Consider the following 72,089-nt stretch of genomic DNA (forward strand, 5'->3'; position numbering starts at 1 on the left):
TCAAACTGAAATAACTGGGCTGAAACACTTGGTAAATTAAAAGAAAACTTCACTGGAAATAATCTCCAACAGATTAACATTGGCTGAGGAAAGAATCAGTGAGCTGGAAGATGAGATGCATAACTTCATACAACAGAAGTGATTGAAAAAGAGCCTTAAAACAAATGATCAGGCAAAGGAAAAATTCCTCAAGGAATGTGAACAGATGAACATAAAAGTCTTCGATAAATTTAACAGAAAAATTTTAATAATAATAATATATTTATTTAAACACTGTGATTACAAACATGACTGTTGTTGGGTTTCAGTCACAAAAAGAACACCCCCCTTCACCAGTGTAACATTCCCACCACCATTGCTTCCCATCTCCCTCAAGGCTGTTCCCACCTTGAAGATGCCTTTAGTCTCGATGTCATGGAGTGTTTTACCTATGTGTTGTTTAATATACCTTATGGTTTCGGGTCTGATATCCAGGTCCTTAATCCATTTGGATTTGACCTTTATGCATGGTGTTAGATGGAGGTCTGAGTTCACTTTTTTGCAAGCGGCTGACCAGTTTTGCCAACACCACTTGTTGAAGAGGCTTTCTTTGCTCTATTTTGCATTTCTTGCCCCTTTATCAAAGATTAATTTATTGTAGGTCTGGGGAACATTCTCTGAATACTCAAGTCTATTCCACTGATCTGAGGGTCTGTCTTTATTCCAGTACCATGCTGTTTTAAAGACTGTAGTTTTGTAATAAGATTTAAAGTTGGGAAAATGATGCCTCCCATATTCCTTTTCCCAAGGTTGCTCTAGCAATTAGTGGGGGTTTATTGTTGCAAATGAATTTCAGGAATATTTGATCCATTTCATTGAAGAATGTCATGGGTATCCTTATAGGTATTGCATTAAATCCAACAGAAACATTAAGATTATTGGAGTTCCAGAGTACCAGGAGGAAAATTCCCAGGAAGAATCAACATTCAAGGATATCATTGCAGAGAAACTCCCAAAACTAAAGACTGTATTTGACCAAATTCTGCATGCCTGAAGAATACCAGAAAAGAGATCCAAAAAAAAAAATCAATCTAGGACCAACCGTATTGCATGGAGGACTGGCTGAGAACTCCAGCCAGGGACAGCAACCCCGCCTTCTCAGCTGAACAACCAGACTGAGTGGAGGTCCGCCAGAGATCTCTGGCCACTTGTGGCAATACCCTTCCCTCTCCATCAACTACTTGAGAACTCCAGTGAGGTGTGGCAATCCCTGCCTCCTCTAATGATGGACCAGACCATATGGAGGACTGCCTGAGACCTCTGGCTAGGTGCTGTAACCCGCCCCCTCTCCTGAACGACCAGACTGCGTGGAGGACCACCCAAGACCTTTAGCCAGGTGCAGCAACTCCACCCAAGCCAACTGACCAGACAGCATGGAGGACCACCCAAGACCTCCTGTCAGGTGCAGCAACCCCTGCCCCCTCCAATGACCACTCAGACCAAGCAGACTACAGCGCAAGACCTCTGGCAAGGTGTGGCAATGCCCCACCCTCTCTGCAGATTGCCTATACCTCATAGATGACCCTGCTGTGGTCTGGGATTGGATGCTCTCTGCCCATCATTTCCTGATGGCTCTTCTTCAGAGGTGAGCTGCCCTGCCCATAAGCAATGGAGCTAAAGGAGTTTTCATGGTTGTGGGCACTTTCTAGCCAATGAACACAACCATAAAATATAGAAAAATCCATGCTACAAGTGTGACAATGGGGAAACAATTCAGGACAATGTAAGGCATAGAGAATGAAGATGGCAGTGCTGATGACACGAAAGAGGCCAAGCACATAGTCTCTCAGATAAGGAGTTTAGAGAAGAAATATGAAGGATGTTCATAGAACTCAAAAAAGCATAGAAAGAGTTAAATGGAACACAATCAAGAATCAGGAAAATATGTAGATAGAAATAAGAAAACTCCAAACTGAAATAACAGGCCTGAAAAACTTAGTGGATGAAATAAAAGACTTTATGGAAAGCCTCTCCAACAGAGTGACAGAAGCTGGGGACAGAATCAGTGAGCTGGAAGATACGATGTATAACAACTCCATACAACAGAAGAGATTGGAAAAGAGACTTAAAGCAAATTATCAGACAATAAAAAAATTACTCAAAGAATGTGAACAGATGAAAATAGAATTTTTTGATGAACTCAATAGAAACAACATAAGAAAACCTGGAGTCCCAGAGACCCAAGAAGAAAATCCCCAAGAAGAATCAACAATCAAGGACATCATTGTAGAGAAACCCCCAGAGATAATAATTGCATGCAACCAAATTCTGCATGTCCTAAAAGTACCAGCTAGAAGAGTTCTGAAGAAAAGCGCCCCAAGACACAACATAGTCACAATGACGAACCCCACAGATAGGGACAGAATAATAAAAGCTGCAAGATCTAAGGAGGAAATTACATTCAAAGGTGCATCCTTCAGATTTATAGCAGACCTATCTCACAAGAAACCCTCAAAGCAAGAATGCAGTGGAGGGATATGACAAAACTCAATGAAATGAATGCTTCCCCTAGAATATTGCACCCAGCCAGACTCACTTTCATGCTTGAGGAAGCATAGATAGCTTCACAAATAAACAACAGCTTATAATCTTTACAGATTCAAAACCAGTTTTAAAAGAAAAAGTGAAAGGTCTTGTTTAAGACAAGACTGACAAACAGACACACTAAAGTTCCATACAAAGATGGTACTAAGTCCCATGACAACTATCTCACTCAACATCAATGGACTTAATTCACCTGTTAAGAGACACAAAGTGGCTAAATGGATCACAAAGCTGAATCCAAACTTCTGCTGCCAACAAGAAACACACCTGAATAGTCAGAACAAACACAGACTCAAAATCAAAGGATGGAGAAAAATCATCCAAGCAAAAAACACCCTTAAAAAGCTGGAGTTGCCAAGTTCTCAACTTGAGGTTGAGAAAAGTAGTAAGGGACAAAGATGGACATTTCATACTAATCAAGGGATATGTGCAACAGGAAAAAAGTCACACTACGAAACATATACACACCCAATGAGAGGCCAGCAAAATATCTAATACAATTATTGACAAATTTGTATAAAGATATCAATAGTAACAGAATAATTGTGGGAGACCTCAACACTGCCCTGTCACCACTTGATAGGTCAACCAGACTCAAATCCAACAAAAATATACTAGTCCTGAAAAGATAAATGGAAGAAAGAGGCTTATATATAGGGAACTACATCCCCAGAAACCTGGATATACATTGTACATGGGTTTTCTCCAGGATAGACAACAAACTGGCACATAAAACATACCTCCATAAAATCAAGAGGATAGAAATTGTGTAGACTACCTTAGCTGAACACAAGGTTCTGAATTTATATGTGAACTACAAAGGAACAAAGAAAAAATTCTTTAACACCTAGAATTTAAACATCCTACTACTAAAAAATACCAGAGAAAAAAAATCAAAGAGCAAATAAAAAGATTCCTGGAAACAAATGACAATGAAGACACAAATTATCAGAATCTATGGGACATAGCACAAGCGGTACTTAGAGGAAATTTTATAGCTTTTCAAGCATACATTAGGAAGAAAGAAGGGGCCTACCTGAATAGCTTAATGATACAGCTCATAAAATTAGAAAATGATCAACAAAAGAAACAAAAAACAGGTAGACAGAAGGATATAACAAAGTTTAGAGCAGAAATCAATGAAGTAGAAATCAAAAAAACAATCCAAAAGATCAACAAAAGCAGAAAATTGTTCTTTGAAAAAATATACAAGATTGATAAACCATGGGAAAAACTTACAAAGAAACAGAGAGACAGAATCATGATAAACCAGATTAGAAATGAAAAGGGGGAGAACACTACAGATATTGCAGAGATTCAAAGGGTAATCAGAGACTACTATGAGAATCTATGCCACGGAACATGAGAACCTGTTATAACCTTCCATGGTTGAATAAAAATGATGTTGCATATCTAAGCACTCCTATCACTATTGAAGAAATTAAAATGGTAATGAAATGTCTGCCCAAATACAAAAGCCCAGGCCCAGATGGATTCACTAATGAATTCTTTCAAAAAATTCAGGAGGAACTACTACCAATCCTTGTCAGACTCTTTCATGAAATTGAAATAAAAGAAACATTTCCAAAATCATACAGAATCATACCAAAATCAGACAGAGATACTGCCAAAAAAGAAAATTACAGACTAGTATCCCTGATAAACACAGATGCAAAGATCCTCAGCAAAATTCTGGCAAATAGGATCCAATGCCTCATCAAGAAAGTCTTCACTACGACCAAGTAGGTTTCATCCCAGGAATGCAAGGATGGTTTAACATCTGTAAATTAATCAACATAATATAGAATATCAACAACAATAAAAATTAAAAAAACCATATGATCAAATCAATAGATGCAGAGAAAGCATTTGATAAGGTCCAACACCCATTATTTTGTTTTTGTTTTTTGGGTCACACTCGGCAGCGCTCAGGGGTTACTCCTGACTCTACTCTCAGAAATCGCTCCTGGGAAGCTTGGGGGACCATATGGGATGCATGCAAGGCAAACGCCCAACCTCCATGCTATCTCTCCGCGCCCCACACCCATTCTTGATAAAAACTCTCATCAAGATGGAAAAGAAAGGAACTTTTCTCAATATACTCAGGCCATCTACCACAAACCAATGGCAAATATTATCCTCAATGAAGAAAATCTAAAGCCTTTCCTCTAAAATCTGGCAGAAGACAAGGCTGCCTTCTCTCACCACTCCTATTCAACATAGTACTGGAATTACTTGCTATAGCGACTAGGCAAGAAAAAGGTATCAAGGGCATCCAGATAGAAAGAGCTAAATCTCTCATTGTTTGGAAATATGCTACTACATTTAGAAAATCCTAAAGACTACTAAAAAGCTTCTAGAAACAATAGATTCATATAGCAAAGAGGAAGAATACAAAATTTACACGCAAAAATCAATGGCCTTCTTATACACCAATAATGATAGAGAAGAAATGGACATTAAAAAAACAATCCCATTCACATTAGTGTCGCACAACTCAAATATCTTGTAGTCAATTTAACTAAAGAGGTGAAAGACCTATACAAAGAAAACTATAAAACACTGTTTCAAGAAATAAAAGAGGACACAAGGAGATGGAGACAGGTACTCTGCTCATAGATTGGCAGGATTAGCATAATTAAAATGGCAATACTCCCCAAAGCGTTGAATAGATTTAATGCAATCCCTCTAAAGATGCCCATAACATTCTTCAAAGAAGTGGATCAAACACTTCTTAAATTTATTTGGAACAATAAACACCCACAAATAGCTAAAGCAATCCTTGGGAAAAGGAATACAGGAGGCATCAATTTCCCTAATTTTAAATTGTATCACAAAGCAATAGCTATCAAAACAGCCTGGTATTGGAATAAAGACAGATCCTCAGAGCAGAGGAATAGACTTAAGTATTCAGAGAATGTTCCCCAGACATACAATCATTTCATTTTTGATAAAGGTGCAAGAAATCCAAACTGGAGCAAGGAAAGCCTCTTCAACAAGAGGTGTTGGTGCAACGGCTTAGCTGCTTGCAAAAAGCAAACTCAGACCCCCAGCTAACACTATGCACAAAGGTAAAATTCAAATGGATTAAATACCTTGATACCTGTCCTGAAACCATAAGGTATATAGATCAACACTTAGGTAAAACACTGCATGACTTTGAGATAAAGGCATCTTCAGTGAGGAAACAGCTCTCTCCAAACAAGTGGAAGGAGATATAAACAGATGGGAATATATTAAGCTGCGAAGCTTTTGCACCTCAAAGGAAATAGTGCCAAGGATACAAGAGTCGACCACTGAATGGGAGAAAATAGTGACCCAATATCCATCAGATAAGGGGCTAATGTCCAAAATATACAAGGCATTGACAGAACTTTACAAGAAAAAAAAAATCTAACCCCATCAAAAATGGGGAGAAGAAATGAACAGACACTTTCTCAAAGAAGAAATACGAATGACCAAAGACACATGAAAAAATGCTCCACATCACTAATTATCAGGAAGATGCAAATCAAAACAACTATGAGGTATCATCTCATGCCACAGAGACTGGTACACATCACAAAGAACAAGACCAAGCAATGCTGGTGGGGATGTGGAGAGAAATGAGCTGTTATTCACTGCTGGTGGGAATGCCATCTTGTCCAGCCTTTATGAAAAAAATATGGAGATTCCTCAAAAAACTGGAAATGGAGCTCCCATATGATCCAGCTATACCACTTCTAGGCATATAACTAGGAACTCAAAAATGCAATACAAAAACCCCTTCCTCACACCTATATTCATTGCAGCACTATTTACAATAGCCAAACTCTGAAAACAACCAAGATGCCCTTCAATAGAAGAATGGCTAAAGAAACTGTGGTACATATAAATAATGAAATATTATGCATATGCAGCCATCAGAAGAGATGTAGTCATGAAATTTTCCTATACATGAATGTACATGGAATCTATTATGCTGAGTAAAATAAGTCAAAGGGAGAGAGATAGACACAGAATAGTCTCACTTATGTATGGATTTAAAAAATTAAACACATTATTGTAATAATACCAGGGACAATAGAGTTAAAGGCCACAGGAACTGGCTCACAAAATGAAGCTCACCACATAGAATGGTAAGTGCTTTAAGGGAAATAACTACACTTACAACTAACATGACAATGTTAATGAATAAGAGAAGTTGAATGCTTGTCTCCCATATTAGCAGGGATGGGGTAGAAGAAAAGGACACCGGTGGTCGAAAAGTTGCATTTGTAAATGGGGGTGTTCTATTTATGACTGAAACCCAACTACAATCATGCTTGTAATTATGGTGCTTAAATAAAAATTATTTTTGTTTTTTTGGGCCAAACCCGGTGATGCTCAGGGGTTACTCCTGGGTATGTGCTCAGAAATCTCTCTTGGCTATGGGGACATATGAGACACTGGGAAATCAAACCATGATCCATTGTAGGCTAGTGCAAGCAAGACCTTACCGCTCACGCCACCACTCCAGCCCCCCCCCTTTTATTTTACTCCAGCCCCTTAAATAAAGATTTTACCAAAAAGAAAAGAAAAGAAATTCACATTTATTGTGGGCAATGATGAAGTACACAGATAGGGATGGAATACTGAAGCATAAGATCAAAAGGGAATTTACATTCAAAGAAGCATTTCTGGGGCCAGAAATGTAGCACAGGAGTAGGGCATTTGCCTTACATGCAGCTGATGTAGGACGGACTGAGTTTCAATCTCTGGCATCTCCTATGTTCCCCCGAGCTAGGATAGATTTCTGAGTGCAGAGCCAGGAGTAACTAACTCCTGAGTGCTGCATTGTGTGACCCCAAAATAAAAACAAAAACAAAAACAAAGACAAAGAAGTTCCTAATATGAAGTATCCCTGTAATATACTGCAGATTTGTCGCAATAAACCCTGATGGCCTGAAGGCAGTGGTGGGATATTGTGACTAAACTCAACAAAATTAATGCTTTGTCAAGAGGACTTCAACCAGCCATTCAGTTTTGAAGAAAGCATAAACAGCTTCAAGGATAATCAAGAGCTCAGAAATTTTATAGACTCAATACCAGCCTTAAAGGATAAAATAAAATGTGTACTTTAATGTAAGAAAGACCAACAGACACAGTAAAGTCCAACACAAAGATTACACTAAGTCCCAAGACAATTATTTCTCTCAATGACAATGAGCTAAATATACAAGGTAAGAAACACAGATTCAAAATCCAAGATTGGAAGACAATCATTCAAGCAAAAAAGTTCCTGAAAAGGCTCTAGTGTCTGTACTAATATCAGATGACACAGACATTAGACTTAACAAAGTTTTATGGGACAGATACGGGCTGTAGCATTAAGTAATTAACGATGGTGGTGGATAGAGGTGGATGGATGCCTTTGTCCTTAGGCCCCGGCCACGTGGCTTCATCCCCCATGAACTGGCAGGTCTGGGGTGAAAGAAAGCGATGGGTATTGAACTCACTCACAGGCAGGCATCAGGAAGCATCAACTTTATTCATACCCTATCCACCACACATGTGGCCTCTATCATAACCTTATAAGCAGTCATTCTTAGCTAGCTCTGCATCTTAACTCCTTTCAGCCATCTTCCCTTTGACCTCCATGCTGGTCAAAGACCAAAAGGGGAGAGCCCTCAAAAGCCCTAATCTCCTGGGTCAAAGGCCTTATCTACCTTTTCCAAGACCCCTCCCAGGAATGGGCGGGGTCTTGCAGGTAAGGTCAAGTTACCTAGGGAGAAAGGGTGGGGGATGAGGCTTCAACGGGCATTTCATAATAATCATGGGAAATGTACAACAGAAAGAAATCACACTCATAAACATATATGCACCCAATGAGATACCATAAAAATATTTACAATTGCTAACAAATATGAAGGAATTCATCAATTCATCAATAGCAACACAATAATAGTGGGAGACTACAAAACCCCCTTGTTACCCCTTGATAGGTCAACCAGGCTGAAATCTAACAAGAATATACTAGCTCTGAAAGAAGAAAAGGAAAAATGTGCCTAGTGTATACACACACATATGGCTCTCCATCACAAAAACTGGATACAAATTCTTCTCCAGTACATATGGGTCATTCTCCAAAATAGACCACATGCTAGCCCATAATACATTCCACTATAAAATAAAGACAATAGAAATTGTATGAAATATTTCTCAGATCATAGGGCACTAAAATTAGAAGTGAAAACAGACACAGAAGAAAAATTTTAACATCTGGAAGTTAAAAATCTCACTACTAGGGGCCCGGAGAGATAGCACAGCGGAGTTTGCCTTGCAAGCAGCCGATCCAGGACCAAAGGTGATTGGTTCGAATCCCGGTGTCCCAAATGGTCCCCCGTGCCTGCCACGAGCTATTTCTGAGCAGACAGCCAGGAGGAAACCCTGAGCAACGCTGGGTGTGGCCCAAAAACAAAACAAAAAACAAAACAAAACAAAAAAAAAACAAAACAAAAAACCCAAAAAAACAAAAATCTCACTACTAAACAAAAAGTAGGTCTGAGAAAATAATAAAAGAGAAAATCAATAGATTCCTTGAAACAAATGAGAAGGAAGACATAAATAAAAAATTGTGGAACACAGCTAAAATGGTACTAAGAGGAAAATTTATAACTTTGAACATTAGTGTCACACTAATTCAAATATCTTGGAGTCAACTTGACTCAAGACGTGAAGAACTTACAAAGACAACTATAAAACCCTGCTCCAAGAAATAAGAGCGGACATGTGGAATGGAAATACATACCCTGCTCATGGATTGGCAGGATTAACATCATTAAAATGGCAATACTCCCCAAAGCATTGTACAGATTTAATACAATTCCTCTAAATATACCCATGACATTCTTCAAAGAAATGGATCAAACAGTCCTGAAATTCACTTGGAACAATAAGCACCACAAATTGCTAAAGCAATCCTTGGGAAAAGGAATATGGGAGACATTACTTTCCCCAATTTTAAACTGTTTTACAAAGCAATAGTTATCAAAACAGCCTGGTATTGGAATAAAGACAGATTCTAGATCAGTGGAATAGGCTTGAGTACTCAGAGAATGTTTCCCAGACATATAGTCATTTAATTTTTGATAAAGGGGCAAGAAATCCTAAATGGAGCTAGGAAAGCCTCTTCAACAAGTGGTGTCAGCAACAAGTGGTGTGGCACAGCTGGCTAGCCACTTGCAAAAAAACAAACTCAGACCCCCAGCCAACACCATGTACAAATGTAAAATTCAAAGGGATTAAAGACCTTGATATTAGACCTGAAACCTAAGGTATATAGAACAACACGTAGGTAAAACACTCCATGACATTGAGATTAAAGTCATCTTCAAGGAGAAAACAGCACTCTCCAAACAAGTGGAGGCAGAGATAAACAGATGGGAATATATTAAGCTGAGACGCTTCTGCAACTCAAAGGAAATAGTGCCTGGGATACAAGAAACACCCTCTGAATGAGAAAAATTATTCACCCAAAACCCATCAGATAAGGGACTAATATCTAAAATATACAAGGCACTGACAGAACTCTATAAGAAAAAAACCTAATCTCATAAAAAAGTGGGAAGAAGAAATGAACAGATACTTTAACGAAGAAATACAAGTGGCTAAAAGACACATAAAATGCTCCACATCACTAATCATTAGGGAAATGCAAATTAAAACAACTATGAGTTTGGCGCACACATCACAAAGAATTAGAACAAGCAGTGCTGGTGGGGATGTGGAGAGAAAAGAACTCTTTTATTTTTTTTAGCCACACCCTTTTGATGCTCAGGAGTTACTCCTGGCTAAACGCTCAGAAATTGCCCCTAGCTTGGGGGGACCATATGGGACGCGGGGGGAATCCAACTGCGGTCCTGATCCTTGGCTAGCACCTGCAAGGCAGACACCTTACCTCTAGCGCCACCTCGCTGGCCCCAAGAAAGGAACTCTTATTCATTGCTGGTGGGAATGCTGTCTTGTCCAATCTTTATGGAAAACGAGATGGAGATTCCTCAAAAAACTGGAAATTGAGCTCCCATATGATTCAGTTATACCACTCCTAGGGATATATACTAGGAACACAAACATTTCATTCAAAATTCCCTGCCTCACACCTATATTCATTGCAGCACTATTTGCGATAGCCAGACTCTGGAAACAACCAAGATGCCCCTCAACAGATGAATGGCTAAAGAAACTGTGGTATATATACACAATGGAATATTATGTAGCTGTCAGGATAGATAAAGTCGTAAAATTTTCCTATACACGGATGTATATGGAATATATTATGCTGAGTAAAATAAGTCAGAGGGAGAGAGATAGACACAGAATAGTCTCACTCATCTATAGATTTTAAGAAAAATAAAAGATATTTTTTACAATAATTCTCAGAGATAAAATAGATGAGAGCTGAAAGGTCCAGCTCACTTCGTGAAGCTCACCACAGAGAGTGGTAAGTGCAGTTATAGAAATAACTACACTGACAACTATCATAACAATGTGAATGAATGAAGGAAGTAGAAAGTCTGTCTCAAATACAGGAAGGGGTTTGGGGAGGAGGGAAATTTGAAACACTGGTGATGAGAATGTTGCACTGGTGAACTTGGGTGCTTTTTATATGACTGAAACCCAACTACAATCATATATGTAATCAAGGTGTTTAAATAAAAATATTTAAAAAATATAAAAATATATAAATATATAAAAAATATAAAAAATTATAGTTTTGGAAGCACTCATCAGAAAGAAAGAGTCCTATATAAATAATTTAATGTCATAGTTTATTAATTTGGTACTGATCAGCAAAATGAACCAAAAATAGGCAGATAGAAGGAAGTAACAAAGCTTACAGCAGAAATTAATAAATTGAAAATCTAAAACACGATCTGCAAGATCAGTAAGAGCAAGACTTGGTTCTTTGAAAAAAATAAACAAGACCATTGAAACTCACTGGCAAAACTCACAAAGAAAGAAAAAGAGAGAAACTTAATAAAATTAATTAGAAATGAAAAGGGGGAGATTACAGGTACTACAGAAATTCTAAAGGGTAATCCTAAATTATTTTGAGAAACTCTTTGCCACAAAATAAGATAATCTGGAAAAATGGATAAAATTTAGACTCATATAACCTGACAAGTTGAATCAAGTTGATGTATCATACTTGAGCAGACACAGTACTATTAAGGGAATTAAAATAGTAGTCAAAAGTCTCCCTCGTGCGCCCCCCCCCCAAAAACAAACAAAACAAAAAAATGCCCAGGCCAAGAGTGATTCACTACTGAATTCTCAAAACTTTCAAGCGGATTACTACCAATACTTTTCAGGCTCTTCCAGGAAATTGAAGAAACAGAAACACTCCTAAATAATTTTTATCATCTGATACCAAAAGCTGCAAAGATGTCACAAAATAAGATAATTAAAGACCAATATCCCTGATAAACACAGATGCTAAGATCTTCAACAAAATTCTAGCAGGTAGGATTCAGTGTCTCATAAAGATGGTAATACACTATGAATAATTAGGATTCATCCCAGAGATGCAAGAATGGTCTAACATAGGGAAGTCAATCACTGTAATACACCACATCATTAACAACAACAAACACATGATCATAGAAATAAATACAGAGAAAGCATTCGATATGGTCTAACACCCATTCACAAAAAAAAACCTCTCAACAAGATGGGATTGGAAGATACCTTTTCTCAATATTTTCAGGGCCATTTTCCACAAGCATGTGGCAAAAATTATAATCAATGGAGAAAAACTGAGAGCATTTTCTCTAGTATTTGGCACAAGACAAGGCACAAGGAGGCTCACCACTCCTACTCAACATAGTACTACTTGCCATACCAATTAAGCAAGAAAAAGATGTAAAGGGCATCAGATTAAAAGGTAATAATTCAAGCTTTCACTGTTTGTAGATGACATGATACTATATTTAAAAAATCCTAAAGCCCCTATCAAAATATTACTAGAGACAATGAAATCATATAGCAAAGTGTCAGGCTACAACATTAACCCACATCAAGTCAATGGCTTTCCTATACACAAATAATGATAGAGAAGAAATATACATTAAAAACAATACCATTCACAATAGCACTACAGAAAATCAAATACTTTGGAGTCAACTAAAGAAGTGATGGACCTATACAAAGAAAACTACAAAACACTGCTTCAAGAAATAAAAGACACAATGAAATGACACCGGAAACATTTACACTGCTCATGGTTTGGGAAGATTAACATGATTAAAATGACAATACTCCCAAAGCATTAACAGATTTAGTGCTGTCCCTCTAAGGATACCCATAGCATTCTTCAGAGAACTGAATCAAACACTCCTGAAATTCATTTGGAACAATAAATACTCAAGAATAGCTAAAACAACCCTTAGCGGGGAAAAGACGAGAGGCATCACTTTTCTCAATTTTACATTGTGCTACAAAGCAATAATTATTAAAACAGCATGATATTGAAATAATGAAAGACCCACAGATCGATGAAATAGACTTGAGTATTCAGAGAATGCCCCTCAGACATACAACCAATTAATCTTTAATAAAGGGGCAAGAAACGCAAAATGGAACAACTGGTCAGCCACATGCAAAAATATGAACTTGGGCCTTCATCTAACCCCATGCACAAACGTCAAATCCAAATGGATTAAAGATCTTGATATCATATCTGGAACTAAAAGGTATATAGAAGGAAACGTGAACAAACAAACACATGACATTGAAATTAAAGGCATCTTCAAGAAAGAAAAATAACTGTCCAAACAAATGTAAGCAGAGATAACTAAATGGGACTACATTAACCTGAGAAGCTTCTGCACTTCAAAGGAAAGAGCAACTAGTGTACAAAGGTACACAGAGTGAGAGAAAATAGTTACAATACAATAAACTAGTTTACAATACTCATCAGATAAGGAACTAATATCTAAGATATACAGGGTACTGACAGAACTTAAAAAATTTAACCAAATCAAAATGAGGAGAAGAAATGAACAGACATTTCCTCAAGCAAGAGATACAGATGGCCAAGTGACACATGAAAAAATTCTCCACATTACTAATCAGGGAGATGCAAATCAAAACAACAATGAGAAGTTATAACATACTACAGAGACTGCCACACATCAAAAAGAACAAGAACAACTAATGCTGGTGTGGATATAAAGAGAAATGTCTAGTCCAACTTTTCTGGCAAAAAGTATAGATATTCCTCAAAAAACTGGAAACTGAGCTCCTATATGACCCAGCAATACCATTCCTAGGGATGTACCCTAGGAGCACAAAAACACAATATTTAAATGCTCTCTGCACTTTTATGTACATTGCAGCACTATTTACAATCTTCTGAATCTGGCATCAACCCAGATGGCCAACAACAGATGAGTGGCTAAAGAAACTGTGGTACATTTACATAATGGAATACTACACACCTGTTAGGATAAATGAAGTCATAAAATTTTCCTATACCGTATTTTTCAGCATATAAGACGACATTGAAACAAAAAAAGTCAACTGAAAATCAGTGGTCGTCTTATACGCCGAGTATATCCCGAAAAATGTTTCAATATGCCGCTAAATGAAAATCGTCTGCATATTGCCACGAAATGAATTTTCCAACTCCATCCTGCACCAACCACTCCAAGGCTGCTCGGACCACCTCTCCAACTCAGCCAATCCAAGCAGGCTTTTTATGCATGCAAATTATACAATGTTCTGTACCTGAATCTACACTGTCAAAATCCTGCTCAGATTGGCCAGAATCAGAGAGGAAGTCTATTACAGTATAACCTTTGAACCTTTGCTTGTTGTGATTGGCTCACTGTGGTACATACAGTTGCAGCACAGGAATGTTCTGTCTGATACAGTGAATATAGGCCTAAACCTATGTTTTAACTGCAAAAGTAGGGGGTTGTCTTATATGCCCAGTCATCTTATACGCCAGAAAATACAGTACATTGATGGACATGGAAACTATTATGCTGAGTGAAATGACTCATAGAGAGAGAGAGATAGACATAGAATAGTCTCACTCATCTGCAGCATTTAAGAAAAATAAAAGATAGTATGGAAATAATACCCAGAGACAATAGATAAGTGGGTCTAATTACAACTATGGGATACCAAGGATCAAACCTAGATTGGCCTCATGCAAGGCAAATGCCCTACCCTTTGTGTCATCCCACTGTCCCCAACCAAGACTAATTTCTGAGTGCAGAGCCAAGATTAACCCCTGAGGGTTCCTGGGTGTGGCCCAAAACAAAACAAAAGAACAACAACAAAAAATTAAGAAAAAGTCCTAGAAGTGAGAGGAAAGAAAAGTACTTGAATTTCTGCATACAAAACATTTTTATTAGCCAGAATCTCCATCTTTTTCTTGCATTTCCATCCACAAAGAACACAAACAAATATAACACTTACATTCATACAATATTTCCCTAGATATTTTGCAAGATGTATTGGGAACACTCTTGCTTGCCCATTTAAGTGACACAAAACAAAGCCTCTTCTTTCTGTTATTTGAGAGATTTATAGTCTGTTACCATCTGTCTCACTTCCACAAAAATTTTCCTGTCACAATTCTGTATGTAGAAGAATCTTGGCTAGAAGACAGTCTGACACAATAGCAAACAAACCCATATAAAATACCAATCCTTTTACTTAATTAGTAATGGACAACTATGGATTTTCAAGGTAATTCGGAAAGTTTGCAGTAAGAAAGCAAAAGACTAAAATAGGCAAATAGAACAACTTAGAAAATTAAAACACTGGAAACAGGAAAATTTATAATGATTTCAGGAAAATTCAAGAAGGTACAACATGAATTCTCAGAACTTGGTGCCTCAAAAGCAGTAATAATATGAAAAAAGCAAGATTCTTTTGAAATGGAAGTAACATGTTCATATATATGAATATACACATATATAATATATTCGTTTTTTTTCTTTCAAAAATTTACATTTTTTCAGAAGACTCATGCAGTCAGTTTTCATCTACATACATACATATTTTGCATAACTACAGAGTCATGGTAAATTTTGTATCTTTATATTTTTGCATAGCTTCATATCATAAGCATTTTTCCATGTTACTACATAACTTTCATTATAATGTTCTGTCAAGTGGATGGACCTAATTTAATTAAACACTCCCTTGTGGTTGAGTAAATTAAGTGTTTTCACATTTTTATAAAATAATGCCTCAATAGACATATTACCAAATAAAATTTAATTCATTGTTCTGGATTATTAATTTAAAATTACATATCGGGAATTGAAGTAAAAGGAATGTAAATTTTAATACCTTTTCATACAAATGGCTAAATGACCTTCTCAAGGAATTGTATCCAGTTGCACTCCTTTCATTTGGGGATCAGATAAAGGAATAGGAGTTTCCTATAAAAATTAATAAAAAGGAAGTTAATCATCTATCATTTTTGTCATTTGCATTTTTTTTATTTTGAGGATCACACCTGGTGGTGCTCAGGACTTATTCCTTGACTCTGAACTTAGGAAACAATTCTGGCAGGCTTAAAGGATCATATGAGATGCTAGGGATCAAACCCCAGTAACTGTGTGCAAGGCAAATGCCCTCCCACTGTATGATGACTCTGGTAACCACTGTCATCTGAATTTTAAATGCTGTGAATGAAGTTGGATCAATTTACATACCTCAGTTTGGGGCTTATATTATCTATTCCATCTGAGATATTTGGTTGGATTCATGAGAGTTACTGGCGATATCATTGACTCCCTTACTCAGGCTTGTCTACATTGAAGAGGCATCTGGGTTGGGTTGGAATTTAAGGACCCCTTTGCCAAAAGTCTGCAAAACTATTTCCTTCTTGTATACCTCCCCCAATGTTTTTCTTCAAGTCATCACGAGTAACTTTAGGGAAAGTTCCAAGAGGTGGTGGTGAGCTGTGGTGCCTACACAAAGTTTATACCCCTCTCTCTATTTTCTTCCAAGCTCCTTCAATGCCTGAGTATGACACAGACACTCCATTGAATGAGAAAGACACGACCATAACAGTGATACTGAAACCTGCTCAGTCTCGGGGTACTCCTGTCAGGTAAGGAGGGCCTTCCTTGGTTCTTTATACATTTCCTTCTTTGTAATATGTAGACCTCCAGTTGAGTTGTATTATTGACCCTGCCCAGAGCCAGGATGGGAAAAACTTTGAAAGAAGAGGGGTCAGCAGCCTCAAGACTGAGGACTTCAATGACTCAGGAGCTTCACCCTCAATTAGTAATAAAAAACTACCTGCACAGAGAGGCAAATGGGACATCACTATCTTTTTTTATTTTTTAATCTTTTATTTAAACACCTTGATTACATACATGATTGTGTTTGGGTTTCAGTCATGTAAAGAACACCACCAGTGCAACATGCCCATCACCAATGTCCCAAATCTCCCTCCTCCCCACCCAACCCCCGCCTGTACTCCAGAAAGGCTTTCCATTTCCCTCATACATTATCATTATTAGGACAGTTCAAAATGTAGTTATTTCTCTAACTAAACTCATCACTCTTTGTGGTGCGCTTCATGAGGTGAGCTGGAACGTCCAGCTCTTTTCTCTTTTGTGTTTGAAAATTATAATTGCAAGAATGTCTTTCATTTTTCTTAAAACACATAGATGAGTGAGACCATTCTGTGTTTTTCTCTCTCTCTGACTTATTTCATTTCAGCATAATAGATAACGTGTACATCCATGTATAGGAAAAATTCATGACGTCATCTCTCATGACAGCTGCATAATATTCCATTGTGTATATGAACCACATTTTCTTTAGTCATTCGTCTGTTGAAGGACATCTTGGTTGTTTCCATAGTCTTGCTATGGTAAATAGTGCTGCAATGAATATAGGTGTAAGGAAGGGGTTTTTGTATTGTATTTTTGTGTTCCTAGGGTATATTCCTAGGAGTGGTATAGCTGGATCGTATGGGAGCTCGATTTCCAGTTTTTGGAGGAATCTCCATATCACTTTCCATAAAGGTTGAAATAGACGGCATTCCCACCAGCAGTGGATAAGAGTTCCTTTCTCTCCACATCCCCGCCAACACTGTGTACTCTCATTCTTTGTGATGTGTGCCATTCTCTGTGGTGTGAGGTGGTACCTCATAGTTGTTTTGATTTGCATCTCCCTGATGATTAGTGATGTGGAGCAATTTTTCATGTGTCTTTTGGCCATTTGTAATTCTTCTTTGTCAAAGTGTCTGTTCCTTTCTTCTCCCCATTTTTTCATGGGATTAGATGTTTTTTTTCTTGTAAAGTTCTGTCAGTGCCTTGTATATTTTGGAGATTAGCCCCTTATTTAATGGGTATTGGGTGAATAGTTTCTCCCACTCAGTGGGTGGCTCTTGTATCCTGGGCACTATTTCCTTTGAGGTGCAGAAGCTTCTCAGCTTAATATATTCCCATCTGTTAATCTCTGCTTTCACTTGCTTGGAGAGTGGTTTCCTCCTTGAAGATGCCTGTAGTCTCAATGTCCTGGAGTGTTTTGCCTATGTGTTGTTCTATATATCTTATGGTTTTGGGTCTGATATCGAGCCTTTAATCCATTTGGATTTTACCTTCGTACATGATATTAGCTGGGGATCTAAGTTCAATTTTTTGCAAGTGGCTATCCAGTTGTGCCAACATCACTTGTTGAAGAGGCTTTCCCTGCTCCGTTTAGGATTTCTTGCTCCTTTATCAAAAAATAGGTGTTTGTATGTCTGGGGAACATTTTCTGAGTATTCAAGCCTATTCCACTGATCTGAGGGCCTGTCCTTATTCCATAACCATGCTGTTTTGATAACTATTGCTTTGTAGTAAAGTTTAAAGTTGGGGAAAGTAATTCCTCCCATATTCTGTTTCCCAATGATTGCTTTAGCTATTCTAGGGTGTTTATTGTTCCAAACAAATTTCAAAAATGCCTGATCCACTTCTTTGAAGAATGTCATGGGTATCTTTAGAGGGATAGTATTAAATCTGTATATAGCCTTGGGGAGTATTGCCATTTTGATGATGATAATCCTCCCAATCCATGAGCAGGGTATGTGTTTCCATTTCCGATTGTCCTCTCTTATTTCTTGGAGCAGAGGTTTATAGTTTTCTTTGTATAGGTCCTGCACATTTTCAGTCAACTTGATTCCAAGATATTTCAGTTTGTGTGGCACTATTGTGAATGGGGTTGTTTTCTTAATGTCCATTTCATCCTTATTACTATTGGTGTATAGAAAGGCCATTGATTTTTGTGTGTTAATTTTGTAGCCTGCCACCTTGCTATATGAGTCTATTGTTTCTAGAAGCTTTTTGGTAAAGTCTTTAGGGTTTTCTTAGTAGAGTATCATGTCATCTGCAAACAGTGGGAGCTTGACTTCTTCCTTTCCTATCTGGATTTCCTTGATATATTTTTCTTGCCTAATCGCTATAGCAAGTACTTCTTGTGCTATGTTGAATAGGAGTGGTGAGAGAGGACAGCCTTGTCTTCTGCCAGAATTTAGAGGGAAGGCTTTTAGTTTTTCTCCATTGAGGATAATGTTTGCCACTGGCTTGTGGTAGAGGGCCTTAACTATATTGAAAAAGGTTCCTTCCATTCCCATGAAAGTTTTGATCAAGAATGGGTGTTGGACGTTTTCAAATGCTTTCTCTGCATCTATTGATATAATCATGTGGTTTTTATTTTTCTTGTTGATGTTGTGTATTATGTTGATGGATTTACGGATGTTAAACCATCCTTGCATTCCTGGGATGAAACCTACTTGATCATAGTGGATGATCTTCTTAATGAGGCATTGAATCCTATTTGCCAGGATTTTGTTGAGGATCTTTGCATCTGCATTCATCAGCGATATTGGTCGGTAATTTTCTTTTTTCATGGCATCTCTGTCTGGTTTAGGTATCAAGGTAATGTTGGCTTCATAAAAGCTATTTGGAAGTGTTTCCGTTTGTTCAATTTTATGAAAGAGTCTTGTCAGGATTAGTAGTAGTTCCTCTTGGAAAGTTTGAAAGAATTCATTAGTGAATCTATCGGGCCTGGGCTTTTGTTTTTGGGCAGACATTTGATTACCGTTATAATTTCATCATTATTTATGGGGGTGTTTAGATATGCTACATCCTTTTTCTTCAACCTTGGAAGATTATAAGAGTCCAAGAATTTATCCATTTCTTCCAGGTTCTCATTTTTAGTGGTGTAGAGTTTCTCAAAGTAGTTTCTGATTACCCTTTGAATCTCTGTCATATCAGTAGTGATCTCTCCTTTTTCATTCCTAATACGAGTTATCAAGTTTTTCTCTCTCTTTCTTTGTTAGGTTTGCCAGTGGTCTATCAATCTTGATTATTTTTTCAAAGAACCAAGTTCTATTTTTGTTGATCATTCAGATTGTTTGTTTGGTTTCCACTTTGTTGATTTCTGCTCTCAGCTTTGTTATTTCCTTTTGTCTCCCTATTTTTGGGTCCTTTTGTTGAGCACTTTCTTGTTCTATTAGCTGTGTCATTAAGCTACTCAGGTAAGCTCCTTCTTCCTTCCTGATGTGTGCTTGCAAAGCTATAAATTTTCCTCTCAGTACTGCTTTTGCTGTGTTTCATAAGTTCTGATAGTTTTTGTCTTTATTGTCATTTGTTTCCAGGAACCTTTTGATTTCCTCCTTGATTTCATCTCGGACCCCCTGGTTATTGAGTATGAGGCTGTTTAACTTCCAGGTGTTAACGTTTTTCTTCTGAGTCCCTTTGGAATTCACAAATAATTTCAGAGCCTTGTGGTCAGCGAAGGTAGTCTGCAAAATTTCTATCCTCTTGATATTATGGAGGTATGTTTTATGTGCCAGCATGTAGTCTATCCTGGAGAAAGTCCCATGTACTTTGGAGAAGAATGTGTATGCAGGTTTCTGGGGATGTAGTGTCATATATATATATCCACTAGGCCTCTTTCTTCCATTTCTCTCCTCAGGTTCAGTATATTCTTGTTGGGTTTCAGTCTGGATGACCTATCCAGTGTTGACAAAGCCATGTTGAGGTCCCCCACAATTATTGTGTTGTTATTGATATTATTTTTCAGATTTGTCAACATTTGTATTAAATATTTTGCTGGCCCTCATTCGGTGCATATATGTTTAGAAGAGTTATTTCTTCCTGCTCTACATACCCCTTGATTAATATAAAATGTCCATCTTTGTCCCTTACAACCTTCCTGAGTATAAAGTTTGCATTATCTGATATTAGTAAGGCCACTCCAGCTTTTTTATCGGTGTTGTTTGCTTGGATAATTTTTCTCCAGCTTTTATTTTGAGTCTATGTTTGTTCTGACTATTCTGGTGCATTTCTTGTAGGCAGCAGAAGGTTGGATTGAGTTTTTTGGTCCATTTAGTCACTCTGTGTCTCTTAACTGGTGCATTTAGTCCATTGACATTGAGAGAAAGAATTTCCTGGGATTTAATGCCATCTTTATATCGAAATTTGGTGTGTCTTTTGGTTCGTCTTGTCTTAAATTAGGTTTTTCAGTTTTTCTCTTAAGACTGGTTTTGAGTCTGTAAAGTTTCTGAGCTGTTTTTTGACTGTGAAACCATGTATTCTTCCATTAAACTGGAAAGTGAGTTTTGCTGGGTACAGTATTCTAGGTGAAGCATTCATTTCATTCAGTCTTGTCACAATATCCCACCACTGCTTTCTGGCATTGAGTGTTTCTGGTGACAGGTCTGCTGTAAATCTCAAGGATGTTCACTTGAACGTAATTTCCCCTTTTGATATTGCTGTTTTCAGAATTCTGTCTTTGTGGGATTTGTCATTGTGATTAGGATGTGTCTTGGGGTGGTTTTTCTGGGGTCTCTTGGTTGGTACTCTTCGAGCATGCAAGATTTGATCACATATATTCTTTAGCTCTGGAAGTTTCTCTTTAATGATGTTCTTGACCATTGATTCTTCCTGGAAATTTTCTGCCTGGGTCAGGGACTCCAGTGATTCTTAAGTTGTTTCTGTTGTGCTTATCATAGACTTCTATTTTCATCTGTTCCCATTCTTTGACTAATTTTTCCATTTTCTGTTCATTTGCTTTAAGTTTTATTTCCAATCTCTCCTGCTGTATGGAATTGTTATATATCTCATCTTCCACAGCACCAAGTCTATTTTCAGCTTCTGATACCCTGTCCCAGAGCTTATCCATTTTGTCATTCATTTCGTTTCCTGAGTTTTTCAGGCCTGTTAATTGATATGTTATTTCAGTTTGGAGTTTTGTGATTTCTGTCTTCATATTTTCTTGGTTCTTATTAGTGTTCTGTTCAACTCGATCCATGGTTTCTTTGAGGTCTTTGAGCATCTTCCATATTGGTAATCTAAAGTCCTTATCTGAGAGGTTGATTTGTTGGTTGGTCATTATCTGGTCATCAGAATTGTCATCTTCATCCTCTATGTCTGATGCTGGCCTGCGTTGTTTCCCCATTGTCACACGTGTATTGTGGGTTTTTCTACGTGTTGTGGTGGTACTCTTTGGCTAAATGATGCAGGCAGCCACACTCCTCTGGCTTCGCCCTTTCTGGATGGGCCAAGTTGCCTCCATGGGAGGGGAGACCTCCGTGGATGAAGCCTCACGCAGGAGCAAATCTTAGGCCCTAGCACGCAGCAGAGAAGATAGTCGGAGAGAAATGCTTGCTTCAGTTATCCAGCACAGTTCTTAGTGTGATTTCTTCTTCTTGTTGCGATGGTGTTCTTTTCTTAGAAAGAGTGCAGGGCCGTGTAGCGAAGCGGAGCTAAGTGCTCTGCTGGAGCCTCTTTTCGGCCCACTCCCAAGAGGTTCAGGCAACAGGATAGTAGACAGACACACACAGGCAGGACTCACAGTTTTTCACTGTAGGGCCCCACTGGGCAGTTGTAGTTTTGTGGATTTTCCCAGCCTGACGTCACAAACAGGGGACCGGGTTTCTGCAAAGCATAGGCGTTTTTTACCTTATGGAGTCCCGCCCTGGTATTAGCCTCTGGGAGATCGAGTTTTCTGGAGCCTCTTTTCAGCCCACTCCCAAGAGGTTCACGCAACAGGATAGTAGACAGACACACACAGGCAGCACTCACAGTTTTTCACAGTCGGGCCCCACTGGGCAGGCGTAATTTCATTGATTTTCCCAGCCTGACGTCAGAAATAGGGGACCTGGCTTAGTTTTTCACAGTCGGGCCCCACTGGGCAGGTGTAGTTTTGTGGATTTTCCCAGCCTGACGTCACAAACAGGGGACCCGGCTTAGTTTTTCACAATCAGGCCCCACTGGGCAGGCGTAGTTTCGTGGATTTTCAATATATATTCGTTTTTAAGGTCACACCAGCATCACTCCATGGTTACTCCTGGCAATGTGCTCAGAAATGACTCCTTCCTGGCTTGGGGAAATAAAATGGGATGCTGGGGGTCAAACCTGGGTTTACCACATGCAAGGAAAATGCCCTACCCACTGTGCTATTGCTCTGGCCCTAACTTGTTGATAATTACGAGAAACACTTTAAAAATAATTTAAAATATAGCTGTAAAACAAAAGTGAACAAATTCCTCAGATATAGGGGTAAAACTTAGAAACACCAGGTATGAGAGAAACATTAAAAGGTAGAGATTAACACAGCAAGCTCAACATCGAAATGATAGGAATTTGTCAAAGACATTTTTTCAAAAGCTGAAGAAATCTGCAGAGCAGATGTCCGGAATCAGGAAATAATGCATTCAAACTTGAAATATTTCTACAATGCACTTTACTGTCTACTTGCTGCTCCCTTTGTGGTTCCCACTTCACCTGACTAAGTAAAATTTCCCAGCAACTAGATTGAGTGATATTTTAAAAGCCAAGTCTGTTCAAAAATCTCCTCTGAATCCCACATGATTGAGAAAGACTTAATACCCACAACAACTCTTACCCCCAATATCGTTCCCTATTTTCTTTTTACCTGTCTACCATCCTTTACCACAGTAGCAACCTTGATCTTTTGTTCTTCACAAATGAAACCATGAGAAGAAGAAATCCCAGGCGTGGTTCTACCTCAGGGCCTTTTCACTGTTTCTTCTGCCAATGACTGGTTATTTCAGGTATAAGCTTTCTCACCCTGAATATCTCTGCTCAGTGTCACCTATTCAGAAAGTATTTTCTCTGACAAGTTTTACTGCAGTACCTTCTGATTTATTTTTCTATAGTATTTATCACATTTAATTTGTTATATGTTTTTCTCATTTGTTTGATCAGCGTCTCCCTTCCTAACTAGTATATTAACTCCAAGGGGACAGAGCTGGTGGTCATCTACAGTACTGTGTCAAAAGTTTCTAGGGCAACTTTTCAAGTCATAAAATTAACTAAAGGCCTTCAGTAGTTTGGCAGTGAAAATCCTTGGGAAAATCTGATAGACTTGGCTGAGATTTTGCATAAACTTGTGGAGTCCATTATTTCCCGAGGTTTGAACTATAATCTTTTAAGTTACCTCAGGATTCTAAAGACCAAAGCTGAGACATAAATTTATGACTAGAATTTTAAACAGTGGATGTTGTAACAGAGGATAAATTTAGCAGAGTATGCTCCATAGGAGAAGTCATAAGAAATCATAATAATAATATATCCTAAGTAAATATATGTTTTGCTTCAATAGGCTGTTACTAAGAAATATAGCAAGAAAAGCAGTGACAATCTATTAGTGTCACTGTTTTTTATGATGTGATCATTGCATTTACTGTCTTTATTCTAAAACTTGCTATGTTTAGCTAAAAATATTCCTTTACTATGGGTGAAGAGTGCATAGCAGGATAGGCAAGTAGCAATTCATGCCATAAATGCTTACTGAAACTATTACCACTGTGGTTACCAGAGATCACACTATTACCTAATTGTTAAAATACCTAGTTTTTTAGAACTTCTCTTGACCTCAGGCAACATGGCTGCATGTTCAATACTTTTTTGTGGAGGGGTGTTTGGGCCACACCTGGTGATGTTCAGTGGTTACTCCTGGCTGTTGTGTTACTGATCCTACCCTAATCAATTATTGTACCTTACCCTAGGGTGTGAGCTTGTGATATTATATTGGATTATTCCTTACTTGGTATTCTGCTTCCACCCTAGGGTAGTACCTAATTCTTGTCAATAAAAGCAAGGGTCTGAGGAAGACTGGGGCTCATTCTTCGATCTTTCACTGAGCTGCATCCATCTTAGGAGCAGAAAGCTTTTGTTGTTTGAATTCCTTGTTTGAGCACTGGATTTCCTGAACCCATTCTTGTCCCTTTTCACTGTGTGATTTATTTTCTGCGGATCTCTACAACTGGAACTGTTCCCCCTGATCTAATCGGACAGGGGAATGGGAGCTGCCTTTCCTGTCTGGGAGCTTGGTGGGAATCAAATCTTAACCAATCTCCCAGAGAATGTGACACTTCACTGGCTGTGTACTCAGATTGCTCCTGGCTTGGGGGACCATATGGGATGCTGGGGATCAAACACAGGTCTGTCTTGGGTCAGCTGTGTGCAAGGCAAATGCCCTAACACTGTGCTATCACTCCTGCCCCTCAATATTATTCTTACTTTTTGATTGCTTCTTGTTTTTGCTTTCTGGGCTTTGCCAGGCAATGCTCAGAGTTTCCTTCTGACTCTGGACACAGGATCCACTAGTAGCAGTGGACCATATAGGATGCCAAGGATTGATCCTGGGTTGGCAATGTGAAGGGAAAATACCCGGATTGCTGTACTATTGCTCTGGCCTTTACACTCTTGAACCCTTACTCTTCATGTTTTGTTTGTTTGTGATCCAGACATAGTGGTGCTGAAGTGCTACTCTTGACTTGGTCCTATGGGATCCTGGTGGTATTTGAGGTACCATGTTGTGTTGGGAATGGAGTTAGGGCCTTTTAATGCATGTGTAATCTTTTCTGCCCATCTCCTATGTTACTATTTATCAATCTCTCTCATAAGCTCCTTTCCCTCCACCTACGCTACAAACACTTGCTGATCCCCACAGCTCTTCCATGAGTCCTGTATTTTCTAAAGATGCAAATTCTTCTAGTGAATTGTCCTTTACCATGAATTAAAAAACCATTTATATATCAATGAGTACTAAATCAATTATCTCAATTATATCCTGAACTTCAGACATGTATTCACCATTTGTGGAACATTTTCACTTTTATGTCCTGCATATACTTTGAAATCTACACCCATTTGTTTTCCCCCCTCAATGAGTATCCCATATTTCAATGAAAGAAGTCGCCACTCACTTACTGAATCTGTCAAATTAGATCCTCAAATTCATGTAGATACTTCCAATATCCTTACCTATTTCTCACACTCAGTTACTTACTAATTTTGCCATAATGGAAAATTATTTAATGTCTCTTAACATGATGTCTCACATCTCACTACCATTTTCTATCAAATTATAATCATTGCTTACCATGATGACTATTGTAAATGGCTCTACACGCCATAATCGCACCAGGGAAGGGGGAGGAAGGTCTGGAGCAGGGCTGCTGCAGGAAATAATCCAAACCAGGCTAAGAGAGATGAAACATGGGTACTGAAACCTTTCCACCATGTGGAGCAAGAGAAAGAGGCCAGCTGAGACTGTAGTATTTTTTTTTGGAATTTGGGACCAACCCCATTGGTGGTGGTGGTGGTGGGGACTAAGGTAAAGGACCTATCTAGAAGTTCTTCTCTCCTAGGTGAGTCACTGCCATGTAAAAGAGGAAGCCATCATTGTTCAGAGTGAAGTCCAATATCATAGTTTAGCGTGAAGGCCGGTTAGCCTTACAATACTTTATTAGAAGATATTTAATCCATTCTCAATATGGATTAGGCAGCTAAAGTGGTTTTTTAAGGTGGTTGCCTTGCACACAGATGACCTGGGTTTTATCCACAGCACCACATACAATATGTGATGCAAGTGATCCCTGAGCACAGATCCAGGACTAAGGCTGAACATAGCCTGACGTGGCCCCAGAACCCAAACCATAAAAACAAAATCCATATAACTGGCTGGTGAGATAGCCAAGGCATAAGGTTCTTTCTTTGTATGTGACTAATTCTGGTTCAATCTCTAGCACCATATAGAGTCTTCTGTGCCTCCTAAGGAATGATTCCCCAAGCACCGGGAAATAAATGGAAACATACCTATGCCATATATAAGCCTGGATCTGTTTAATAAACCCTCAGTGTTCTCAAGATTAAGACCAAAGTCCTAATTTTGGAGTACAAGGCTTTTCATGATTTAGATGGAATGGGAATTTGGATCATAAGAACTAGGAAAAAAGGGCTCTATATAGTGTTTATATATATAATATATATAATATATATTATATATGATATATATAATATATATTATAATATATATAATATACATAATTTCTAATATACATAATATCTAATATAATATATATAATATATTATAATATATAATACATATAATATATATTATATAATATATATAATATATAATTTATATTATAATATATAATATATAATATATATTATTATATAATATATGTAATATATAATATATTATAATATATATAATATATAATATGTATAATATATAATAATATATATAATATATAATATATAATATATAATATATAATATAAAATATATATAATGTATATGATATATAATATATAATATATATAATATATAATATATATAATATATAATATGTATAATATATATAATATATATAATATATATAATATATACTATATATAATATATACTATATATAATATATATAATGTATATAATATATACTATACATAATATATACTATATATAATATATAATATATAGTATATAATATATATATTATATATATAAACCATTATATATAATGGTTTTGGAAGAATTTAGGTTTAGAGAAAGGGAAGAGAAAAAAGAATAGAAAACTACCTTGAATATCCTGTTTTTGTGTTTCAAGTTATTCATAGAATAATATTATTGGCTCAATAAGGAGAAGATGACCTCATAAAACAGACTTGACCATTTTAATTACTTTTGGATGTAAAAAAATTCAGTTGATGTTCTTGTTTTTTCATTATGCATTCATACTATAATAATAATTAATAATAATAATAATAGGGGCCGGATAGATAGCACAGCTGTGTTTGCCTTGCAAGCAGCCAATACAGGACCTAAGGTGGTTGGTTCGAATCCTGGCTTCCCATATGGTCCCAGTGCCTGCCAGGAGCTATTTCTGAGCAGACAGCCAGGGGTAACCCCTGAGCAATGCCGGGTGTGGCCCAAAAACCAAATAATAATAATAATAATACTTTTTTCCACTTTTTACTATTTATATATCTAATTTTGTTCTCTTGGATAGATTCAACTACTTATATGAATTTATTTTACTTATAAAAGTATCATTTCATTCTCACCACTTTCCCACTAACAGAGATTATTCTCATTATTTTTAATATATGCCATCTTCACTGGTGTAAGATGATATTTCATTGTTGTTTTGATTTGGATTTTCTTAATGATATGTGATGATGAACATTTTTTCATGTGTCTGTTGGCTATCTGTTGATCTTCTTCAGAGAAGTGTCTGTTCATTTCCTCTCCCGCTTTTTGATGGGAATTTTAGGTTTTTTGGTGTTAACCTTTGTGAGTACTTTGTATATCCTAGATATCAAACCTTTATCTAAAGTGTTGAGTGCAAAACTTTTTTCCCATTCATTTAGCTGTCTTCTAATTTTAGCCTCTGTTATCCACTGCTGGTGGGAATGCTGCCTGGTCTAATCCCTATGAAAAAAACTGTATGGAGGGTTCTCAGTAAACTCAAAATTGAGCTCTATATGACCTTGCAATCCCAGGACAGCAAAACATTCATTCAAAAAAATGTATGCACACCGCTATTCATTGCAGCACTTAGTACAATAGCTAAGACTTAGAATCAACCTAGATGTCCAACAACAGATGAATGGATCATGAAGATGTGATACTTTTATACAAACACTACACAGCTGTAAAGAATGATGCAATAATGCAATTTTCTGTAACATGGTTGGAACTACAAGATATTATGTTCAATGAAGTAAGCCAGAAGAAGGGATGGAGGATGATATTACTTATGTATGGTATTTAGAATACCTGCATGAAGAAATGCAATGGTCCAAATGGGAGTTGTCTTGAAAAAAAGTATAGTGAGGAGAAGGAAAGAAACTAAGTGGAGGAAGAGAAACACAAATATAAAATGTTGGAAGCCAAGGGTCAAGTGGTTTTAGGTGCATTGGTGAAGAAATAAAGGACAGAAATAAATCTCTAAGCCAAAGTAAACAACAATGGAATCAAGAGACCCAAACTCTAACAATCTAATATTGTTTCAATAAAATAAGATAAAATCTAAAAAATGTATCATTTCAAATCAATGGGGTGGGGAATGGATTAATTTACACATGGAATAGTTAGTTATATATGAGTTTGGAAAAACAAGTCTAATTCTGAAAAAATTTTGGAATCATTAAATATAAAAATAAAACTATAAGTTATTGAGAAAAGAGATTGTTAAAAACTTTAGAAGGCATCTCTAATAATGAACAGAACGTAGTCATGATTAAAAACCTAGTCATGATTAAAAAACCTGATACATTTCACTACATAATTAAATTATTTTCTGCAATAAATAATATTACCAAAAACAATACAATCCAAATTTATGAGACAACATTGTTGGGAATTTAATTCTATGTAGCTTTTAAAAGTTGGCGAGTTTTACATCAAAATACAGTTTCTGTGGTATTTGAATATACATAAAACAAATATAGTAACAGAAGTTCAATGCAGATATAAGAATATTTCATGTAATATTCTTCGTAATATTCATAGTATTATTAACTGCAATAATAAAAGTGATGGTGAAAGTGGAAGCCTCAGTTTCCCCTTGCTAGCAGTTCCATTTGTGCCTACTGACCTAATACATACTCCATCCCCAAGGGGCTAGCTAATACTGTAAACATTTTAACTGGATCATAGAATTCTGCCCTACAAAAGAGAATAAGATAGTGTACAACGCCTAAAGCAAATGGCCAAGCTCAAAAGGAGTCAGAGCAGCCAGATCCACTCCGTAGGATCCTTGAATTCTTTGTAACATTTTTTACCAATTGAAAAGGAATGAAGAGAACCTGTTGAGGTCTACAGAGAATGTGTTTTCCTATTCCCCCTCCCCAAAACCATATTTAACTTAGTCCTATACTAAGTTCCTTCCTTAGTTGGGAAGGGCGCTGAGAGTTTTTCTCCGTTCTCCTCTACTTTCCAGTAAACTTTTCTACATTCTAACTGAGTCTGAGTATTCTTGAATGAAATGAAATATTGAAATGAAAATATTGAGGAACCTGGGAACCATGGACAACCAGAAACCTTCTGTCACCAATCCTGCATCAATGGGAAACTGTGAATGTATTCTTGAACTGGTTAAATCAATTGTGTGGCAGCAATACAAGGAAAAACCCCATGGATTGTTAAGAAATAGTGCATTACATAAAGATGTTTAGACTATATAACTGTGAGGAGCAAGAGAGATGTTACAGAAAAGCAGTCATAGTGCACCATTTCTGAGGAGAAAGATCAAATAATAGTATCTGAACTGAAAAAACTTCGAATAACAAACTGTAAAACATGATTATTTCTATGAGATCAGATAAGAGTGACCTTTCATTTCTACATTACATATTTCTTCACGTTTAAATTCTCACTAGAACACATTACCTTTGTAACAAGATGGTATAAAATATTTTAATGAATAAATCGCTTTGAATGGATTGAATTTAGTTGGAAGGGCTTCAGACAGTCGGTTACAGGGGCATGCACCCTGGCTTTGGCGTCAGTGAATGGACTGGATTTACTTGGAAGGGCTTCAGACAGCCTGTTACAGGGGCATGCACACTGGCTTTGGCGTCAGAGAGCCCTGAGCTGGGCCCCATTGCCCCACCCCCGAGGAAGAAGAAGGGGGGCTGGCAGGGGGCTGCGGAAAGGGGCTGGGCTGGGCTGGGTTGGCCACAGCTCTGTTCCAGGAGGCTGCGACTTCCAGGAGGACTGAGAGAAGGCAGACGCATCCCGGACTCATTCGAAGACAAGGTGAGGGGCTTCGAGATTCAAGTTTCCTGGCAGCTGTAAAATTCCAGGTTGCCCTAGAATTTCTAGCCAGGCAGGTGGGAAAGTCTTGATTGCACCATGGCAGCTGGAGAAGAGGTCACCTAGCATGAGATGTAGGCTAAGAGAACAGCTAAGAGAGTTGGAGGCTGGCCTGGACTGAGAAGCCAATTGCCAAATGGATGGCCTGGGGAGGTCAAGGAGGATGGAGACGATTGGCTGGGAAGTGGGGAATAGAGAGGGGAAAGGCAGTATTAAGGAGAAGTGAAAATCCAGAGATCTCAAAGGGAACGAGAAGGGTTAAAAAGTACTGGGGAAGGGAGTGCTTGGCAACAGAGAGGAGGATGTGAGGAACTGGAGGAGTCAGGACTTCAGCGCTGCTCCCGAGAAATGCGAGGGGAGAAGGGAGGAAGGCAGCAGCATGCGGGGTGGGGGTGGAGGGGGATCAGGAATGAGGAGTTTGGCGCGGGGGATGGGCTGCACGGCTGGGACACAGCCCCCCTAGGGAGGCGGGAAGAGGCGGGACCACTTCCGTCCTGAATGGGGGTTGGGCCGCCGTAGTTTCGGAGCTCTGGCCGAGAGTAGTCGCTCGAAAATTCCGAGAGGACGAGGTGAGCAGTTGAGCCCAGAACAGGACTTGGTAGGGGGCAGCCCCGCCCTCTGCTATCTGGAAAAAATATCTGTCGTGAAGACCGGATCGGGCCGGATCCATCCCGCTGGGAGGGAGGAGGAGACTGGTCAGTTTGGCTAGGTTCGGATGGAATCACTCGCTCAGTACTTACTAGAAGAGGGGCTCTAGCAGGAATGTGGTAAAACCTTAAGGACGTGTCGCCTCTGGAGGGGTCCGCGTTAGGAAAAAGGCTTGTGCCAGGCTTTCCATCGCGGCCCTGATGAGGGGGTGTGAGTAGAAGAGAGGCCACAACTGAAGTGGGCGTTTTGGAAGGGGGCGGACCTGAGTGGTACTGCTGACCTGGAGTGGAGAGTGTGTGTTGGGAAGGGCGCTGAAAAGAGAGCATCCCGAGTGCGCATGCTCTGTCTGGATCGCTAGAAAGGGGCGTGTAGCCAAGGGCCTGAACTGCGACATGCCAGCTAAGGAGTGCGCATGTGCACGGTTGTCTTCAAAGTCTGGGCTTGTGCTGGGGAAGCAGGCGGGGCGCTAGAGGCGAGGCGCATGCGTACATTTAACCTGCGGCTGTGGCGGGGGTTGCTCTTGGAAAAGGGGCGGGGTACTCAGCTGCCGCGCTGGCATTTCTTCTTGAAGACAAGGTGGGGAGAGGCTGCAGGCTACAGAGAACTGAGAACTAGATGCTCTGGATCACTGACTCTGAAAACGGAATCAGTGGGAGTGTTGGAGGGAAGGAATTGTGGCCGTAGAGAAGGTGGAGATCTATCTTCAGGCAGAATAGGCGAGTAGACATTATTTGGGTTCTTCCTGTAAATCAGGCCTTGTCTCCTTCAGGTCTCAGCTTTTGACAGGTTAACTTGAGGCATGTCTGAAGCAAGCAAGAGTGGTACAGATGCAGACAGCTTCCTGGTAAGCTCCTGCCCTCCGCTCCCACCCCTCCGTCCTCCAACCCCTGTTGCTGCCCCAAATTCCTTGGCACATTACCTTCCATCTGTAACCTTCTCCACGTACTTTACTACCTGGATCTGTCTCTCATTTGAGGGTGGGAAGAAAAGAATGAGAAATGGAGTAAGACAAGCAGGAAGGAGGATGGGTTTGCAATTGACATTCTTCATCTTTTCTTCTTAAAGGAAGGGGAACCTTCCTGCTTAAAGAAAGTAAGGAATGAATTCTTACTGGAATGAGTTAGAGGCACACTGCCAGGAGTTGGTATAAGTCAGAGAAATAAAGTGCTAGAATTTTGAAGTAATTTGCTTACTTGGATGTGGGAAGATAGTCCATTTGATTCTCTGATTCCTATTGTAGACTAAAGCATCTGAAAAGGTCAGTGGCTTGGAGATGCAGACCATGTTGACAGCGAACCAGAACTTAGAGGTCTCAAAGACACCAAAGACCTCAAAGGAACCCAAGGTCTCTGAGGCCATGACGGTATTAAATGCTGCAGGTGTCTCAAAGGCTACAGAGGGTTCAGAGGCCCAAGAGGCTCAGAAGGCAACTGCCGTTCAGGCCTCACCTACCACTAAGCTGACTGATACCCAGGTTCTGACAGCTGAAAAGAAGAGTCCAGCAGCTGATACTAAGACACAGAATGCTGACTCAAAGGCTGTGAAAATATCTGTCACTGAGACCAAAAAGGACAGCTGTGTGACTGATACAAAAGTTAATACCAAGATGTTGGAAACTGAGGCAGATGCTGCTCAGGCTCCAGCAGATGAATCTGAATCTGAGAGTGCAGCTGTACAGGCTCAGGAAACTCTGGACACTAGGCCCAAGGTCAAGGCCAAGAAAGCCCGAAAGGTAAGACTTTGTGATGGCCTCTCCACTCCTCAGTTGGTTCATTTGTTATACAAACTTCTATTTTTATTATTTATTTATTTATTTTGGTTTTTTTTGGCCACACCCAGTGACATTCAGGGGTTACTTCTGGCTATGCACTCAGAAATCGTTCCTGGCTTGGGGGACCATATGGGATGCCAGGGATCGAACCCAGGTCCATCCTGGTTCAGCTAAGTGCAAGGCAAACACCCTACCGCTGTGCTATTGCTCTGGCCCCTATTTTTATTTTTTATACAAACTTTTAGAGAATTCTCTGTGCTCATCAAGGATATAAGGTAGTAAGAAAAATAATGTCTGTCTTTAGATTGCTCCCAGACTGGGAAGATGAAACAAATAAATGGAGATGTAATTTGAATGTAATATAGGTTATATTTATGTAGTAGCTACCATGTGTTGGTTATTGAACTAGGTACAGTCCCACAGATTGTCTCACTAAATTCTGAAAGTAAAGCTGTTTTATAGAGAAGGAAGCTGTATTCTACACAAGTAAAGTGACTTGTCCATGGTGATACAAGTGAATCCAAAATGGACATAGGAAGAGATGGATTCAGGCTAAACACTTGGGTTACTTCTGACCTGGTAGGGAAATTAAATGAATATTTAGAAGCCAGTGAAAGATTAATCTAAGATTCAGTATGGTCATGGTCACTGTCTAGTGAATAATGTTTCCTACAGGAATGGGGCATAAGGGAGCTTCCTTAAAGAGATAAGAACTTCTATCTTTGGAAGGATAATCTCCTTTATCTAGTGATGCTTCACTTCTCTGATGGTGCAGGTCAAACATCTGGATGGGGAAGAGGATGGCAACAGTGATCAGAGTCAGGCTTCTGGAACTACAGGTGGCCGAAGGATCTCAAAGGCACTAATGGCATCAATGGCCCGTAGGGCTTCAAGGGGACCCATAGCCTTTTGGGCTCGCAGGGCATCAAGGACTCGATTGGCTGCTTGGGCCCGGAGAGCTTTGCTATCCCTTAGGTCACCTAAGGCCCGTAGGGGCAAGGCTCGCCGCAGAGCTGCTAAACTCCAGACAGCCCAAGAGCCTGAAGCACCACCACCTCGGGATGTGGCCCTTTTGCAAGGGAGGGTAAGAACCCTGTCTTATCTACTCTTCCTATCCACTGTCTTTCTTTCCTGTCCACTTCATTGCCATTCTCTTAAATCTTCTGTAACTATATTTTTATTTTCTATATTTTTCTACTCTCCAGGCAAATGATTTGGTAAAGTACCTATTGGTTAAAGACCAGACGAAGATTCCTATCAAGCGCTCAGGTAGATTTCTTCTAACCCTCCTTTCCCCAGATTGCCCTCCATTTACTTCTTGCCCATTACACTGGAAAAATGTGCTCATAAGTTCCCTTTTCTGTCCTACCAAAGTTCTAATTTGGCAGTACTAGGATCTCTTTTTAATAGCTCAGACCCTCTTTATGCCACCTATGGCAGGGTTGGCAATTAATTTGTGGCCTGACTATGGGGACTACCTGGCTTCACTACAGCTGAGGCACTCACAACACTCTCCCCTTGCAGACATGCTGAAGGACATCATCAAAGAATACACTGATGTGTATCCTGAAATCATTGAACGAGCAAGCTATTCCTTGGAGAAGGTAAAGGGACAGTCCTGGGGGATGCGTATGCTGGGGAAACATTGATTTGAATGGTGTATGTTTCCCTTCTGAAAGAGACCATATTGCTCACTAATTCCATCCATTCGTTGTGAAGATGAACAGAAAATGGCTTAAGGAGGGTTATTGGTTAGCCAAAGGTCACACACCAACTCAGTGATAGATAGATGACTAGGACCCAAAACAACTTATTAGTCTTGTTTTCTGTTTGATGCTCGATATATCCTGTAATAAATTTCAGATGCTTGCATATTTTACAATACTTATCCTTTATCTCTATAGATTTCCACTAATCACAAAGATGATGCTGAAAGCAATAATACATTTGTTGACTGTTTACTATGCTACAGTATGCTGGCTAGCTAGATCCTCTATGTGCATTATCTTATTGGTCTTCCTCTCTCTTGTACACACATACCATTAGTTACTTGGGGAGCTCTGGGATGCCCTGGAAGCTGAATATTTTCATCTCACAAGCTCTTCTCCCCATTCACAGGTATTTGGGATCCAATTGAAGGAAATTGATAAGAATGACCACTTGTATATTCTCCTCAGTACCTTAGAGCCCACTGATGCAGGCATACTGGGAACGTAAGCTGAGAAAAGTCTGGGGTGGTCTTATGGTACTACTCTATACCTGTTTTATTTTAGAGTTTTGTGAAAGATGGGGCTGAAAAAAATTCCTTTACTAGCCCCCACACTTGCTTGGATTCCTGCATACAGTAGTGCTGCCTGATCATGATTGACTGAAGCTTGTAGAGGCTGTTGCGGAACCTTGCTATTCTCAGATTTTCTCTAGAAGGTCCAGGAAAGACCTAGTACTGCTCCTCTTACTGAATGACTAGTTTGGCTTTAAAAGAATGTTTCTCTCAGAAGGACTTTCAGGTGTGGGTGGAAAATTATGCTCCAAGGGAAGAAATGTCAGTGAGTATGTGTATAGCTTTCTGGGTATTGAAGAGTTGTTTTGATTCTGTGTCTGGATTATACTACATTAACAATCTTCCCTTCTTTTAGTAATCTGGGGAAGGAATAATGTGATTTTCTCTTTTAACCAATTGGACACAGACTAACGTATGCGTGTCTTGCCCTGGGTCCTTAGTGAATTGGATGGTATGTATTTGTAAATGAATGCTGGACAATAACCCTACAGTCCTGTTACTCCCCTAGGACTAAGGATTCACCAAAGCTGGGTCTCCTCATGGTACTTCTCAGCATCATCTTTATGAACGGAAACCGCTCCAGTGAGGGTGAGTGGCTGAACATGAGTCTGAATAGGTGATCATGTCAGATTTCATGTGTTCATTTTCTGTTCCCCTCTCTCTCTTTTTGCCTTCCCTTGCAGCTGTCATCTGGGAGGTCCTGCGCAAGTTGGGGCTGCGCCCTGGGTATGATTGAGTCATAAGAGTGTATATTTTTTTTTCAGCAAGAGAGTATTCTGGTATTTCATCAGCCTAGTGGTCTGGTGGAACTAGAAATGTGGTTCTGGGGGTCAGATGGGGAGCTATTGGAATAATATAGGATATGATTTTGGTGGGTGGGGAAATGGCCCTAAATTTTGTTCCCTTTTTCATGATCTCTATGGAGCTTTCTCTTGCATTGCAATACTTTTCCATGATATAAATGCCTTTGACTATACCTGAGAAGTGCCATTGCCATGAATCCATGTTTGTGTATATGCACTTATTTTTCCCTTATTGTCAGGATACATCACTCACTTTTTGGAGACGTGAAAAAACTCATCACTGATGAATTTGTGAAGCAGAAGTAAGTGTTCAGTGTTAGTATGTTTTATTCATTTTGCTTATTTCAGAACTTATGATAAAACTATAATGAGTACCTGCATGCATGTGTATGTATGTGTATGTTATAGTAGTGATAAGGAAAAAAATATATTCCTACATGTACACTCAACTCTGCTCTCTGAAAAATTTTTACAAAGGCAGCATTATCATCACTAGCATTGTACGTGTGAGGAAACTGAGGCTTAGAGAGGTAAAGTCATTTGTTCAGAGGTCGCACAGTAGTGACTGGGAGAAGTATATTTAAATCTTGACTCCAATGACTTGATTTTTTTATTATGCTAAAAGAGCTTTGCATAAATTAATTAACATTAAATAAACCATAGGATGGTAGCTTCAGGTAGTTGGGTGTCATGAATTAAATTGTATATCCAATTTTTTTCATAACTTCTATGTAGAATAGGTGTTTTCATCTCACTCCCATTTTAATTTCAGGGAATCAGGGAATCTGAGCTCAGCCCAGTTGTAAAGGGCTTATATATTCTTGGAGCCTAGTCTTCCTGTTTTTCCTGAGGGCCCAATGTCTTCTTGGTCCTCATAGAGCATGTGAACACCCACAGTTGTGCTGATATCCATGTTCATACATGCACATACATATGCATTTTTGTATATCATATGTAGTATGCATGGTGTATGTTGCTACTTGGTTTATTATTTCCTCCTTTGGTAGTAATTTTCTGTTGTGAACTATATTAGGGCTTAACCAGGCCTTGATAAAGCCCTGTGGTGAAGTGTGCTCAGAGCAGAAGGCCTGAGGAAATGTTTCTTCCACTTATAATACATCCAACATAAATCTGAGTTGTTTATAAGGGGCAAAAATTGTGGTCTTCTATAAAGAAGTACCCTACACATGTCTGCCTGGCATATTCATGTGATTTCTGGGCTTAACCCATTGGACAGTGCAGCATTAGAAGAAGTGCTACAATGTTTAGTTGGGGGGATAGTTGCCAGTTAAAGCCTTTCCATTTCATACTGGGTGGGTCTTGGGTGGTAACAGTTATAGGAGTTTTAAACTTCTCTTTCCAAGGTACTTGGACTATGCCAGAGTTCCTAATAGCAATCCTCCGGAGTATGAGTTTTTCTGGGGCCTGCGCTCCTATTATGAGACCAGCAAGATGAAAGTCCTCAAGTTTGCCTGTAAGGTAATTAGAAAACTGCATGTCAAGAGCATGGGTGTGCTCCTGGCTGGGATGGCTGTGTGCAGAGGAGTTTTCAGCTCATAAACGAATATTCTGAGACTTTTGTTACTGTTACAAGTGATCTCAATCACTTAATCCTTAACATTAACGTACCATTGCCCTACTACATGAGACACTAAGGCTCAAAGAAGTTGTTACATGACATATTCAATAGTATGTGCCAGATTAGGAATGAAATAGCATATTATTGCTGTTGGAATGAAGCATGTTGTATGAAGCCTAACATACAATTTGTGCTCATTGTTTTAATTCTGCCCTTCTGATGGTGATTGTTTCTGTTTAGGTACAAAAGAAGGACCCTAAGGAATGGGCAGCTCAGTACCGGGAGGCAATGGAAGCAGATATGAAGGCTGCAGCTGAGGCTGCAGCTGAAGCCAAGGCAAGGGCTGAGATTAGAGCCCAGATGGGCATTGGGCTTGGTTCCGAGAACGCTGCTGGACCTTGCAACTGGGATGAAGCTGATATTGGACCCTGGGCCAAATCTCGGATCCAGGCTGGAACTAAAGCTAAAGCCAAAGCCCAAGAAAGTGGAGAAGCCAGTGCTGGTGCCAGTGTCAGTCCCACTGGTGGCTTTACTGCCAGCAATAGCCTCACTACCACTCTTACCTTGGGGCTCTTTTCAGGCCTTGGTGGAACTGGTGGCAGCACCAGTGGCAGTTCTGGTGCCTGTGGTTTCTCCTACAAGTGAGATTTCAGGTATCTACTTAATTAGACAGGGGAGGCAAGATTGGGGATGGGATTTGGTTGGGATGTGGAGCTGGTTTGGAGTGTAGGCCATGTGGCAAGTGTGGGAAAACACTATGATGAATTTTATTCCTTCCTTTTCAGTAGATATCAATTGACTTTGGTTTTCTTTTATTTGTGTTTACAGATATTGCTAACCTCAGCAGTCTTTCTCTTCAAGCCAGGGTGCACCTTCTGAAATTTACTCAATACAGCACCATAGGCAGCCACTATCAATCAATTGAAGTTCACACTACTCCATATTAAATCTATTTACCATTTCTGAGTTTTTTGTTTTTTTCATTTTGTATGAGCTTTCAATTTTGGTATCAAGTTTTAAAATGTTTTAGGAATATTCTCACCATACTCTATGCTTTGGGGAAATTTATTGCATTCAGAGAAATGAGATTGGTATTCTGTCTGGGACATTTCGGACCCCATTTCTAGCCTATATGCAGGCAGGATTACAGATGAGTGGAATTATTAGGATATCATAGTCATAGAAGGGAACATTTTGGGAAAAACTGAGATGAGAAACTCTGGAGCAGAAAGTGGAGATAAAAGGAGATATAGGAACAAGAAATATTTTTTTTCATGTGAGAGGAGAATCTTAGGCAGAAGCTGATAGGGAGAAGTTGAAGATTGATACATGTCAATACCTTGACAGAATAGAAGTGAAAAACCTGAGATAAAAGAGTAGCCATAAAGGACTTGGAGAGGAGATTATGGAAGAATGGTAGGCTGTGGAGATTCCAACAGAGAATGAATCTCATGGTTTGCAGGGGGGGAATTTTTTTTATAATAAGATGCTTCGTAACCTTTTTTTCTTGATTTCTTGGTTTCTAGCTTTATCTAGGGTTTATTCCTGGTTCTGCACTCAGAGATCTTTCCTGGAGGACTTGGGGGCCATATGGGCTATCAGAAATTGTACACTGGTCAACTTTGCAAGGCAAGTGCCTAACCTGCAGAACTATCTCTAAAGATACCCCAAATCAACTTTGTTTTTGTTTTATTTGGGGGGGGGGCACATCCAGTGCACTCAGGGCTTACTCCTGACTCTGGGTTCAGGTATCATTCTTAGTGGGTTCAGGTGACAATTTTGGGTTCAAGATTAAATCTAGGTTGGTTGTATGCAAAGGAAACTCCTTACCTTTATACTATCTATCCAGGCCTTCAGCAATTTTGGTGTAAGAATGAAAATGATAAGTGTCAGTTTATTGCAAGTTTTTTGTCTATAATTTAGGGATCATGTAAAGAAGAAAAAAGGCTGTGATAGATAGATAGAGATAGATAGATGATAGATAGATAATTAATATAGCAGGTAGGGCTCTTGCTTTACATGTGTCTGACTCAAATTTTGCAAGGTTCTTGTCTATAATTTAGGGATGGTGTAAAGAAGAAAAAAGGCTGTGATAGATAGATATAGATGATTAATTTAACAGGTAGGGCTCTTGCCTTGCATGTGGCTGACCCAAATTTAATACATGGTATCCTATACAGTCCTCAAAGCAGCACATAAGTAATTCCTGAATGCTGAGCCAGAAGTTTCCACTGAGTATCACTATCACTGGGTGTTTCTCTAAAATAAATATTTTTTGAAAAGAAGTAAAAAGGAAAGTAACAAAAAAAAAATTATGCATTAAAAAAAAAAAGGAAAGTAACGTAAGTTTGTATATGTGTTAGTGTGCTCAATGCTGGCACATAAGACATCTACATAATAATAGAATGAAGGTACACAGGCAGGTCTTGGGAGGAAAATTATAATGAAACGTGAGATGTGAAAATTGGATTCTGACTTAGAAATGAGTGCATGGGTTCGATATGAATTTTAATGAAGTTCTCAAGTAGGACAGAATCATAAGTGAACATCCCAAATGCCTATATGTCTATCAATGTTCTAGCTATATGGAAGGGATGTTATGAAAAGGGAAAGAGGAACGGAAAGTGAAGTCAAAAGGTCAATGAGATGATTGTAATTAAGATGATATCAGGGCCCAGAGAGATAGCACAGCGGTGTTTGCCTTGCAAGCAGCCAATCCAGGACCAAAGGTGATTGGTTCGAATCCCGGTGTCCCATATGGTCCCCGTGCCTGCCAGGAGCTATTTCTGAGCAGACAGCCAGGAGTAACCCCTGAGCACCGCCGGGTGTGGCCCAAAAACAAACAAACAAAAAAAGATATCAAAGATCTTTGTGTGACCATAAGTTTCAATGACTCAATGGTTTTTGGAGATGAGTGCTCAATAACCTAACAAGCCATGGTGCTGATTGGATTATCCATGCAGAGAGTGATATCATACAATAGTGGAAATAATTAGAGTAGAGAAGCATAATGAGGGAGGTTCCAAAGTGCCTTTTTGTGAATATATGCTGCCAGCTATACTGTCCACTGAGGCATAGGCAGAGACTTTTGTCCTGATTTAGGGAACATTTCCCTGTACTTTCTTTACACAAAGCACTAACCATCTGATTCCCCATTACCAGATTACTGATCTTTGGGAGAGCCCTAAATCACCAGGTCAACCAAGTCCTAATGATGGTTGCCTTTCTCTTGTGTAGATTCTCAAATATTAAAACAATAGTAATTGCTTAGGAATTTAAAGGGAAAAATGTAGCATCATTCAGAGTGAGGCAACTTTTTGCCTGTGACTGAATTGAGATTATTTTACCTGGGATTCCACCCCTCCAGTCTCAAGGAACTGGGCAGTACCTGGGAGAAATAAATAAGAATAGAGGCAATTAGGTCTAAGAATTTTAATAAATAGGTGGGTAAAATTTTCAGGGCCCATGAGATTCCTAAGGATAATATCTGAGCACATAGCTAGACAAAACAAAGACAAAACAAAACAAAATTTATTTTAAAGTGTCAAAATAAAAGTGTGAAACATAGTCATGAAGAATTCTGCTCACGTCTCTCCACAGATCCTGGCTTATAGGGTTTGTTGCTCTTCTTGCCTTTTTAAAAGGTGTATAATTTGGCAGGACATGACTTAATTTTTACTTATTCTTTTTTTTTTTGGTTTTTGGGCCACACCCGGCGTTGCTCAGGGGTTACTCCTGGCTGTCTGCTCAGAAATAGCTCCTGGCAGGAACGGGGGACCATATGGGACACTGGGATTCGAACCAACAACCTTTGGTCCTGGATTGGCTGCTTGCAAGGCAAACGCCGCTGTGCTATCTCTCCGGGCCCAATTTTTACTTATTCTACAAATTGAAGGACTAACAACAAATGAGGCAGGGAATGAAAGAAAAATTCTGGCTCTATGCAAATTGGGTGTGGCTATAGCTGGGAAGAACATGTGGTAAAGAAATGTGCATGCACTCTGATTATTTTTGTCACCTTCATGAGTTTGGAGATCATTAATGGAATAAATGAACTCCCACAACTTTCATTATTTTCTCCAGCTTACCATTAGTTGAATTAAAATTAATTCTAGGTTGTATCATGTATTTTTCCCTGGTTAGATACATATAAAAGCCTTTAGAGCACTTTCTCCAAATATTTTTGTCCTATATACCCTCTCCACTATAATATTTGAGTACTAAAGATATGTGCATATCTAATAATTATGTTTTTGTTCTTCATAATATATAAATGTTCAATGCAAGATTAATAACTAAAATTTTATTTAGGCATCATAAACTATTAATAATAGGTATAGTGTACAAAATCTAAATATGCCATGCATATCAATGTCCCACTACCAGTCTTCCAAAGTTCCTATTTATTAGCTCACCTCTTTAACCTATTCATATTTTGCATTACATGGTACAGTAGTTTTGGTGTTAATGGTTTTGTGTGTACAAATATCTCACTGAAGTGTCCAAATACACATCAATACAATGTTCCCTATGTTACCACCGGTCTAGGTCTTAACAGTGCCTCCCTTCCTTGACACTCTCATTTCTGTAAATTAGGCCTACAGATTTGCCCATTTTGGTACACTTTCCATTGCTTTGTTACTTTATATGTTACAAATAAGTGAGAATACTGTATCAGCTTCCCTCTCTCACTTAAAATTGTATGTTCCAGTTCTGTCTAAGGTGCAGCAAGCTGCAACATTTTTCCTAGTGGCTGCAGATTGCCTTTACAGGTATTGATCCACTCATACGTAATTCGATATTTGTTTACTTTCCACATCCTAGTTATTGAACTTTAATGACATAGGAGGGCGTGTATATTTCCAATTAATGCTTTTTGTGTTTTGGGGGTAGATGCCCAAAAGTGGAATCAATGGATTGTGCTTTTCTGAGAAAAGCACCATAACTTTTTCAAAAGGGGTGAGTCAAACAACATTCCCAGAAGCAGTGAATGAGAATTTCTTTTTAAAAAATCCCACATTTTTAGATATATCATTTTTATATATGCCATTTATATTGGTGTGAGATAATGTCTTACTGTTGTTTTAATTTTTAAATCACTATAACATACAGAGTCAAATTTGTTGATAGTGAAGGTTTGGTTGTAAAATATCCCAACACCCAGTATTCACCAGTGTTCATTTCTCACCATCAATTTACTCAATTAACCTTCCATCACTTCTATGGCAGACAGCTCTCCAGCTCTCTCTCTCTCTTTTCCTTTTAAGTGCCATATTTTGCAATACTGTCACTGAATGGGTATCATACTTCCTTTTAATTCCAAGTTCCTGTCTTAGAGTGATTATTTCAAAGTATTGTAGTCATAATGGTCCCTTTTCTGTCAACTTCACTTTACATCCATTGTTTCTATTGTTTTTGGTCATTATTTTGATATTATTTTATCCCATATGTGTGTATGATATTTTATGTCTGTCCCATTCAGACTCATTTCACTCAGCATGATATTTTCCATGTCTAAGCAAATTCCATGACTTCATTTTTTTCCTAAAAGCTGCATAGTGATCCATTGTCTAGATGTACCACCATTTCTATCCACTCATCTGTTCTTGGGCACTTGGGTTGTATCCAGATTCTGGCGTTTGCAAGTTGAGAAGCAATGAACATAGGAGTGCAGATGTGTTTTGGGGCCCTAGGGTATATTCCTAAGAAAGGTATTTTTGGTTCTAATGGAAGCAGAATTTCTAGTTTATTGAGCAAAGTCCATATTGTTTTTTAAAAAAGCAGGAATAGTCTACATTACCACTGACAGTGAATGAGAGTCCCTTTCTTCCTCCATCTTCAGTATTATTGCCTTTTCTTGTTCTTGATATTTGCCAGTCTCTGGGTGTGAGGTGATATAATATTGTTGATTTTATTTACATCTTCTTGATAATAATGATGTGGAGCATTTTTGCATGTACTTTTTGGATATGTGTATTTCTTTTTTGAGGAAGCCTCTGTTCATCTCTTCCCATTGTTTGATGGGGTTAGATTATTTTTCTTGTTAAGCTTTACCAGTACCTTATGTAGCTTAGATATTAACCCCCTTTCAGATGGTTATTGGTGACTAATTTCTATTCCACGGGTGGTCTATATCCTGGTCATCATTTCCTTCAATATGCAAAACTTTTAATTTAACTTAGTCTTATTTGTTTATCTTTGCTTCTACTTGTTTGCTCAGTATTGTTTCATTGTTGACAAAGATTTTAGCTTCAATGTCATTAAGAATTTATCCTATGTTTTTCTCTATGTATCTTATGGTTTTAGGCTTGATATCAATGCCTTTAATCTATTTAGATAGGACCTATGTTCATGGTGTGAGAAAGAATTCTGATTTCATTTTCTTGCACATGCTGACTAGTTTAACCAGAAGCACTGTGGAAGAGACTGTCCTTGGTTCGCTAAATATTTTTGCTCTTTCATCAAAAATTAACTTATCATACACACAGGGATATGTTTCAGTATATTTATTTCTCTTGCACTGATTATTCCAATGCCCTGCTGGTTTAATGACTGCTGATTTGTAGTACAGTTTGAAATTGGGGGACATATGCCCCCATCTGCTTTTTCCCAATAATTGCTTTAGTTATTCATGGAGGTTTATTGTTCCATATGAATTTCAGGAGTCTTTACCCACTGAATATGATGTTTGATGTGGGATTGTACTGAATGACTTTGGAAATATTGAGGGAAGTTTCTTTGGTTCCATTTTGTTGAGAATTTGAACCTAAACTAGGTTTAGGCATCTGTAGATAAGATCATATTATTTTATTTTTTATTTTGTTGATGTAGAATAGTGCATTGATTTATTTGCATATTTTAAACCATCCTTGCATTTCTGGCATGAAGTTCTACTTGGTCATGGTGTTATATATTTTTATACATATATATGTATGTATGTATATATATTTATATTTATATATATAACTTCTGGCTCAATTGTTGGAAGTTCATTGTTAGTATTTTGTTAAGGATCTTTGTATCTGTGTTCATTAAGGGAAGGAGCCTGTATTTCTCTTTTTTTGTGGTGATTCTTCCTGCTTTTGGTATTAGGATGATTTTGTTTTTTGTTTTTTGGGTCAAACCCGGCAGTGCTCAGGGGTTACTCCTGGCTCTATGCTCAGAAATCACTCCTGGCAGGCTTGGGGGACCATGTGGGATGCGGGATTCGAACCATCATCCTTCTGCATCTAAGGCAAACGCCCTACCACTGTGCTATCTTTCCAGCCCCTAGGTTGATTTTTTTTTATCATAAAATACCATTTAAGGGGGCTAAAGAGATAGCACAGTGGTAGGGTCTTTTCCTTGCATGCGTCCAACCCAGAAGACATTGGTTTGTTTGATTCTAGGCATTCCTTATGGTCCCGCGGGCCTGCCAGGGGAGATTTCTGAGTGCAGAGCTAGGAGTAACCCCTGAGAGCCATTGGGTGTGACCCAAAAACCAAAAAATATATTTGGGGGTGATTCTATTTCTTCATTGTAGTATATGAAAAAGTTTCCATAAGATGATTCTTGGAATTGTTGTATATAAAAGTGTTTCCTTAGGATTGTTCTGTGACTATTGCCCCACCTAGCCCTTCCAGGTGGGGCGCTGTGGAGTTGGCAATAAATAGCTTGAAGGACAGGGGAGAAGGGTCCTTCTGTGAAAGCTGCTGGCTGCAGGAGGATTCTCTGGCTCTCCTTGCCCAATCTTTTACACCCTATCCTTCTTGTCTGTGTGGATTATTATTTGCTGCGGAGAAATATTACCAAGGTCTTCCCCCGAAAGGGGACAAGGGGATGGGAAGTAATTTCTCATTCTGGGGACTGTTCTTGGATTCACAAATACCCAGCAAAGTTAACAGCGAGGATACATTACACTTCATTTTCCTGCAAAAGCCTGAAAAGGATTGGCAGTAGTTTTTCTTTAAAGTAGGTTAGCATTCACTAATGAAGTCATCTGGCCTAGGTTTTTGTTTTGGGGAAGACTTTTGATTAACATTTCTATTTTGATGGAAATAGGTCTGTTCAGGTATTCCAAATCCTCTTGGTTCAATCTTGGGAGGATATAAGGTCTAGGAATATATTCAGATTTTCTAGGTTCTCTTGTTTTATGGCATAAAGTTTCTCAACATAATCTCTGATAGCCCTTTGAATATCTTTTCTGTCCGTTGTGATTTATTCATTTTCTTTCTGATTATGTTTATAAGAGTTTTCTCTCTCTCCTTATGAGTCTTTCTAGTGGCTCATTGATTGTGTTTATTTTTTCATAGAATCAGCTATAGAACCAGTTGCATTGATCCCTTGGATTGTTTTTTGGGGGGATTTCCTATCATAAGTTTTTTCTCTAACCTTTATTATTTCCTTCCTCCTGCCTATTTGGTCCTTTTCTTGGTTATTTTCCAGTTTCTCAAGTTGTACAGTCATGTTGTCTCTTTCTTCCTTCCTGATGAATGCTTGCATAGATACAAAATTTTTACTTAACACTACTTTTGCTGTGTCTAGAAGTTCAAGTCTCTCATTCTCATTTATTCCTAGGATTTTTTTGATTTTTCTCACTGACCCACTGATTGTTCATTAATGAGCTATCTAGTTTCTAAATATTTGCATTATTTGCCTGTATCTGTTTATAATTAAATTCTGTTTCAGTGTTTCATGGTCTGAGAAAGTAGTTTGTATGATACCTACCCCCTTGATTTTGTAGAGATTTTTTCCCAGTATGTGGTCCATTCTGTAAAATATTCCATATGCATTTGAGAAGAATTGTATTTGGCTTTTTGGAGATTAAAAGACTTTTATGAGTATTTCCTTATGGAGATTTAGTCTAGCTTATAGATTGTGAAGTGACAGAGTGGTGTCGATACCTCCTACTATTATTGTGCTGCTATCAATATCTACCTTCAAGTTTATTAGCATTTTTAAAAATATTTTGCTCATTCCTAATTTGCTGAATATATTATTATTATTATTATTATTATTTTGGTTTTTGGGTCACACCTGGCAGCACTCAGGGGTTACTCCTGGTTCCAAGCTCAGAAATCGTTCCTGGCAGGCTGGGGGGACTATATGGGATGCCGGGATTCGAACCAATGACCTTCTGCATGAAAGGCAAACGCCTTACCTCCTTGTTATCTCTCCGGCCCCTGCTGAATATATTCTTAAGAATGCAAGTTATTCGTGGTGTACATGTCCCTTAAACATTTAGAAATGACTTTTTCTATCTCTTATAACCTTTTTAAGCCTAAATTTTCATATGATACAATTATACTCACACTGGGCTTTATGAGGGGTTGAATTTTATTCCAGTCTTTGAATTTGAGTCTGTTTTCTCTGTTCTACTGTGTTTCTTGCAGGCAGCATAATGTTGGTTCAGTTTTCTAATCCATCCTGCCAGTGTATCTCTTCATTGATGCACTTAGCCCATTAACAATGAGACAGACTATTGCCATAAATTTTTGTGCTATCCTTCTATAGAACTTTGGTATGCTTATGGGATTTGCTTATCTTAAAGGTAGTTTTGAGTCTATGACGTTCATGAGCTATTGTTTGCCCATGAATTTATGTATCCTTCCTTCAAATTTGAATGAGTGTATGGCTCCATAAAGTATTTTTTTGGGGGGGGAGAGGCACACCCGGCGGTGCTCAGGGGTTACTCCTGGCTGTCTGTTCAGAAACAGCTCCTGGCAGGCACGGGGGACCATATGGGACACCGGGATTCGAACCAACCACCTTTGGTCCTGGATCGGCTGCTTGCAAGGCAAATGGTGCTGTGCTATCTTTCCGGGCCCCATAAAGTATTCTTAAGGCTTCATAGTATTAAATTTTTTCACTACATCTGACTACTTACTTTGAGCATATATGGTTTCCTTAGGTAAGTATGCTGAAAATCATAAGGAATCTCCTTTGTATGTAATTTTCTTTCTTGATCTTGCTGCTTTCAGTACTCTATATGTATGATTTTCTTTATTATGATTTGTATTGCCTTCAGGTATTTTTATTGCATCTCTTTTAGCTAATTCTCTTTGGGTCTCCCTGATGTTGCTGCAGGTGTTCTTCAGCTCTGTAAACTCAGCAATGATGTTTTTGACTGTTGATTCTTTATAGGGGTTTTCTTTCTGACTCTTTGGGACCTCAATGATTCTTGTGTTGTTTTTCTTGACTTCATCTCAATGTTCTCTTGTCTTCTGTTCATTTATTTTGAGAATTATTGCATCTTCTGCTGTCTGTAGATTATTTGCACTTTATCTTTGAGCTTTCTTCTCCTCAGCAGCTGTTAACTCTGCTAGTGAAGCCTTCCCATGAATTTTTCTATCTAGCCTACCAAACTATTCAATTCTGACATTACTGTTTATATTCTTCTCATTTCTGCTCTAGCATCCTCTCTTTTTTTGGCAGTCTGTTCAATGTTTCTTTCAGCTTGTTGAACATTCTAAGTATTTTCCTCTGAAATGCATTTCAACAGATTATATAAGGTGTTAGTATTGATTGGGTCTGCAGGATTGCAATCTATACTAACAAGGCATGGTTTCTTTTGTATTCTCAAGAAGTCTCTTTACTAGTTCATATTCAGAGTCTTACCCACTACCAGGAGGACTCGGGAGATTTATGTTCGTGGGAGACTTTTTAGCAGATTAACTAATTTAGCTTTCCGTCCTTGTGCTCTTTCCCTCCACTTTCCACTTGGGAAGCATTAACCCTGTGCGTGGCTTCTGTCCTGTAATGGGTTCGGCTGTGATGTTAGTTCAGGCAAATCATATACCTTCACCTTCAGTTCTGGTGCTCTTTTTCTCTGCTTCAGCTCAGAAAGCCTAGCATTTGGGCCTGGTCTCTGACATGTGTGGGTGACATGTTCTTTTGTTTGGGACAGATCAGCTAGATAATCAAGTAATTTTAATCATAGCCCAAGTATCTCTCACCATGCAAAAACAATCTAATTTGTATATATTAGTTTCTGTTTTCTTTGTCAATACAATCAGACCATTGACAACTTTGAGGTCCAAATTTTGGACTATATTTTCTGTAATGTATTTCATCAATTCTGTATAATCTCAAAATCTTAAATTTAGCTTGAATTTGCTTTTGCTTCTAGTGTGAGACATAGATTCAATTTTTTTTTAATTTTTGCATCTCTTATCCAGTTTTCCAAGCATTTTTTGAAAGACAATCATTACTCTACTTCATACACCTGGCTTCTTTGTCATAGATTGTCAGTCATAGAACTGTTTTATCTCATTTCTCAACTATTATCCATTGACAAGTCTATCTTTACTAAAGTCCCAAGCTATTTTTTTTCAAGCTATTTTAACTTCTTTAGCTTTACAGTACTTTCAAATCAAAAATATGATACTTCCCAATTTCCTTTTTCACAGAACAGTTTGGGCTTATTTTGGATTACTATGATTCCATACAAGTTTTTGAAGAGTTTGTTCTAAGGCTTTGAAAAATTCTATCAAAATTTTTCATTATAAATTTCTTTATTTAAAGACCATCTTTTACATATTTGCTCATGATAGATTTGTTTCTGTTACTTTATATTCCAATATGAATCCTACCACCAATGTAAAGTTTCCTAAGTTCCCTCTCCCACTATTGTCTACAAATTTCCACCCATTCTCAAGCTTGTTCCTTGGCAGGCACAAAATGATATATTTATATTCTAAGTGGTAATGAAATTATTAAAGAAAAAATATACCACAGAGAAAACTTGTGGAACTTGTTTAACCTTGCAATGAGCTCATTAAGACATTGTCAGAATTTTTACTAAGCTATTTGTTGCTAGTTGATCTTTCTGTTATTTGTTTTCTATCTAGACGTTAGGGAGCTTTTCATCTACATTAATGTCTAAAGTGATGTATTCCTATTAGGATGACAGTATTAATAAATTTGGAGATGTCACATGGCCACTGATGAGCCTATGCTGAACAGGAATTCCAAGATCTGTGTCTGATATTGCAGACTTTGTAGGGTATGGTTTTGGATGACAGGCCTTCCAAATATACGAGAAGGTGGGGGAAGGTGACTAAATTCACTCCAACAAATCCTGGTAATGTCAGCCTAAATACTAGCATACCTTGAGTTTTGGTTGGTTTGGCACCTCTTCAGAAATTAGTGGTTAATTATTGAAGCTGGCCCATTGGTGAAGTGGTGATTGTGTGTAGCTGGCAAGGCTTTCAATTTTCCTTTCAGCTGCATAGTATTCCATTGTGTATATCTTTTTTTTTGTGGTTTTTGGGTCACACCCGGCAGTGCTCAGGGGTTACTCCTGGCTCCAGGCTCAGAAATTGCTCCTGGCAGGCACGAGGGACCATATGGGACACCGGGATTCGAACTGATGACCTCCTGCATGAAAGGCAAACGCCTTACCTCCATGCTATCTCTCCGGCCCCTCCATTGTGCATATCTACAGAGCTTCATAACCCATTCATCTTGATGCATACATAGCTTAATTCCATATCTTAGCTATTGAACTCATTGCAGCAATGAATAATTGTGTGCATATATCATTCTAAATGAAATTTTGAAAGCCTGGGGTAAGATACCCCAAAGTCAAATTCTGGGTTAAGGGTTAAGGAAGTGCAGTTCTTAGTTTACTGAGGTCTTCCCATACCATTTTTCACAGCAGTTGAACCAGACAACATACACACCAGCAGCAGATGAGATTTTCTTTCGAACCTCATCTTCTGTCAGCATTGATTCTTCCTACTATTTTTGATATATATTATTATCACTGATCTGAAATGATATCTTATAGTTGTCTTGGTTGGATTTTCCCAATAAGTAGTGATGCTAAGCATTTTTTCATGTACCTTTTCGCAATCCACTTGTCTTCCTTTGAGAAGTGTCTATTTTCTTTCCACATTTTTATAGGATTTTTGAAGTTTTTTTTTTAACTTTGTACTTCATATATCCAGTTTATTGAGCATTATCTAAAGTGTTGAATGAGAATATTTTCCCCTTTCCTTTAGATGGCCTTTAGTTTTAATTTGTTTCTTTTGACATGCAGAAACTCTTTGATGTAGTACAGTTTGTCAGTTTTTGACACTGGTATATCATTGTAGATGCCTTTGAGGCCCATATATTAGAGCATGCTGCCTATATTTACTTGTCTATTTATCTATAGGTCTTTGATCCCCTTTGTGTAAGGTGTGAAATATGGATAGAATTAATTTCTTACATGTAGTTATATACTTTTCCCAGATGCATTTGTTGGAGAAGCTATCTTTACACCATTTCATGATATCAGCTCCTTTATCAAAATTTAACTGTGCATAGATATGGGATTATGCCAGTAGGTATTTGGTTCTGGTCCATTGATCAGAGATCCTAGCTTTATTCCAGTACCAAGCAGTTTTAATCACTATGGGTTTATAATACAATTCCAAATTAGGTAATGAGATACCTCTTCTTTTCCTATAGTTTAATATAGCTTTGGCTATGTTTGGTCTCACTGATTCCATACAAATTTTATTATTGACTTTTCTAGGTCCTTGAAGAATGTCAGCTGAATTTGAATGATGATTGCATGAATTTATATAACAGCCTAGGTAGTATAATCATTTTTACCAATATTCATTCTCCCAAACCATGAGCACAGAATATTTTCCATTTCCTAAGGTCTTATCTTATTTAAATTTAAAGTATCATGGTATAGATCTCTGTCTTCTGTTAAGTTGATTCTAATATACTTGATACTTTTGGATAGTATTTTAAATGGCATAGACTCCTTTGTCTCTCTTCTGACTCAATTTTTTTCTGATTTCATTTTGTGTATATGACTGTAATAGATTTTTGTGTATGAACTTCATAGCCAGCTACTTGGCTATATTGTTTTATTGTTTCTCAGAGCTTTGTTTGTGGACTCATTAGGGTCTTCTATGTATATTATCATGTAATCTGAAAATGGTGATTATACAAATTCTTTTGTAATTTGGATTCATTTTATTTGCTTTTCTTGCTTGATTGCTATAGCCAGGAATTCTAATACTGTATTGAATAAAAGTGGAGACAGTGGGCATTCTTGGTGTGTGCCTAATCTCAGGTGAAATGGTTTCAGTTTTTACCATTAAAATGATATCATTAAAAATACCATTTTAATGATAACATTAAAATGATACTGGCTATGAGATGGCCCTCATTACCTTGAAGAGTTTCCCTCAACCCTACTTCGTTGAGGGTTTTAATCATGCATGGATTTTGGACCTTTTCAATAACTTTCTTGGTATCTACTAATTGATCATATGGTTCTTATCTTTTCTTTTACTGACATGTTGTATTCTGTTAATTGATTTGATTATGTTGAATCATTCTTGCATCCCTGGCATAAATTCCACTTGCTCAGGATGTAACATGTTTTGAAAAGGTTGCTGGATTTCATTAAGTATGAAAAGGAATTAACAAAATGAATTTTGCATTGATATTTATCCAGGAGATTTGTTTGAAATTTTTTTCTAAAAATGTCTTTTTCTGCTTTAGGTATTTGTGTAATGGTAGCTTTATAGATGTTGTTAGGAAAGATTTTGATGTCTTTTATATTTTGTAGGAGTTTAACAAATAAAGGTAATACTAATCTGAAGATTAGAACTCAACAGTGAATCCACTGGACCAGGAATTTTATTCTTGGCAAGATTCTTTTTTTGTTTCTTTTTGGGCCACACCCAGCGGTGCGCTTTGGAAGAACAAATGACTCTAAGAATCTACCCAGTTCTAGTTTAGGATTGTTAGTTGCTTATAATAATATATAATTACATTTTGAATTACTGAAAGGTCCATTTTAATTTCTTCCATTTTATCTCTTATCCAGTTTATTTGAACATTTTCTCTTTTATTTCTTTTGCATCTATCTTAAGGCTTATTTGTCTTGTATTCTTTTTAAGGACCAACTCCTGGTTTCATTGATTATTTGAATGACTTCTTGGTATCTATGTTGTTCATTTCTGCTCTTGTTTTTACTATTCCCCTAGTTCAAACAAACATTTTGGGTTTGTTTGCTGTTCCTTCCCCAGATTTTTAAGATGTGTTGTTTTTCTTCTTTCTAAATGTAGCCTTCAGTGCTATTAATTTCCTTATACTACACGTTTTGTGGTATCCCATAAATTCTGACAGATTGTATATTTGTTGTCATTAGTTTCAAGGAATATATTTTTCCTCCCATGAGTTCCTCTTTCCAATTGCTGTTTAGTAGTGTTTTGTTCAGCTTCATGTGTTGAAAGGTTTCTCTATCTTCTTTCTGTGGTTAATTTCTACTTTCATAGAATTATATTCTGAAATGATACTTTGGAAAATTTTGGTATTTTAAAAGTTATATCTGTCTGAGTTATGACTAAGATGTGACTTATCTTGGAAAATGTTCAATGTGCACTAAAGAATGTATATTCTTGTTTTTGGAGGATGAAGAGCCCTGCATATGTCCCACAATCCCAGTTGTTTCAGTTACACAGTTATTCTCATTTCTTTGCTGATATTCCATCTGCTTGATCTTTCTATTGGTGAAAGTTGAGTGTTAAAGTCTCCCAATTACTATTTTGTTTCCATCAGTGTGTTTCTTTAGGTTTGTTATCAGAAGCTTAATGAACTTTGCTGGACCTTTATTCGGTGCATAAACTTTGATGATAGTATTTCTTTTTTCAGAGTAATGAATTTTTATTACAAGTCATTTGGTTGATAAGATGAAATGAATTTTACATTGTAAATCATGATATAAACAACAATATAATGTCCTTCACTTGAGTAGCATAAGACCTAAAATATTAGTATTTATCTTTATCTTCCATGGTGTAATTTGTGGTCCATGTCTTCAGATTATATACTGCAAGAAAGAAAATACCATGTCTCTGAGAGCCAATACTGTATCTTGTTTTTTGAATAATTTATTTTAAACACTATGGCTTACAGAGTTGTTCATCATACAGTTACCTTTGGCATTAAATATTCCAACACCAATCCCATCACCTGTGTAACATTCCCTCCACTTTGTGACCAATTTCTCAACCTCACCAAAACCTGTCTCTTGGCAAGTACAAATAATTTACTTAACATTGCTTAGTAAAACTAAATGGTAATGAATTATTGGAAAATTAATTAAGAGAAAATTTATGAGAATTGTCATATCTTGCAATGGGGTCAATATACCATTATCTGAATGTTTACTAAGTTATTTATTGCTAGTTGACATTCTCTTGTTGATTTTGTTTTTTGAGTTTATGTGGCTTTTAAAATTACTTCATATCTAGTTGTATCTCTACTGGGAAGTCAGCAGTAAAATTATAGGGGTGTCACATGGTCATGTAAGTGAATGCACAAAACAGGACTTTGAGAGTTTGTAGAGCTGGGTCAGTGAGCTCATATATTGATAGTGGTGGTATATATAGTGATAGCCATATGCATGGCTGCTGAAATTTCTGAAAGTACAGGGAGCAGGAGAGAGGTCACCTTCCCTGACTCCTAAGAGTCCCCAGAGTTATAGCAATGAAACCAAAATACCTAGAGTTTTTGGCAGCTAGGATTCTCTGTAGATGTTAGTGGAAGTGTGGTGAAGCTGGGTCATTGTGTAACAGCAGTTATAGAGTGGGTCTAAGTGTGCAGCTGCCATGGCTTCAGCAGAGCAAAGAACTTCCCAAGGGGCCCCATCACGATTGGCTATGAGGCGGATATATCCATGAGTTCTTCCTGCTAGTTTTGCCTCTCCTTTGAGACTTAGCTGAGTCTATGACAGTGGCCACTTGGGCAGACAACACAGTTGGCTCCTGTTGATAGTATTTCTCAATCTATTATTCTCTTAATCAGTAGGTAGTGTCCATCTCTGACTTTAGTTTCTTTATATTTAATGATATTTGGTATAAATATGACTGTCCTAGATTTCTTTGGTTTTCCATTTACTTTTTAAAATTATTTTTGAACTGTTGTTTTAAATTCTATTTTTATATATAACTGCTTTATTTAAGCACTGTGGTTACAGATATGTTCATAGTTGGATTTCAGTGATAAAATGTACAACACCTTTCATTAGTAAAACTTTCCTGCCACCAATGTCCACATTTCCCTCCCACTTCATACATCCACCTATCTCTGTGGCAGGCATTTTGCTTCTTTCTCTTTCATTCTCTCTTTTTTCTTTCTGACACTGTGATCTGCACTTTTGTTAATGAGGGGGTCCCATGCATGTCACTTTATCCCCTTTTATCACTCAGATCTTGTCCAGAGTAATCAATTCTAACGGACACTGTCATGGTAGGTCCTTCTCAACTCTAATTACACTCACCACTCTTTGTGGCAAGCTTCCCATTATGGACTGGTCCTCCTGATTCTCATCTCTATTGACTCTGGATATTATTGCCACATTGTCTTGATTTTTCTTAGATCCCACAGATGAGTGAGATTATTCTATATCTATCCATCTCGCTCTGACTGATTTCACACAGCATAATAATCTTCATGTACATTCATGTATAAAGCAAATTTTATGACTTAATTTTTTCTAATGGCTTCAAAATATTCCATTGTGTAAATGTACCACTGTTTCTTTAGCCATTTATAGGTTGTCAGGTACCTGGATTGCTTCCAGATTCTGGCCATTGTAAATAGTGCTGCTATGAATATTAGAATGCAGAGGGCATTTTTGTGTTTGTGTTTTTTGTTCCTAGGGAATATTCCTAAGAGAGGGATTGCTGGATATTATAGGAGCTAAATTTCCAGTTTTTGGAGGAATATCCATATTGTTTTCCAGAAAGGCTGTGTTAGATGTCATTCCTACCAGCAATGAATAAGAGTCCCTTTCTCCTTGCATTTACGCCCGCACTGGTTGTTTTTCATCCTTTCACTTAGAATCTTTAGGTTTAGGTGTGTTTCCTGTAGGCTACAGAAGAATGGATTTTTCTTTCTAACACATCCAGTTCCTCTGTGTCTTTCTTTTTTTTGGGGGGGGGGCACACCCGACAACTCTCAGGGGTTACTCCTGGCTATGTGCTCAGAAATCGCTCCAGGCTTGGGGGACCATATGGGATGCCGGGGGATCAAACTGCAGTCCATCCTAGGCTAGTGCGGGCAAGGCAGATGCCTTACCGCTTGCACCACTGCTTTGGCCCTCCTCTGTGTCTTTTTATAGTGAAATTTTGTCCAATGGCATTAAAGATATATTGGGCTATGTTGCCATTTGTGTATATGTATATGCATAAATGTATATGTAGCTAGCTTTTTTTTAAGAGATTGATTTTTACAGGTGGCCTTTCAGTAATTCTTGGAGGATTCGTTTAGTTTTTGTGAATGCTGCCAGTTCTTGTTTTACTCAAAAAGGTTGTTATCTCTCCCTCAAGTTTAATTAATAAAATCACAGGGTATTTGATTCTAAGCTGGATATACCATCATACTCTTCCCTGGCTTGTAAGATACCATATGGAAGATATATGTTGCATTAAATAATTAATGAAGGGGCTGGATAGAGGTGGATGGTGAAGGATGGAGGTGGATGGATGGGCGCCAGATGTAGCATTAGATGTTGCATCAAATAATTAGCGATGGAGCTGGATGGAGGTGGATGGATGGATTTTTCTCTGCCATCCCAGGCCACGTGGCTCTGCAATCTCCATTCAGCTGGAGGGTCCCAGGTTTAGGTGAACAGTGGAATCAGACTCATCCAGAGACAAGCATCAGGAAGCATCAACTTTATTCATGCCCTATCCACCACATGTGTGGCCTATATAATAACCTTTCAAGCATTCAGTCATTCTTAGCTAGCCCTGCATCTTAACTCCTGTCAGCCATCTTCCCTTTGACCTCCATGCTGGCCAAAGACCAAAAAGAGAGCTAATCCCCTGTGTCAAAGGCCTTATCTACCTTTTCCAAGACCCCTCCCAGGAATGGGCGGGGTCTTGCAGGTAAGGTCAAGTTACCTAGGGAGAATGGAGGGATGAGACTTCAATCAATCATATGCTACTTTTATATTGTTTTCCTTATATTTGATATTTTTCACTCTTTTTTGTTTGTTTGTTTGTTTGTTTTGGGGTCACACCCGGCAGCGCTCAGGGGTTACTCCTGGCTCTATGCTCAAAAATTGCTCCTGGCAGGCTCGAGGAACCATATGGGGTGCTGGGATTAAAACAACAGTCCTTCTGCATGCAAGGCAAATGCACTACCTCCATGCTATCTCACCAGTCCCATTTTTTCACTCTTGATGATTTAAGTAATCTTTGTCTTTTGACTGTACCATTTTGGTTACTATGTGTCTTGGTTTTGTTTTGATTGAATTTATTTTGTTTGGTATGTTTTGGGCCTCTAGAATCTGTGCAGGAGCCTCTCCAGAAATTAGGAGAGTTCTAGGTGATTTTTCTTCCAATAATTCATTCCTTTTCACTTTTTCTCTCCTTCTGACATTTCTATGATTTGGAGATTGTTCTTGCTATTATCTATCACATCTTATGTTTTCTTCCATTCGTTTATCTCTCTTTTCTTTTCTCACTTCATTCTTGATGATGGTCAGTATTTTGTATTCAGTATCATTGAAATGGTCATCCACATATTGAATTCTGTTTTAGTGGTTGGCTATTTTATGGTGTTGTTTTACGGCCATACCTAGCAGAGCTCAGGGATTACTCCTGGTTCTGAGATCAAAATTGGGATAAAATATGGGATACTGGTGACTGAAGTCAGATCAAAAATGTGCAAGGCAAATGCCCTACTCCCTGTGCTATTATTCTGGCCCCTGGTTATATTACTTTTTGACTCCTTTAATTTAATTTGAATGGACTCTTTGCTATCCTGGATCAGTTCACCTTTTAGTTGCTTGAGTTATTCTTCCAATGTTTATCTTATTTCTATGGCCATTGCATGGAACATTGCTTTAGGTTCCTCATCGGTGAGGTTTGCAGCTTTGTTTGAGTTCAGTATCTGACTGGACAACAATCCCTATCTATTAGAACATTTGGATTCATTTGTATCTTCATTGTTTTTAAAGATTTATTGGCACTGTGATTTGATCTTCAAATACGCAATTGTCTTGGATATAAACTGTTTATATTTCAGCATAGATTACTCTCTATTGTCTGTTAATATAACAATATCAGTGCTCTATCTTGCTGTCTTAATGTTTATGCAGGAAAATAATTAGTGATCTCATTTGCATAGAAGGCAGTTGTGGAGGTATTTCAGGAAAATATATCAAAATCAGAAAAACTTTGAGTTAATAGGGTAGAAGGAATGAAGTTGTCATGCAGATATATTTATATTCATGCAATTTTGGGTTCTGAGTCATGCGGTGGCATGTGGCTTTCCAGTATGGGTGAGAGAGGGAGAAGTGGAACAGGAGGCAGGGAGAGTGGTCTGGGCAGGAATTATAGTCCTTTATGTATCTAGATGATAAGAGGCTGGTTTCTGGGGTGTTTCTTGGGGTGTTTCCTGGGTTCCATAGGCTACCACAGTAGCACTCTCCAGTGTGGTGCAGGTGAGCCAGCCCAAATTTACACTTATATGTCTTGATCCAGAAGTATGCTAGAAATCTATATCTAGTTGCCATTAGCCCATTTTCCAAAAGGCTATTACCCCAAATCTTGTCATCTACCTTCTCTATTATGAAACTCAATAATGTATTCATGATTAACTATTCTTTTCTCCTTACCTTGCGGTTTTTTTATAGATATACTATTAGGTATGAAATAAATCTTACATTTAACCACTGGTCACACATTGAATTCTACAGAGGATTAAAATGAAAAAAAGTAAATAATTCATATGCACACACAAAGCATGGAAGAAAACAAGAAGTTATATCAACTTAATGAAACCACTCCATAGCTGTTGTTTTTATCTTACTTTTAAACTCCTTCAGACTCCTTGCTTTTAACAAACATCTTAACTGTTCATGGTTATTTGTTTGGTAGTGTGAGGCACTTGGAATTTCTTTATGTATATGGCTACTATATTCTTTGAATAAGTTCTATCACTAGAAATAGCATGTATGAAAGCATCTAGGAAGCTTCTTAGAACTCATATATTGAAGATAGATTAAAACCTGCTCAAGTGAGTCTGGCAATTCTGAGTATACCTTGTAGGAACAAGTTCTATGCTGCACTTTTAAGGGAACCTAGAAGCTATCTTTATTATTATATGGACTCCTAGATCTCAGAGATTCAAGTTTTAAGTTATTTTGAGCTTTTTTCAACGAACATAGCAGATTTAGGTTTACACAGTGTGTTTCCAAAGTTCCAGAGGTGCTCTTTTGTAACTGATAGTATATCATATTAATTACTTCTTCCCGATAATTAAAAACAATAATGCCACCCTATTTATATAGTTAATTACCCATTAGTTTAGTATAATCAAGAATCAGATAACTTTCAACTTACTATTAATTGAATTTGAGCAAAGTACTTTGATAATGAGAGGTGTTTTGACACTATATTACTAAACATGTTCATCAGGGAACATTATATTTCTTTGTTTAAAAATTATGGTTATCTTCTAGATTTCACAAAATGTTTTCTGTGTCCATGACTAAATCTTCCATCCCACCATTATATATGGACAGTTGTTTATGAGTGATGATATACATGATAAAAACAGAAAAATCCATGTTTGTTAGACCACAATATTTCCTATTTTCACTGATGATGTATTATTATTATTATTATCATTATTATTATTTGGTTTTGGGGCCACACCTGGTGAAGCTCAGAAGTTACTCCTGGCTATGTGCTCAGAAATCGCTCCTGCCTTGGGGGACCATATGGGATACTGGAAGATCGAACTGTGGTCCATCCTAAGTTAGCACATGTAAGGCAAACGCCCTACCACTTGCACCACCGCTCCAACCCTATGATGATGTATTATTTGACCAGAAGAAAATAGTGTATGAAATATATAAGTCATAGAAAGTAACTAGAAAATTCCTGGATCATGGTGCATATTAAATCAGGGTAAACAGGCACATTCCAATCATAATATATGATATTTTTAAATAGATTGGTATCTAGTCCATAATAATAGGGTCCTAATGTAGTCTAGAGAACACTCTTTTAATTTACTGTCTGCTATCTATTGTTGTTAGGTATTTTTATGGACTATAAAATCCATCTGCTCTCTAAGTTCTGTCTTCTAGAAGAATTTTCCTTAAGTGTTTTCTATAAAGGTCATTAAATCAAGTAGAGTTGTAACACAATAACTTCCAATATCTAGTCATTTCAGTTTATTGGTGACAAACTACACTCCCTGGCTTTCTCTTTTCTTTAGCATGCTGGTTATTGGCTAGAGGGTGTATCTGTTGGTTAGAGGATGCTTCCAATATTCAACTGATAAGATCAGAACTACACTTGATTTTAGCCAAAATGCCAAAAAGCAATTGCTTGTTGGTTATTGAGAACTCATTATGAAGACCTAGATATGAACTGAGGGAGAACAGCAGTGTGATAGTAGGTGGCTCCAGTAACTCACTTTTACATTTATAAATTCCTCCAGACTTAGGTTGTTTATATGCTGCCCTTTGGTGATGGAGTGTTATTTCATGCTTGACTTCATGTCTTAGTGGATCAGATGGCACCACACCCAAAATGAGAAGCTCAGACTACATGTAGACCATGTAGATCCAATGGTTCAGGGTTGCCTTTTAACCTCTGGCTAGATATTCACAGAATACCAGGGCCAGTAATTTAACTTTGCTAAATTAATCAGCAGGTGCTAAAACCTTTCTATAATAGGTGGAAGTTATTTGGTAAAGTGCATTTGTTTTACCCCAAAAGTTTGCATTTATACTTTTCAGTTGGAGTTTGTCAGAGACTCCATTGAGTACCCAATGTGTCACAGACACTCAGCTCTCTCATTTATTTATTCATTAAACAAGCATGTATAGTGACTCAAGTGTTCATGTTTCTTAATACTGTTATCATACCATGACAAACTTATTTAAAGACCCACAGGACATACAACTCTGGGGTTCCCAAGAGAGTGCACTAGTGAAAGAAAAAGAAACAGACAGAGTGCAAGTGGGAGAAGCTCCGTTTATTTGAACAGCAGAAACACCTTAAATAGGTTGCAGACTTGCGCAAACAGGCAAATATGGGCAGGCAAGATGTTCCTGTGTGATTACGATAACAGGAACTCATAAAAATTCCACTGTACATTAAGCTATCAACATGTTTTCATTCAGTAAAGGTCAGGGTTTTGTCAGGGGCCCATTGTCACAGGACATTGCCCAACCATGGTAAAACATTTGCAGTTACTTTGCTTCTGTGAAATTTGCTCAGGCAAGTTTCTCATCAGGACATCCTTAGCTCTTACTAGGACTCTGGCTCCCTGAATCTCCTCTATTTCTATTATATAAAGGAGAGAGTCGATAGTCTTTTTTAGGTTTCCAGGTTTCTAGGTGAATTGGGGGGACTTTCAATGGTGGAAATCTGGTGGAAATTGTGACAATCTCCAGTTAAGTAGCCCACTGGGACTGAATTATTGCCTCAGAATCCCGCTGGGAATGGGTGGCAACAATCCTCAATTTAGTGGCTGAAAGGGGCTGCATACCCGTGCCAGGAAACCTCTCTCGTGTCACCTAGATGGGGAGTTTCCCTGGTGCGTTACTGCTTCCGAATCCCACTGCGAACAGTCAACAAAAATTCTCAGTTAAAAGGTCCAAAGGGGCTGCATACTCATCCCAGGGCCTCCCTTTAAGGATTGGGCTACCTGAACCAGTACTCTGTAGGAAGACAAAGGTTACTGCTGTTGGGGAAGTTTCTCGAAGAAGCCTCGGTCCTCCAGGTCCAGGTGGTGGTAGTGAACCTGTATGGGTTTTTCCTGTAAGTCATCAATTTGTTTCTTCACAAAATGGTGAGCTTTCTAAAATCCCAGGGCCCAAAGGAGACCAGTGGAAGTAATCCCACTAAGGGTCCTAGGATGGTTGGAGCAATGTTGTGAGCCAAGTGGAAGTGGAAAACCAATTTTGAAACCAGCTTTGTTCTTGATCCCTCAAGCGTTTTCTTTTTTCCAAGCCCTCCTGCACTTTAGCCATTGAGTCCTTAATCTGCCCCAAGTGGTCCACATAGACACAGCATTCTTCTTTGAGTGTGACACACAGTCTCCTTTCTCCATCAGTGACATGTCAAAGCTGCATTTAATTCAGGTTTAGAATGATTTAGTGCTTTAACAGTATTATCTATTAACTTGAGCAAGGAATGCTCAGTTTCTACTCCGGCAGAGCCATCTGGTGTCATATGAGGATGATGATGAAGGGTGGGAGCAAGGATGAAACCAGTTCCCTCCAAAGACTGATTATCAGACACAACTGATTTAGGCAGGGAGGACTTGGGTGTGAGATTGGGAATATGAAGGATATTATTTGATCCTACAGCTATGGGTTGGTAAATGGGTGTTTGAACAAGCTTAAGTACAAAAAGAATTCCTACATGACTTTTAGCAGGGCGATATAATCACAGCCCCCAGCTTTTTCCAGCATCCCAGCTAAAGGCCTATTTTTCTGAGTCAATGAAGGTGATGTGTAGTTTATCTGAGTTATGTTTTGGTAACTGTAATCAAATCCTCTGGCCCACCAGCCTTCCACCCTGAGCAGGTAAAAGAAGTTTTGCAATTATGGGTGACAAATAGTATGCCTCTGGGCCTCCACACTTGAACGTTCTTTTTCTTCCAGAACAAATATAGAAATTTCTAAAGGCACAATCAGAATGGGAATCACCGGGGGTATGATCGGTTTCTGATGCAGTCCAAGAATTTTTTGCTAAAATACAAAGGTTAAAGCTAAGTGAGGGGGACCATGATATGGAGGGGCCTATCTGTTGGGCCAGAATTAACGTGGTTCCAGTCTCAGGGTTGGTGATCACCAGGTCCTATTAAGTGGGAAATGGGGAGACTCCTCCTGTGGTGTTCTCAGCAGGAGATTCTGTTCTCCCTTCATTATCATGAGCAGGCAAAAGATCATTTTCAGAAGACGATCCAACTTCTTCATTATCTTCTTTGGAATCTGTGGACGAGACAAAAGGAGGACTCTCAGGGTTGACTGTAGCCCTGAAGACAGTTTGGTTAGTTTGCCTTATTAGCCTTTCTGGGAGCCAACACATAGTTCCTTCTTTCATATCAAAGATGCACATGGATCCTCTTCCCCAGATAAGTACTGGGACTGGGCCTTGCCATTGGCCAGTTAATGGATCTCTCCATAATATTATGGCATAATTTTCTTTAGTTGAAGGGTGTCATAATCTGTCAGCTGCTGACTGTCCAGACTGGTCCAGCTGTAAAAAATTGATAATAAAAAAGCATGGACCAACACATTTTGGCGAGCCTCTGATGGCATATAATTGCCCTGTTTTTAATCTTTGAATATTGTTTTTAAGAGTTTGATGGGCATGTTCCACTATGCCCTGGCTTTGTGGGTTATAGGGAGTTCCAATCTCATTGGTAATGGAAAGGGATTTACAAAAGGACTGGAAACTTTTTCCTGTATACCCAGGGCCATTATCTGTTTTAATAATTTTGGCCATTCCCATCACAGAGAAGCATAACAACACATGAGCAATAACATTTTACAGGCTTCTCCTATTTGAAGGGTTCCATACATGAATCCGCTACAAGAATCCACCATTACATGGAGGTACTTAAGTTTTCCAAATTCTGAAATATGAGTAACATCCATTTGCCAAATTTCATTTGGCACCAAGCCACGAGGATTAAACCCCAGATGGGGAACAGGCAGTTGAGAGACACAAGTGGAACATTGCTTAACAACCTGCCGGGCCTGTTCCCTAGAGATTTTGAACATTAGTTTAAGGGTATTGGCATTAAAATGATGCAGACAACGTGCTTGAATAGCTGCATCGTACCCTCAAGCGAAACAAAGGCAATGGTTTTTGTGGCTTTGTCAGCCAAGGAATTGCCCAAGGCCAGAGGTTCTGGAAGACCAGATTGAGCTCTTAAAGTGGCCTATGAAACAGACCTTGGATTTCCTTAAACTATTTAGTGGTGTTAGAAATGGGTTTAAGATAACTAACAGTCTCCAATAATGGTACAGAATAGGCAGTATAGGCACTATCAGTATACGAATTAAAAGAACTATTAGAAAATTGCTTAAAAACTTATAGGAGAGCACAAAATTCAACCAGCTGGGCTGAGGTATATTCTGTATGGATGGTAATAGTTGAAATATTTATAACGTAGGAGGCAACTGTTTGATGAGCTGTCAGTAAATATGATGACAACTCCAGTAATAGGAGAGACTGAGTGATGACAGGAAAATTCAAATATGCATCTTAAAAAATTGAACAAGTTTATTGGCTTGATAATGATTGTCAATTTTTTCTTCAAAGGAGGCACAAACTAATGGCCAATCACCCGTGTTTTGAAACAGCCAGAACAAATGTTGCGTATGATAGGGTTGTATATTATTATAATTAGATTCCTTTCCGAAATACTTTCTGCAAAATCCTCGTCCTGACATAATGAGATCAGTGACCATTGCATAATAAGGAACCAGGACCTTTTTAGGAGATGCAGATAAATGTATCCAAGAGATAGAATTATTTTGCCAAATAAACTCTGTAGGGGTATGTAGGGAGGCAAATATTATAAAACTAAAAGGTAATGCATAATCAAGGGCACACACAAATTGCGATCAAATGGCCTCCTCTACTTTAGCCAGTGCTTGCTGAGCTGCTTAATTCAGTTCCCAAGGAGATTTGGGATCAGAATCACCCTTGAGAATGTCAAATAAGGGTTTGAATTCACCTGTAGTCAGGTGTAAATATGGCCGCAGACAATTGATATTTCCTAACAATTGTTGAAAATCATTTAAAGTTTTTAAATGGGAGTTTTTTGTTTGTTTATTTTAGGTCACACCCGGCCACGCTCAGGGGTTACTCCTGGCTCTATGCTCAGAAGTCACTCCTGGCAGGCACGGGGGACCATATGGGACATCGGGATTTGAACCAACCACCTTAGATCCTGGATCTGCTGCTTGCAAGGCAAACGCTGCTGTGCTATCTCTCCGGCCCCTAAATGGGAGTTTTTAAATGGGAGGAGTTAACATCGGGGTATTATACAATTGAAATCCCAAAAAGGAAAAAGGCTCAGAGACTTGTATTTTAACTAAGGCAATTTGGAACTCTGCATATACAAGTCTTTTAATGAGGACTGACAACACTCAAGCAGTTGTGCAGAAGATGAACCCTCAATCAGGATGTCATCCATATAATGAATCAAATACAATTGTGGCTAGATGGAACGAATGGAATCAATAACTTGTACCACATATTTCTGACAAAGGGTAGAGCTATTGGCCATACCTGTGGCAAAACCTTCCATTGGAAACGCTTCATTGGGCCTTTAAAATTGGTAACTGGGACACTAAACATAAATCTTTTTCTATCCACCTGGTACAGAGGAATGGAGAAAAAAATAACCCTTAAGATATATAACTATTTTATATGAATTAGGTAGAATTGCCACTGGTGAGGGGAGGCAGGGTTGTAAGGCCCCAAGAATGACCATTGTTTTAATAACCCCTCTCAAATCTTTTTGTTTTTTGTTTTTATGTTTGTGTTTTTTTTTTTGGTCACACCCAGCAGCGCTCAGGGGTTACTCCTGGCTCTATGCTCAAAAATCACTCCTGGCAGGCTCGGGGGACCATATGGGATACCGGGATTTGAACCACTGTCCTTGTGCATGCAAGGCAAACGCCTTACCTCCATGCTATCTCTCCAGCCCCACCTCTCTCAAATCTTGAAGCAACCTCCATTTTCCAGATTTCTTTTTAATGACAAGTGGGAGTATTCCATGATGATAAGGTTGATTCATTATGTGCTGCAGAGAGTTGATTCTGTACTAACTGTTCTGCAGCTGCAAGGTTTTCACTGACTAACGGCCACTGATCAACCCACACAGGCTGGTCTGACTGCCAGGCGATTTTATCTGCATGGGGTATAGGGTTGTCAGCAGTCAGCATCATAAGTTCCCAAACCCCAGCCTATTATTTATTGGGATGGTGGGGATAGGGTTAATGTGTCCCTGAGAAAATTTTCCTAACCCTTGCCCTGGGACATAACCTTGTTTTACCATAAGGACCAGACCTTTGTTATTTACAAGTATAAGGTCCATTTACTCCAAGATGTTTTTTCCCCAGAGGTTAATGGGCAAGCCCCGGATGATGTAAGGGCAGATATTGTCTGAATTTCCTTCAGAATTCCTCCAATGCAAGTAAGTTATACTAACTAGAGGATTTGGGGACTGGCATATACCTTGATGGTGGGTGACTGAGGTGGTTAGAGGCCAATTGGAGGGCCATACCTCGTGTCTCCTGATGGTGGCATCTGCCCCAGTGTCCACCCGACCTGTAAAATCTTTTTCATTAATATTTAGCTTGAACATGGGTTTATCACGAGATACCTGTTGCTTCCAGAAAATATCAGAGGAGCCAAAGCAGTTAGTTCCTTGCTGGCTTGAAAGCATTGGAAATTGGGTGATATGTAGTGGCAGCAAGAACAGCTGAGCAACCCTTTGTTGGGATTCTATCATAAGAAATTGGGAAGTGGTTATCACCAATATTGAATTGGCCAGTATAAGCATCAATTATACCAGAAAAAGTTTACAAGCCTTTTAATAACATCCTGCCCCTTTCAATAAGAACAAATGTTTCGAGTGGCAGCAGACCCTTAGCATTGATGGACACCAACTGAGGTCCTTGGGAGGCAATTAATATTGTTGAGGAAGTAGAACAGGTCCAATCCTGCACTCTCTGGGAGTGACCTGAAAAAGGGAGGAAACTGTGGGGAGTACACCGAGTTGAGACTGGGTTGGGTGGCTGACATGAAGCCTGCTGCCCCACAGTTCATGCTGGATAAGGGGCCTAGGGCTGGCCCCACCTGATGTTTCCCTATAAAGAAGGCACTAGGCTATTTTTAGAGGAATCACATTAAATCTGTATAATGCTTTGGGGAGTATTGCCATTTTAATGATGTTAATCCTGCCAATCCATGAGCAGGGTATGTGTTTCCATTTCCATGTGTCCTCTTTTATTTCTTGGAGCAGGGCTTTATAGTTCCTTTGTATAGGTCCTTCATGTCTTTGGTCAAGTTGACTTCAAGGTATTTGAGTTTGTGTGGCACTAATGTGAATGGGATTGCCTTCTTGACGTCCATCTCTTCCCTATCATTATTGGTATATAAAGGCCATTGATTTCTGTGTGTTAATTTTGTAGCCTGCCACCTTGCTATATGAGTCTATTGTTTCTAGAAGCTTTTTGGTAGAGTCTTTAGGGTTTTCTAAGTAGAGTATCATGTCAACTGCAAACAGTGAGAGCTTGAATTCTTCCTTTCCTATCTGGATTCCCTTGATATCTTTTTCTTGCCTGATCGCTATAGCAAGCACTTCCAGTACTATGTTGAAGAGGAGCTGTGAGAGGAGACAGCCTTGTCTTGTACCAGAATTTAGAGTAAAGGCTTTTAATTTTTCTCCATTGAAGATAATATTTGCCATTGGCTTGTGGTAGATGGCTTTAACTAGATTGAGAAAGGTTCCTTCCATTCCCATCTTGCTGTGAGTTTTGATCAAGAATGGGTGTTGGACCTTATCAAATGCTTTCTCTACATCTACTGATATGATCATGTGATTTTTATTTTTCTTGTTGTTGATGTTGTGTATGATGTTGATAGATTTACGGATGTTAAACCATCCTTGTATTCCTGAGATGAAACCTACTTGGTCATAGTGTATGATCCCATGACATTCTTCAAAGAAGTGGATCAAATACTTATGAAGTTTATCTGGAACAATAAACACCCTGGAATAGCTAAAGCACTACTAGGGAAAAGGAAAATGGGAGGCATTACTTTCCCCAACTTTAAAATGTACTACAAAGCAATAGTTATCAAAACAGCATGGTATTGGAATAAAGACAGACCCTCAGATCAGTGGAATAGGCTTGAGTTCTCAGATGATGTTCCCCAGACAAACAATCACCTAATTTTTGACAAAGGAGCAAGAGATTCTAAGTGGAGCAGGGAAAACTTCAACAAGCGGTGCTGGCAGAACTGGTTAGCCACTTGCAAAAAAGCGAACATAGACACCCAGTTAACATCTTGTAGGAAGGTAGAATCCAAATGGATTAAAGACCTTGATATCAGACTTGATTCCATAAGGTATATAGAACAACACATCGGTAAAACACTCCATGACATTGAGACTAAAGGCATCTTCAAAGAGGAAACTGCGCTTTCCAAACAAGTGGAAGCATAAATCAACAGATGAGAAAACATGAAGCTGAGAAGCTTCTGCACCTCAAAAGAAATAGTGCCCAGGATACAAGAGCCACCCACCGTGTGGGAGAAACTATTGACCCAACACCCATCAGATAAGGGGCTAATATCCAAAATATACAGGGCACTGACAGAACTTTACAAGAAAAAACATCTAATCCCATCAAAAATTGGGGATAAGAAATGAACAGATACTTTGATAAAAAAAAAAGAAATGCAAATGGCCAAAAGGCACATGAAATAATGCTCCTCATCACTAATCATCAGGGAGATGCAAATCAAAACAATGATGAAATACCATATCACACCCCAGAGATTGGCACACATCACAAAGAATGAGAACAATCAGTGCTGTCAGGGATGTGGAGAGAAAGGAACTCTTATTCACTGCTGGTGGGAATGCTGTCTAGTCCAACCTCTATGGAAAGCGATATGGGCACTGACAGAACTTTACAAGAAAAAACATCTAATCCCATCAAAAATTGGGGATAAGAAATGAACAGATACTTTGATAAAAAAAAAAGAAATGCAAATGGCCAAAAGGCACATGAAATAATGCTCCTCATCACTAATCATCAGGGAGATGCAAATCAAAACAATGATGAAATACCATATCACACCCCAGAGATTGGCACACATCACAAAGAATGAGAACAATCAGTGCTGTCAGGGATGTGGAGAGAAAGGAACTCTTATCCACTGCTGGTGGGAATGCCGCCTAGTACAGCCTCTATGGAAAGTGATATGGAGATTCCTTCAAAATCTGGAAATTGAGCTCCCATTCGACCCAGCTATTCCACTCCTAGGGATATACCCTAAGAACACAAGAATACAACACAACCCCCCTTCCTCACACCTATATTTATTGCAGCACTATTCACAATAGCCAGGCTCTGGAAACAACCAAGATGTCCTTCAACAGACGAATGGCTAGGGAGTCTAGCAGGAGGTGGTTTGGCAGGCCACCGCTATGCTGGAGGCCTTCCTAACCAGGCCTAGTGGGGGTGCGGGACTTGGGTAACCCCAGCACCTCTCTACCACCTTTCTCCAGATCTCCAGGGCTTCCCCGGGCCACATGCGTGGGCAAGCCTGTGAGTTGGGCCCCTTGGTGGAGTTTGAAGGTACCCTAGGCTTTCCCCCATTATCCATTCAGCTCCTTAGGGAGGGTCTGGGTGGGGCCCTGAACATCTGGCCTCCCAGCTTCTTGAAGGATCTCTCCTTCCTGGGAGCCAGGAGTCTAGCAGGAGGGGGTTTGGCAGGCCAGCGCCATGCTGGAGGCCTTCCTAACCAGGCCTAGTGGGGGTGCGGGACTTGGGTAACCCTAGCACCCCTCTACCACCTTGCTCCAGATCTCCAGGGCTTCCCCGAGCCACATGCCTGGGCAAGCTGGTGAGTTGGGCCCCTTGGTGGAGCTTGAAGGTACCCTAGGCTTTCCCCCATTATCCATTCAGCTCCTTAGGGAGGGGCTGGGTGGGGCCCTGAACTTCTGGCCTCCCAGCTTCTTGAAGTCACTGGTAATCTCTATCCAGTCTATATTTTCAAAATCGCGCGGGGGGCGATAGCCCTCGTGCGCACAAGAAACATTAATAGTACTCACTATCATTGAATTATGTTTTTATATATGCAGAATGTCCATTTTGTACTCTGCCCTTTTGCATACCCCTTCATAAGATCATATTTCTCTTTAACTTCCTTAACTCCTATCATCGTTACTCCTCATTTACCCTTTCTAACTTAAGTACTGTAGAGTCCTAAGTCACAGATCAAAGTGGTGCCCTGGAGTTAACACCCAACCAACTATTTTAAAAGGCATAAAAAGGACACTTATGTCTTTTCAACATTTTATGGGTGTTTCCTTTGACGGCTATAACTTGTACTGAATATTTTCTTATACAGTGATGATCCCCCCTCATGTTTTTTATCTTCTCTTTGTGAACTGCTCAATATGAAATTTGGTGTGAAAGAATCCCTCAGTTTAATGCTTATGTTTGAACCAAGTCATGGGTATTGTTGGAAATGTTCTTATGCCCCCATATATCTGATAGCACCACGTGGCTTTATTTCTTGTTTGCTTAGGCACACTAAAATGGGAAAATACTATACATACCAATAAGTTCTTATCTAATAGAGATGGGAACAAACAAATCTTGTAGTGCAATGAGACCTTACACCCTGAACATTGACATAAAGACCTGGTACAGGCCTCAGAAGAATGGGCATTCTCCATTCACCCCTGATCTAGAGAAGACATTTACAAATCATCCAAGGTTGTATATAACATCACCTGGAGGCATTCCTCTACCAGGGAAGACCCTACAGCTGCTCTGACATCGATCTACTCAAAAAAGACTTCCGTTAACACTGAGAAGACTTAACAAAAACAATGACCTGCTTACTGGACAGGGCTTGCTGTATTGCCCCTTAATTTTGAGGTTTGTCTATAACATCACCTGGAAGCAATCCTCTACCATGGAAGACCCTACCACTGCTCAGACATCGTCCTGCTGAAAAGAGACTTCCCTTAACAATGAGAAGACTTAACAACGACCTGCTTATAGGACAGGGCTTCCTGCATTGCCCTTTCTTTTTTTTTTTTTTTTTTTTTTTTTTGGTTTTTGGGCCACACCCGGTAACGCTCAGGGGTTACTCCTGGCTATGTGCTCAGAAGTTGCTCCTGGCTTGGGGGACCATATGGGACACCGGGGGATTGAACCATGGTCCGTCCAAGGCTAGCGCAGGCAAGGCAGGCACCTTACCTTTAGCGCCACCGCCCAGCCCCTGCATTGCCCTTTCATGGTGAGGTGAAACGAGAAGACACTCCACATCATGACTTCAATTTAGTATATGCAGTTTCCAGAATCTTTAATACAGAAACATGATACCAACAACAGAGACTGTGTGAAAAGTGTGTTGGCACTATGGATCGGACGATAACTTGCCTGAAGCCTAGAGTTGGTCTTATGCCAGGAAACTTCAGGGGTAGGATCTCTTTGTATTTAGGCCAAGGTTATTCATTTCCATGCCTCTCATATTTTGGTGGGCCTATGCAAACAACAATTGCCACTCTAACACCGTTTTTACTGTGCTCCTTTGACTCTAATCCTTAAAATGCACCCACTTAAAATTTGAGGTTAAATGCACCCACTTAAAATTTGAGGTTAACTTAAGCTAATATGCATGTACATGGAAATGTAAAAAATACTATGCCTCTCATGTTTAAGGAATTACATAAGTTTTATGGCTATAGATTGCCTTGTGTGCTGTTAAGAAATATTATAATGTGCTACAATCTGGGGACTTGAGGGGCAAAGTAATTGTACATGGATTCTGTTTTATTTATCTTAACGTTCTTTGGCTGAAAGTTCAAAGTTAAGATATCAGCCAGGGGACTTCTGAGAATTATGTTATGGGTGATTGTCCTTCCACTGTAACTTTACCTTGTCCTCTTTCTTTGCATCTTTTGTTCTCATAATTCAAAATAAAAAATTAAAAAAAATAGACGAATGGCTAAAGAAACTGTGGTACATATACACAATGGAATATTATGCAGCCATCAGGAGAGATGAATTCATGAAATTTTCCTATTCATAGATGTACATGGAATCTACCATGCGAGTGAAATAAGTCAGAGGGAGAGAGACACGCAGAATAGTTTCACTCATCTATGGGTTTTAAGGAAAATAAAAGTCATTTTTGCAACAATTCTCAGAAACAATGAGAGGAGGGCTGGAACTTCCAGTTCACTTCATGAAGCTCACCACAAAGAGTGGTGAGTGCAGTTATAGAAATAACTACACAGAGAACTACCATAATCATGTGAATGAATGAGGAAACTGGAAAGCGTGTCAGGAGTCTAGGTGGGGGTGGGGTGGGATGGAGGGAGATTTGGGACATTGGTGGTGGGAATGTTGCACTGGTGAATGGGGGTGCTTTTTACATGACTGAAACCTAATCACAATCATATTTGTAATCAAGATGTTTAAATAAAGAAAAAATATTTAAAAAACGAAGACAAAAGGTTGCCTCGATAATCTGTTTTATATTTATATGCAGACA

General features: G+C 38.7%; 1 protein-coding gene and 1 non-coding gene across 4 annotated transcripts; both read left to right on the forward strand.

The window, feature by feature from the left end:
* The first annotated feature begins 30,574 nt into the window (after positions 1–30,574).
* On the forward strand, positions 30,575–38,754 carry MAGED2 (MAGE family member D2). Of its 3 annotated transcripts, none has more exons than XM_049767241.1 (13): positions 30,575–30,649; positions 32,124–32,198; positions 32,595–33,086; positions 33,901–34,209; positions 34,331–34,394; positions 34,650–34,729; positions 35,244–35,338; positions 35,915–35,994; positions 36,090–36,132; positions 36,449–36,511; positions 37,574–37,688; positions 38,029–38,441; positions 38,617–38,754. In XM_049767241.1, the coding sequence occupies exons 2-12, from the start codon at positions 32,154–32,156 to the stop codon at positions 38,431–38,433; spliced, it is 1,791 nt and encodes a 596-aa protein (XP_049623198.1). In that variant the 5' UTR covers positions 30,575–30,649; positions 32,124–32,153; the 3' UTR covers positions 38,434–38,441; positions 38,617–38,754. The 3 variants fall into 3 exon arrangements, with proteins under 3 accessions (XP_049623198.1, XP_049623199.1, XP_049623200.1); XM_049767242.1 differs by lacking the exon at positions 30,575–30,649 and adding an exon at positions 31,242–31,275; XM_049767243.1 differs by lacking the exon at positions 30,575–30,649 and adding an exon at positions 31,894–31,930.
* On the forward strand, positions 37,275–37,398 carry LOC125999912 (small nucleolar RNA SNORA11). The gene has a single exon (XR_007492347.1). It is a non-coding gene; the product is annotated as a small nucleolar RNA SNORA11 (small nucleolar RNA).
* Positions 38,755–72,089: the final 33,335 nt, after the last annotated feature.

The sequence above is a fragment of the Suncus etruscus genome, chromosome X, assembly GCF_024139225.1.
Source record: "Suncus etruscus isolate mSunEtr1 chromosome X, mSunEtr1.pri.cur, whole genome shotgun sequence".
NCBI lineage: Eukaryota > Metazoa > Chordata > Mammalia > Eulipotyphla > Soricidae > Suncus > Suncus etruscus.

Coding starts and splice junctions, on each gene's coding strand:
- MAGED2 (XM_049767241.1), top strand. CDS start 32,154: ATGTCTGAAGCAAGCAAGAGTGGTACAGATGCAGACAGCTTCCTG. Junction 35,995..36,089: donor CGGAAACCGCTCCAGTGAGG/GTGAGTGGCTGA, acceptor CTTCCCTTGCAG/CTGTCATCTGGGAGGTCCTG. Junction 37,689..38,028: donor TCCTCAAGTTTGCCTGTAAG/GTAATTAGAAAA, acceptor GTTTCTGTTTAG/GTACAAAAGAAGGACCCTAA.